The 72,089-nt window shown below is 47.5% G+C and overlaps 2 protein-coding genes across 3 annotated transcripts; one reads left to right on the top strand and one right to left on the bottom strand.

Annotated features, from left to right (window-relative positions):
* Nucleotides 1–2,220: 2,220 nt before the first annotated feature.
* Nucleotides 2,221–36,679, bottom strand: TEDC2 (tubulin epsilon and delta complex 2). 2 transcript variants are annotated; one of them, XM_078611179.1, is made up of 11 exons: nucleotides 36,319–36,679; nucleotides 30,450–30,548; nucleotides 29,184–29,248; nucleotides 25,097–25,671; nucleotides 22,029–22,141; nucleotides 21,293–21,346; nucleotides 19,132–19,210; nucleotides 12,963–13,089; nucleotides 5,628–5,729; nucleotides 3,822–4,018; nucleotides 2,221–3,167 (listed from the first exon to the last, which is right to left on the bottom strand). In XM_078611179.1, exons 1-11 carry the CDS (start codon nucleotides 36,336–36,338, stop codon nucleotides 3,024–3,026), a joined length of 1,575 nt encoding a protein of 524 aa, XP_078467305.1. In that variant the 5' UTR covers nucleotides 36,339–36,679; the 3' UTR covers nucleotides 2,221–3,023. The 2 variants fall into 2 exon arrangements, with proteins under 2 accessions (XP_078467305.1, XP_078467306.1); XM_078611180.1 differs by lacking the exon at nucleotides 36,319–36,679 and adding an exon at nucleotides 35,893–36,044.
* Nucleotides 36,680–47,274: 10,595 nt separating this feature from the next.
* Nucleotides 47,275–58,803, top strand: LOC144730387 (uncharacterized). Its single transcript, XM_078611181.1, has 3 exons — nucleotides 47,275–47,594; nucleotides 57,103–57,228; nucleotides 58,481–58,803. Exons 2-3 carry the CDS (start codon nucleotides 57,116–57,118, stop codon nucleotides 58,677–58,679), a joined length of 312 nt encoding a protein of 103 aa, XP_078467307.1. The 5' UTR covers nucleotides 47,275–47,594; nucleotides 57,103–57,115; the 3' UTR covers nucleotides 58,680–58,803.
* Nucleotides 58,804–72,089: the final 13,286 nt, after the last annotated feature.

The following is a 72,089-nucleotide window of genomic DNA, read 5'->3' on the forward strand; positions in this document are numbered from 1 at the left end:
GCAAAACATCCACCTTGCAACAATCCCCGTGGCATTTGTTCACCCCCCCATCCCTGGTGCAATCTACCCGTAAACAATGACACGCCAACCGAGGAGGGGCTGGCACGTCCCCAGGTGCAATAAAATGACAAGCCCGCGGATATCCGCCAACTTATTTTAGCAAATCCTTGTTCATAGTTGGGAGTGAATTGGGTGGAATTTTTTTAATTCTATGGCAAGTCGTCCGGTTTCCAGGTTGCATAATGCTCGAGAAATCCACACACCAACAGTGCTCTTGGCTTTGGCCGCAGGCTAAATTATAATTGTTAAGGCCCTTTGTCCATCCACTGCAGAATAAAACTAAACACTTTTATTAACCAGATACAGTCCACTCGGCTATTAGCTATTTTCAGAAGCGACCTGGCCACAAATAATAGGTCAACGAAATGGCTTTTTATCACGTTGGATATTTATAGCAGCCAAATACTCTAAACGCATGTTAATTCTAAATGTGGAGGGGAAAGCCGGAGAACCGAGAGAAAAATCCACGCAACCACAGTAGAGAATATGCCAACTCCAAATATCCAGGCGTCATCGTTGAGCTCGAACCCTCGACCTCCTGTATACCAGGCAAAGGTGATAACATCTCGCCACTGTGAGATGGCCCCCTCTTGCAATGTTGGTTATGACAATGACCATACTTCACCATGCTGGCCAGTGCGGGTTGATGGACCCGATTCAGATATTGTTCGCCACCGACGTTAGACATTGGCGAGAGTCAAACTTGGGTTTCCAGGCGAGTAGTGCACTTGCGCTAACCACTCTGCAGACGCTTCACTCCCAGAAGACGAATTCCGGGTTGAATGTGCAAACAGGGTTGCGCCTCCGCTCAACAAAGCCTGGCACCAATGTGATCGCCACGCATTCCCCAACATCGCATAACTGAAAGTCACCATCGATTTGTCGATTTCCTTATGCGACATGGCACATGCACAGCATTTCACCGCTTGTCTATCCCTTCGACTTTTACATCATTACAATGGAAATATATCAGCAGCAGCTATGGTTAATCCACTGCTGGATTATTCCCTCTCCACAGACCACCCAGTACCTGCTCATGGAACTGAAGGCAAAACATTCACATTTAAAATAAGCTATTTCTTAAACTACTTACATTTAATCAGGTATGGCCCATTGAACTAGACAGCTCTTTTTCAGAAGCGGCCTGGCTACAAATGACAATGAAGTGGCTTGTATGGAAATTTATAGCAGCCATGCAAACTCCAAATATACAGCAGCAGGCATCAAGAGTCGGGATCGAACCCATGACCTCCTGCATATCAGGCGAGGTAATTAGCATCTTGCCGCCGTGGCGCCCCAAGTGCCGTACTGTGTAATGGGACGAGAGAAAACGCCGCTTGGCCGCGTTTGCACTTGTGTTGGTTCTGGCTTGAGAGCTCTCACCACGTACGACTCGCAAGCGGTGCCCTCGCTCACAGCGGTCTCCTACACCTTCAGGGCACACGATGCCTTGAGCCGCCAGTGTGCGGTGTTTGGTTGTATCACGGCGGAGTACTCGGCCGTGGTTCATCGCGTACTCTTCACACGTTGTGGTCGAGTCGGATTAGCCTCTGTTCATAAGTATAAATTACGTGGCATTAAATGCTCACGCCTTTAATAGAAAATCTAAAGATTATTGATATTAATTGTAGGCATCCGTGCATTGGTGCAGTACCAATGGTTTGTGTGGCGTTTCCTTCCCTGTGCCCTTCACAATTGTGCTCCAATATTCAGTTGTCCCCACTGCCGAGCAAAGCAACCAACTCACCAACCAGTGAGCAGACGTCCTCCGATTAAACTTTACTTCATACTCTTTGGTTTTTTCAGTAAAGTCACGTGGGTATAAAATAAAATAAACCACGTTTCTGGCGCAACACAAGCGTCCATCATCAGGTGGGCAAGCATGGTCTGCTGCTGAGGCAGACTGTTCATTTTATTTTCTACCTACGTGACTTTACCGAAAGAACCAAAGGGTATGGATTCCTGCAGTCACGAAAGCTTCAAATCAAACTTTACTTCCTTGCAGACTTGATATTTGCCATGGAAGATTACTCTTTACACCGATCTAATCACATTCCTTCAAATTCTAAAACATCCGCAATAAAAACAAAAAGATAATTCCGAGAAAATGCTGCATTCATCCCAAATTGTAAGCGCGTAAGAACCACAACAAAAGCAGACTGATTTCGAAAGATTTTTTTACTTTCACATTTTTCCAATAAACGTTTACTGCATCGGTGCATGAGGTATCGTGTTATACATGGTAATTGTAGACAAATGTGTTCTCAAACTTTCACGCGACCGATGCACATTTGTGATGTAAGAACACCGACAAGGGCACATTAGCGGTGACGAAGGCGCGCGCTCTCAAACGTAAACGGCGCGACTATTAGCGGCCCGCCAGCCCAGATGCGACTGGCGAAGGAACGCGTGACAGCGGTAATGATCGTAATTACACTCTACAAAAAATATAAAGGGACACTGACAAGCGTAATGGCCTCACATTTGGACGCAATTATGTAATTGGACACAGACGCTGCTGCTGCTGCTGCTGCTGCGGTGACGATGGGAGACGAGAAAGGTCTGCGCGCACGCATGCACAAAGACAAAGATCCCCCGCGTAGCCCACACAGGCTGTTGCGGGGTAGTGTCGTTTGCGAACATCTACGACGGTTAGTACGGCGCGCGAGTGGGGGGGCGGTGGTGTGACCAAGCATCATGGTGCAGCAAGGGATTCATCTTGAAGCCGAGCTGACCTATGGGAGGCCCACGACCGGTTCAGATACTCGACACCAGGAATCGATTGCAGATCGCTGGATTTTGTAGCGCAGTGCCCCAACCACTGCGCCACCGGTTCCCCCACCCCCACGCGTGCACATACGGACGTACACCCACGCACGCAGAGACGCTCACGCACGCACACAGGCACGCGCACACAGACACACACGCACTCACACGCACGCACACGCCCGTGTAAACAGCCTTCACAAAGAGGCATCGCGCACCAGGGAGGGGAACGCCTCGGCGCCCTCGCATAGGATGGAGTACACGGCCCGGTACACGGCGGGGAAGGGAGGCCGGGCGGGGTCCAGCGTGCTGAGGAAGGGAAGGAACTCATCGGCGATCGCCTGCCCATTCCCAGGGAGCCCGCATGGGAGGGGAGGGGGCAGAAGTGGGGGAGGGGAGACATCGGGGCGGAGGGGTCGGTAAAAAATGGAAAAACGACGTCACGGTCGCGTGATTTGCCAAGGGTGGATCCACTCTAGCCCGGGTACTGCGGCGTAACGCTGGGAGGCGCTCACTTTGTTCGCGGTAGCAGTGCCCGATGTGCGTAGCTCCTCAATGCAGCCGCACTGTCATTCTCCCCTTGCTCAATCGCACACATCCCGCAGGGCCCGTGCCCTTTGCCCATACCGATGAGCACGTAATCTCCGTGCATCTTATTTTACTCCAGTTTTGCAGCAAGTGCCGTTTGTAACAGATTTGCCTGTGAAGATTTACGCAATCTTTCCTGCGTTGCGCATCACGCGTGCAGGCATTACCTCGACACGTTAATGCCCACAGGGCAACATGTATTATTGGTGACTTGACCGATACAATCTACCATTTACCTTGCTGAACCCGATTTGATCACAGGTGCGCACACTCAGGCTCTCAGCGGTACCAGCTCTGAAATCACACGAGCTTCCCGAGCCACTGGGCCACCTCCATCGTACATAACGTCCTAAGCGATGTACCTCGCACTCCTGCGAATCATCGTCATCAACATAAGCAACAATCACCTGCTGCACACGCTGAAGCAACTGCAGCCACGCCATGTCGTGTTGCACGCTCGCCATTTCCTTCAGCTCCTCCGCGGAGCTGTACGTCACCACGGGCCTCACCAGCTGCTCGGCAAAGCGGGCCCCCGTCCTTCCCTGGGGCAAGCTCGCACTCGGCACCTGCAAACGGTGGCCCATCACAGACCACCGCTCGGCCACTAATCAGGGGCCGCCACGGACATCCACAGATGGCGCGGGACGGGGAGAGGAAAACTGAGCTTACACGCAGGGGACAAAGTCTCACGTGGACTAGAATTAGTTTTCCTATAAAATAATAGCACAATTGTTTTGTACACAAATAATAAAATACAGTCAATCGACCGATGGATGTATGCGTGCTCAAATTCTTTCGCGCAGTACGTAGCCAGACGCGAGTTAATCGGAGGTGTGGATGAAGGCCTGCCCGAGCCATAACAGTCATTGGGGTTGTTTGTTCAAACTTCACTGTGCTGGTAATGTGGCGGGGTTGGTGAAGAAAGCACCCAGGGACCGATTCAAACATCATTCACCACTGATGTTAGCCGTGACTGGCAACAGAACTCGGGTCAGCGGGTTCACAACTGCGTCACCGCATGACACGCAATCTTGTACCGTATTCACCCAGAAAAGTCCCAGAGACTGTCAGCGTAGACCAGTGGATGACAATAACTGGCCTAAGCCACAGACACTCAAAAGTGGTGACAGTCATCTGGGGGCGGTGGCTATGCAGCGCTGTAGCGACAGTGAGGGTTGTGAATCTCCCTTCCTTCCCATGGACGTTGAGGATTACTCCGGTGGTCAGCAACCAAAAATTACAAGAAGAGCCGTTTTTTTCCCCCAATTCGATAGAAAAGGTCTATATTTCAAGAGCCGCAATGCGTGTGAATAATGTCACTAAGCAGTCCTTAAGGAGCAGCATGCGGCTCCAGAGCTGCAGGTCGCCGACCCGAGTTACACCCTGGCTCGTCAGGTGAAGGAATGGCAGCAAAACATGTGGACAACCACCTGTTCCATCTGTATGCGACAAGAGTGCGTCCTCCTCGCACGCATGGGTTTTCTCAGGGTGAACAGGATTCATCCCACGTGCAAACACTCATTTCATGGCCGACAACACCTTTGTATATATAGGGGACTGCAGAGCTAGGGGAATTGTTGGCGCCAGCTCATGCTGTGGCTGCCTTCCTGCTTGTCTGCGGTTCCTTCTCGCGCCTTTACAAGTTGAAATTATGACTCTGAGAATTGTTGGACAATTTAAGGAATTGGCAACGGAATCAAGACACAAGAGCACAGTTGAGAAGATGCCCAAAGAACTGACCGATTAGCGAGGTTCGCTTTGTATGGTGGGAAGTAAGTTCCACATACATACAAGACGAGGGGACAAGGGTGTCGGTGCATTTGAGGGGCATGACTTCAATGTCGAGACACTTTCATCAGTTTCAATTTGAGTTGGTGTTATTTGTTACATGGATGATCCCGTTTTGGCCAGTTGCCCAGATCCCTGGTGTGTGAGCACAGCAGCAGCAGCAGCAGCAAAGCAAAGACGACAACAACAACACAGAATATTGCAGAGAGCGAATGCAGGGTCACTTCAGACTTAATGTACAACTAACAAACTAGGAATATAACTAACAGTCGCAAGTGGAACACAGCCGAATAAAAAAATACGAAAACAGTGCAAATATGAGAGCACAATGTGTCGGGGAAAAAGTTAGGTACATGTGCAAGTGAACTCTCTATTTTAATCTTAACAGTGATAGAGAAGATTCAATGTAGAGATCCTCCGCATACCTTGCTGCAGCTGGGCAACCTCCTCCTGGAGCCTGGAGATGAGCAGCTGGCACTCTTCCAGAAGCTTCGTCCTCTTGCACAGCGCTTCCCAGCCAAGGGACTCTGGGGGTGAAGGACACGCGGGACACAAGCGGCGACGTTGAACCGTGAAGCATCCTGGCGTGGGTTAGCATGTGGTGCTAGTCAGAGGAGCCCAGTGTTGGCAGTAAAACCCCTGGCGTGGGTTAGCGTGTGGTACAAGTCAGAGAGTGTTGGTAGTAAAACTCCTGGCGTGGGTTAGCGTGTGGTGCAAGTGAGAGAAGCCCAGTGTGGCAGTAAAACCCCTGGCGTGGGTTAGCGTGTGGTGCTAGTCAGTGTTGGTAGTAAAACTCCTGGCGTGGGTTAGCATGTGGTGCAGGTCAGAGAGTGTTGGTAGTAAAACTCCTGGCGTGGGTTAGCATGTGGTGCAGGTCAGAGAGTGTTGGTAGTAAAGCTCTTGGCGTGGGTTAGCACGTGGTGCTAGTCAGAGAGGCCCAGTGTTGGTAGTAAAACTCCTGGCGTGGGTTAGCATGTGGTGCAAGTCAGAGAGTGTTGGTAGTAAAACTCCTGGCGTGGGTGAGCATGTGGTGAAAATCAGAGAAGCCCAGTGTGGCAGTAAAACTCCTGGCTTTCCATGAAGTAAATGTGTGTATGTACTTAACACCGCAGGATGTCGCTTGTGACTGCTTGGGAGCCCACAGGAGGACAGAGGCGAATTAACAACTGCTGCTTCAATATTATCTTCTGGAACTGACGAAAATTCTCAGCTGGAAAGAAATGTGTGTGGATCGAGAGGAATAATTTATTGTATTTGTGTTTCCCAGAAAAGCCTTGCTGACTCTAGACTTTTTCCAAAAAGGTCATCTCTGCTTGAGAAAGTTTTCAAGTAGAATGTTTGTTGGAGTCTTTTTTGTACGTGGAAGGAAAATGGAGCACGTGGAGAAAAATACACGCATGTTTGGGCGGATAACACTGACGCTCTGCAAAGTCTAGCGATCCACTTGGTATACTGCATCTTAAAGGCACCAAGAAGGCCTAAGATGGGGAATTTCATGGATGTACTCATTCTGAAACACTACATTTCTAGTCACTGAATAACAAGCTTAAGCCATGACATCAGGTGGGGCACAATTTTACAGCTGCATCAAGTATTGTGCAAATACTGTGCAGATATATATTTTTAAAAATGTGATACTGTTGGCAGTGGTGTACAAGCACAAATATATAAATAAAACGCATGGCAATATCACTGTTCAAAAGAGGAAAATACATCTATAAAATGGGTGATGTTTCAGGCGAAAGGCCTTCTTCATAGCAGTGAGACAGGTCACCGAGATCGTGTAATAACATACTGGATGCATTGCTCTTGCGTGGCTTGCAAAATACTGTGGAAGTTCTACCCATGAGGCCTGGCGGAACAATCGCTTCACCTCATCGTGCAACCCTTGACGTGTGATACTTTGGCTCAGCGGGGCTGGGTGGGGGGGAGGAAAACTCGTGTCCGCGTTTCGCCCGGTAAGGGCGGAGGGGAGGATGGGAGCGTGGAGGGTGGGTGGGGAGAGGCATGTGGCGGGGAGGGAACACCAGGGAAAGGCCCGGCTTCAGGAAGGGCAGCGGGGCAAGAGTGCGGCACTGCAGCACAGAGCGGTGGCGTGGCCCGGTCGCCCATTAAACCGCGGTCGCGCACGAAAGCTTGCTGCGTCAACACGCCTCATTTCCTTCCTCGCGCGTTTGAAGTTCGTGTGACCTGCTTCTTTCAAAGATTTTTTTTTTATCACTTTAGGGGTTTTTACAGATGGACAAGAAAAGTGCCCTGCCCAGCACCGTGGAAAAGATCGAATCTGCTTAATTAGGTCACCGCTATCAAACTTATTCCAGTTCACACTCTGCTGAAAATATTTTGGCTCCTCGTTTTATAAAAGCCGCTTGAATTCGTGTGAGCCTTCAAAGTTCTCGGATTAAAAAAAAAACCTTGCTGGAAGCGTATTGTTGACGAGAACCTGCGGCCGACAGAACCACAACCGCTACTTTTATTCCTGCTCAGTATCTCGCTAATACGCCGCCGCCGCCGTGCCGGCCATGCTCACGCTGTGGCACGCCTTTCAGATAACATCTCTTACGACACAAACGGATGTGCCAGAAGCGCGCGCGTTTTTAGGCCTCACCCTCCCTTTCTGACGCATAGGCCTGGAGTAAAACTTTTTTTTTTGTAATCAAGCTGTGCTGGGAACTTGGTAATGAAAGTCGACAGGAAGGCTCCTGGGTGGGACGGCGTGCATCCGACTCCAGCCTATCTCCCTAACCTCTGCTGGGAAGACCGGCACAGGAACAAGAGTGAGGGGGGGGGCTTGGCAGATTTTTAATCTCACGTCGTTAGCCAGGGTCTGCGTGGCGCTGTAACTCGACCTATTCTTGGCAGCGGTTTTGCACGTTTTTTTTAATTGGCCTATTAATAGGAGCACCGCAACAGCGAAACCACACATTCGTCGCAAGTCGAAGGGCGAATGTCACCTGTGATGGGGTGCCCATCGCACCAAAGATAAGGCAGGCCTGCTCATCGTTCACGGCAAATGCAACGCTGGATGCCGTGCACGTGACGCGCTGAAATTACGGAACCCCGTGCTCCTCATTTCAATCGGCGGCGACATGCAAAAGGCCCCATTAACTCAATCACGGCCGAGTTGGCGCATTGCAAAGTTAACAAATGTGCAATGCGCCATGATTCTCCTGAGTGCAGCAACATCTCGTGAAATGTTCCAATAGACGACAACAACAAAAATACGATCACCATTCATTAACGGCTTCCAAATCAATGGCACCGGACACGGTGAATGCGGAACAAAATACGAATTCAGAGCCATAGAATTGCGTCACTTACCTTTAATTTGCACATTCAATACTCCAATCTAATTCTACGACACATCTTCCTGTAACCCTGTAGTATCAACTGGAGGAATCCGATGAGCTATGAAGCTCTATTTCACAGATGTGTAGTAGGGCCGGGTCAGCAAGTTACAACATAAAATAATACAAAAAAACGATGGGAGAACAAAAGCAGTCCCAGACCACTCCAAGATAAGTCCCTCAAAAAAATAAAATTACACTATAAACGATAAGACTATTCTTATTTTACAGGTAAGACCAACTGAGCTGTATAGCTCTTTTTCAGAAGCGACCTGGTCACAAATGATAGCTCAACAAAGTGGCTTATCGTGTGGAAATTTATTGCAGCCAAATACTCGAAACACACGTTTAAAAATGTTGATAAAAAAACCCGAGGACCTGGAGAAACATCCACACGACTACGGGGAGAACACGCAAACGCCAAATATACAGACATCTTGGTCGGAATTGAACCCACAACCTCCTGTATACCAGGTGAGGTATTTAACATCTCGCCAACATGGCACCCCATTAAAATGTAACTATCGTTAAACAGGTAAGGATCAAAGTTACAAATCACGTGAGCAATGTGGCTGTATCCAGATCGAATCTTCTCTAGTAGCAGTTTATCGTTTCAAACCGATAATCCTCAAGAAAAGCATCACCAAGTCTCTGCGTGGTTTTTATGGGGAGTCCCGTTTTCAAAGGGTTTGGGAATGTTTACACGTATCAGTGAGAGAAAGTGGTGGCTTGAGGGGGAGGGGGGGGTCCATCCAACAGTGGATGCACCATAGCCGATTACTTTTATATTTAAATGTTGAAGGAATACCACAACGCCGGGTGAAAACCCCACGTACGGTCGAGCAAAAATATTCCAACTCTGCACAGGGATACCCCGTCGACCAAAAGCCTCCATATGCCTGCCCGCCACCGCCGCACCAAAAGCAGGCGATCTCAAGTGCACGACGCCTCCATTTCTGCAACGTCAACCAACGGCCGCCTCCTAGCTGCTGCCTCCAGGACCGTGGCATCGCCACCAAATCCAGCGGACCGCAGATCAACGGACAAAAATTACTGCGCTGTCACAGTAAATTGAACTAGCGCGCACAACACAGCTCATCCGTGGAGTGATGGCGATCAGACATCCGTCGAATGAGCTGCAATTGCCAATGTTTATTCCTTATGAATTAAATTTGAAAAGACGTCTTCACTTACAACAGGGGGAAATTAAAAGTCGCAATAGAATGGGAAGTATTGGAAAAAATCTAATCGTGTCCAAACAACACAATGTGCGGTGGGAAAATGTGGCTGATCATGTGACACAACATTGTGTCATGCATTTGCCAGTTATATCTTTTTTGAAGGCTCAGAAGAGTTTCTGGAGAAGAAACAAGCATCTATTGAGATCACAATGAGCCCAATTCACTTCATATAGGAAGCGAGAAGAGGGACTGATGCACATTACCGATTGCTTTCCCCATGATCCCAAAAATACATTGAAAATCAAGGACTCATCTTTTCTCAAGCTCAACTACTGTATATCTGCTGTGCAAACAACACTACACGTGCACACACCTAATCTATCAGCAGCCGAGTTGAAAATGTAATGGCAATTCACCACAAACCATGGATTTATTGCGATATTGTTAAATTATGTAATGCCAGCATTAACGGGACTGCAAACGATGGCTACCATTAGAATCCCTCTCAGGGACCAACTTCATAACGGGTGAACGCCCTATCAGTAATAATCGTCCATTGTCAATATTATGAAAGATAACTTTGTAGATTCCAAGCGTCCACAGTATAAACTTCAGCACATAAACCGACAACGATAGAAAACGACAATGATGAGACTGCACAACCTATAGGAATAGGACAAGGGGAGAACGAGACGGTCTTGGGAGCGTGGAGATCACGTCAAGTGCGCGGCCGTGCGTGTCTGGAAGGGGGCCAGGCGGGGTGGGGGGGGGCACGGTGCGATGGCGAGCGCTGGAAAATAAGGTGTGTGTGAAGCAGCTGCGCTCCTGTTCTCCCCCACCCCTGTGCCGTGTCCCCGTTCACTGCCACTCAAGCATGGGAAAGCGGTGGCGCTCACAAGGGGCCAAAGACAACACCCTGTTGGAGGAGGTTGGGTGGGGAGCAAGGGAGGGAGGGAGGGATGCGGGGACACTGGCTGAAATGGCAGCCTGCCAGATTCGCTAATGATTTTACGTCGTACTTGTAAACTGCAGTTGAGTGCAAGGCCGAGCTTGTGAGCTCTATAAAATTAGAAAAAAAAACTGCAGTAGTGGGAATTCGTGACGGCGTGTGAAGGGCGTGCAACAATGCTCTTTACGTAGACGTTTAACATTACCGATGACCTTCCCAGGTCAGAGTTCGCCTCTGCAGCTTTAATGTTTGAACACGTGCAGATTCACTTGCATAACATCCTGGCTGCAAACCAACAAGGACATCGCCGGCATTCACTTACGTACGTACGCACGCGAGTGAGCGCAAAGGTGCCGCGTGTGCGTGCGAACACCGGCCTGTCATCCCAGCTCTTGCCTTCTGCCCATCCGGGCGCATTACTAGATAATAGCAGCAGTTAGAACCACTGGTCGTCTGGGAGGCATCGTTGTGATGCGCGGTGGAACGGCGGCGGCGGGTGCTGTCCCTTATGCACGCGGTTATGCAAAGTTTTTTCAAATATTTTTTCCCCACCGGAATCTGTACAAGTCGCTTGTAGTCGGGGCAAATTGTCCTGCCAAACTTGCCCGGGAGGGGGACGTAATTAAGTGGATAGCGGGAGTCACCTTTCATTGCTTTCCGTAGGAAGAGACCGGCGCTGGGACAGGTTAAACGGCGTGCAAACGAGCAGGAGCAGGGCGCGCGAGTCACCCGGAGCGATTACAGCTGACAAAAGGGGCAACGGGGAGAAAATCTGCGCGCTCTTCGCAAATTTTTTTTGCCGTAATTAGTTTTTCCCCTTCGACAAATGTTTTTGATATTAAACCAAGAACACTCTAAAGAGAAAATTGCCAAACTGGCAGTATTTTATGAAAGCAATTTTAAAACAACCTTGTAAAATTTAAACACTTCGTGCGATCGCTTTTATACAAAACTCTTGAGCGCAAGGTGCCAGCACGCGGGTCGTGGTTTGTTTGAAATTATTATTGCGCGCAAGGACATTACGTCTTGCCCACTTTGCAGAGCTGGTAAGAAAGTAATAGAATTCTGTTTGTACAATAAGATCACAATAAGTCCAAATACAACAAACCATGGGCCACGAGGTATAAAGGGGGTTACAGTGTGTGCTTGATTGCAACTGGACTATGCACTGCAAAGCAAAATAATTTCCCGATTAAATTTGTAAAATGTGTTCACATTTCTAAATAAATTGGTCACACATTTAAGGAGCGTGCATTTAATCGTATCATAATAATCTCTATGTGATGGAGTGCAAGGTTGTCTAAAGTTACACAGATAGAAAGCAGTGCCGCCTCTGATTTGCATGGTAGGCTGTAGGCCTCGGCAAGGTAAGGTAATTTACCCTTTTTATCGGGTAAAAGGGTAAAGGTAAAGGTGTCGACATGCAAAGGGGTAAGGTAAAGGGTAGGGTAAAGTTAGCTCGGAAGAATTACCCGGTAGGGTAAAGGAAGCGCGAAGTATTACCCGGTAAATACAGCACCTTGTTTACCGCTAAAAGCTCCGTGGCGCAGTCCGTGGCCTCCATTTAATAAGTAATATCTAAAAAAAACTTTAAAAAAAACACGCTTTTATTAAATGTACTAGTAGTGGCAGAACTCCACGTCTCCAGGAAGTGGCCCCAAAGCTTGCCATAACGTAAGGGGCCGTGGTGTTTTACAGACGTCAGTTGAGCGTGGACAATTAGACCCAAGCCGAAACACAACATATAAACAATGTTTTTTTTATGATAGAATATAGTATTGTCATCAGTTTGACATAAGTATACCAAGTTTGTAGTCGATACCACATTAGAAAGTGGGTAAAATTGAGTTACAAGATTTGAGGATACAACAACGACAACAACAACAATGACAGCAACGACAACAACAAGCGTGTAAAATTGGAATCATCGAGAGTATTCTATGTGAATAAAGCGCTCTACCTGGCATTTACCGTTATAAACCTTGTTCATGTGTAGTTCCCTAGTAATTACCCTGTAATCGGATAATTTGTATGGGGTAAGGGTAAAAGGTAGGGTAAAGGTAGGCTCGTTGCTTTTTACCTTTTACATTACCTGCTGAAGGGTAAAAGGTAGGGTAGAGTGATTGTATTGTGGTAAGGTAAAAGGTAGGGTAAATGTAGGCTCGTTGTTTTTACCTTTTAACTTTTACCTTACCTTGCCGAGGCCTAGTTGGCTGGACAGTACGAAAGACGTTCAACATACATACAGAGTGTCTGCAAGTGCGGTATTTGTCAGCTACTCACCGTCCGCAGCACGGCCTTCCATCTCCTTCCACAGCAGGTGATCCATGCTGCTCGTGACAAGGTCCACTTCCTCAAGCCGCTGTACCACATCGTGGCGGCTCAACGTGGCCACCCCACCATCGAGAAACTGTGCCTCGGTCAAGGGCAAACACACCGGTCGGATACAGGCGAGTGCGCGCACACACACACCCCCGCAAACACACACACGGGAGTGGGCTCACACGCTGAAGGTGTTCCGGGCCTTGGTTTACTCGTGCGAGGCGCGATAACACGCAAGGAGTGATGACAATGATAAACGGTCAGGTTCGTAATTAATTTCTTTGGGTTAGATTGCGGTAGGTATCGTTTTTTTATGATAACCCTTAGCCGCCCGACACAGCTAATCGAATAAATGTGTCCCAAGGGCAAATGTGCCAATTGATTTGTGTTGATAAGTGAGCAAAATTGACAACTTTGTATGTTATGATGTTTCGGTGGAGATTATTATACAACTTCTTAGGTTTTTTCGGTAAAGTCACGTAGAAAGTAAAATAAAATAAAAACAAAAATCACGACGTTTCGGAGGCAACACAAGTCTCCGTCATCAGGTGGGACCGTCACAGCCAGATTAGCTGTATCAAGTGAGGCAATGATTCAAGATGTAATCCCTTAAAAGCGAGTTGAGGGGGGAGGGAGAGGGAGGGGGGAGCTCATCAGACTATGGTAGCCAATGAAAGGAACGTATCGGGAGGGAGGGGGGGCGAGGCCAAAAGGGTGGGCGATGGACGTGGAAGCGCTTGTGCGCAAGCGGCCAATTACTGCACACGCCAACACAATGGAGCGATTGTGCGCAAGCGGCCAGCCACTGCACCCGCCAACACAATGGGCAGAGAGGAGGAGGGGAGGTCTAATACACATGATAGACAAAAGAACGAAAATGATGATGGGCACAAACTTAGGGGGAGCTCATCAGACTATGGTAGCCAATGAATGGAACGTATCGGGAGGGAGGGGGGGGCCGGGGGGGGGGCGAGGCCAAAAGGGTGGGCGACGGACGTGGAAGCGCTTGTGCGCAAGCGGCCAATTACTGCACACGCCAACACAATGGAGAGAGAGGGGGAGGGGGGGGTCTGATACACATGATAGACAAAAGAACGAAAATGCCCATGTTTATACCAATGCTGGCTGAACAATGAAGAGAGTACTGTTAAAATAACTGGGGATGTTAACACTCGGTAAAGTACAGTAAAATAGTGCCTGTCAGATAAGATGGTCCAAAAAATTTGTGATTAAGTCTTTTTTGCGTGGTTGATAACATCTTTCCAATGATTACTAAGTTTGTACCCATCATCACGGTTGAAATTATGTCTGTGTTTGTATATTTGTATGGAGTTTGAATCAGACGCCATCCAGACATCCACCCTGCGTCCTTCCCTGTGGAAGAGATATGTGGATGACACTTTCGTCATCTGGCCACATGGCCTCCCAGCATTGAACCACTTCTTGGACCACATCAATTCTAGACACCCATCCATCAGATTCACCATGGAAGTGGAGAAAGACGGTAAACTACCATTCTTGGATATTCTGTTTGAGAGGAGTCCTGACGGTTCCTTGGGACATTCTGTCTACAGAAAAGCCACCCACACAGACTCCTACTTGAAACCGGATTCCCACCACCACCCATCTCAAAAGAACTCTCTCATCAAAACGCTATACCACAGAGCACATGGCATTTCTGACAAACACCACCTGACCGGTGAATTAAGACATGTACATCAGGCCCTCAGGATGAACGGATACTCTGACCGTACTATCCGCCAAGCTGTCTCTCCCACCACACAGAAACAGCCACATGAAACTCCGACCAAAACCATTACGTTACCATACATAGCTGGCGTGACCAAAAAGATCTCCAAAATTCTAAACAAACATAAGATCCAAGTCCGATTCAGTACAGTGCATAAAATCCGTGATCTGATTCCATCTGTGAAGGATGTCGTTCCTGACTTACAGTATCCTGGAGTCTACAAATTGAGTTGCATTTGTGGTGATTGCTACATTGGAGAAACGAAACGTCATGTTTCTGATCGTGTCCGCGAGCACAAGTCAGATCTGAAACACGGCAGAACTGATTCTTCTGCCGTGGCCGATCATTGCTACAACTCGGTGGGCTCTCATGAAATTGTCTTTTCCGAGACCAAGGTTCTCTGCAAACCTCCCGGCTACCATCAAAGGTTTGTACACGAAGCCATACAAATATACAAACACAGACATAATTTCAACCGTGATGATGGGTACAAACTTAGTAATCATTGGAAAGATGTTATCAACCACGCAAAAAAGACTTAATCACAAATTTTTTGGACCATCTTATCTGACAGGCACTATTTTACTGTACTTTACCGAGTGTTAACATCCCCAGTTATTTTAACAGTACTCTCTTCATTGTTCAGCCAGCATTGGTATAAACATGGGCATTTTCGTTCTTTTGTCTATCATGTGTATCAGACCCCCCCCCTCCCCCTCTCTCTCCATTGTGTTGGCGTGTGCAGTAATTGGCCGCTTGCGCACAAGCGCTTCCACGTCCGTCGCCCACCCTTTTGGCCTCGCCCCCCCCCCGGCCCCCCCCCTCCCTCCCGATACGTTCCATTCATTGGCTACCATAGTCTGATGAGCTCCCCCTAAGTTTGTGCCCATCATCATTTTCGTTCTTTTGTCTATCATGTGTATTAGACCTCCCCTCCTCCTCTCTGCCCATTGTGTTGGCGGGTGCAGTGGCTGGCCGCTTGCGCACAATCGCTCCATTGTGTTGGCGTGTGCAGTAATTGGCCGCTTGCGCACAAGCGCTTCCACGTCCATCGCCCACCCTTTTGGCCTCGCCCCCCCCTCCCTCCCGATACGTTCCTTTCATTGGCTACCATAGTCTGATGAGCTCCCCCCTCCCTCTCCCTCCCCCCTCAACTCGCTTTTAAGGGATTACATCTTGAATCATTGCCTCACTTGATACAGCTAATCTGGCTGTGACGGTCCCACCTGATGACGGAGACTTGTGTTGCCTCCGAAACGTCGTGATTTTTGTTTTTATTTTATTTTACTTTCTACGTGACTTTACCGAAAAAACCTAAGAAGATGATTCCTTGCAGTCACGAAAGCTTCAAATCTAGAATTATTATACAATTATGAAATACATAATTGTGTCAAACTAGAACCCATATATTCAAGAGCGGGACCTTCTCTATAACATCTGGCAGGTCGCCTGCATTCATTCCAATAAGCCTGGCTGCTGATGAGACATTGTATGTCCAATCCGGTCCAATGCTGCTGAATTTATGCACTCCCAGAAAGCCGTGGGGCTTATGGGTTGTGTAATAAATACTTTTATTTACGAGGAGAGAACTACAAAGGGGACGTAATGTCTACCTAACTTTTTTGATAACATTAATATAGTGAGAAAATTGTCATAATTTTAAGCCAATGAAAGCAATGAACAAAACGATCATCAGAATCCAAAAGCAGGAAAACTTGCCAGCCAACGCCTGGTGTGATACACTGATGGTGAATGATGTCATCAATCCACACTCACAAATTGTATGCTCATATTTTTCTTTACTTTGATCAAAGCAATAATCAGTAGATTAATCCCATATTTCAACAGATAATTGCAGTTATATGCTTACAGATAAATGGAATATTGCTACAAGCCTTAAAAAATAAACCAATGCACTGCAAGTTGAATACGGGCACACGTGCATTGAAAGTCAATTTTAAAATGAAATAAACAAAAACACTGTTAACACTCACCGATCCATCGCCACCAGAGCAATCTTTCCCTTATGGTGTTGGAATTGGTTTCCCATGGACACTAATCCACAGCACAAATCAGCCTTACTCAGTAAGTGAATTAGCTCTCTTGAATGGCATGTGGCTCGGAGTTCAAGGGGAATTTGGTGTCAAGCACAAGACTAATTCCTTACCAACTCAGCTCGAACCTCTGCTCCCTACGAGGACTAGATCAACTCAAACGACAATCTAGGATTCTAAACAATGGTCATGCAGAGAGCCCTTTGTTAAAATCCACTGCCGAATGAGGGCATCCCCGTTCCTGAGCGAGTCATTACGGTTGTTTGACCATGCTTCAGCAAGCTGGAACAGTGAGGGTTGGTATGTGTGCATGCTGAACTTCTTTCACACCGTACGTAGCCAACTGTGCTAATCGGAGGTGCGGCGGAAGCACAACTAATCACAAAAAATCAGTTCGAAAGAAATGAGCTTTCAATCTAGATGTAAAAGTGCATAGCTCCAGTGGCTTTCTAATATCGGAGGGAAGAGCGTTCCAGACGGACGCATAAGCATATTTGAAAGCGCGTGATGCGGTGACTGACTTTGTACGACGGCTAGCCAAAAGCCACCGCTCTGAAGATGACTGGAGTTCGCGTGATGGTTTATGCCCCTTGACGAGATCAACGAGGTATACGTTGCCTTTGCGGATGCTGCACGCACGTCTGCAATGCCTCGCTGTCGTACGTGCGTAAAGCATTCATGGCAGAGGCATAGAAGTACACAGGACAATAGTTGGTGTTCTGCATTGCCCTTTACTGCCCACCGGGTAGTCCCACAATCCCCATGTTTGTAAACGGTGGCCAACCGTGCCAGCACTCTACGCAGGGCACAGTTTCTCAGACCTGGCACACTGCGGGTAATTTGGTCTTCGGCAACTGCAAATACATGCGTTGTTGTAGGTCATCCGAATATGACACGGTGGAGAGATGTTAACTACCTCGCCTGGTATACAGGAGGTCGTGGGTTTCATCCCGACCCTGAAGCCTGTATATTTGGAGTTTGCATGTTCTCCCCGTGGTCGTGTGGATTTTCCTCAGAGTTCTCCAGTTTTTCCCTCCACATTTATAAACATGCATTTCGAGTATTTGGCTATTAATCCACACATGATAAGCCACTTTGGTGAGCTATCATTTGTGGCCATATCGCTTCTGAAAAAAGAGCGATATAGCTCAGTGTGACTTACTTGGTAAAATAAAGAACTGTTTTATAGTTTTTTATGCGATGTAAAAATACATGAGTGGTCGCGTTTTCTCCCATTGATTCTTCAGGGCACTGACAGCAGATCAAGGCATTCCTTTTGCAAGAAAAGTGCGGCCGGATCGATCCAGCAGAGGGCACCTTCTGACAGGAACGTTGCTCGGCCTCTCACGGAAAAAGACGCAGTTTCCCAAACCTTGACAATCACTTTGACGCATATTCCCAGGGGTGTGTCATGGTAGGTGAGAACGAAAAATAAACCAAATGGGCAGCTGTGTTAATTTTGGCCTTGGGTAAAAGAAAGCATTGTCGGCTAAAGCTTATTTGTACTCCTCGGCGATGCAAGTGGATTTGCATCGGACGCGCTCCCGTGTCTGCTCCCCGTGCCAGGACGTGGAAGCAGGCACAGCAGGCTCTCCCCATCACTAACATTTATTTGTCCTGGGGAGACCTTGCGTGAAACATCTCTTCCTTGCCGCTTGCCAGGTTCCACACCCAGTCCAAAAGCGTGCGCTTGCAACGGGGGGGGGCAAACTTCCTTTCTGCAAAACAGCGGCCAGGCAGGCCCAGTGCGCTCAACTTGTCAACGCACCGTCTTGCGCAACGAGGGCTCCGTTATTAGATCCACATGATAAGCCACATGGTTGAGCTATCATTTGTGCCCAGGTCGCTTCTGCAAAAATAGCTATATAGCTCAGTGGGGCCTTACCTGGTAAAATAAGAAATTGTTTAGTTTAAGTTTAAGTAAGCGGACCCCAAAACACTAAAGAGCAACCACAGTCCCATCGTGTTACTTAACTCGGAGTACAATGCCCCAGTACGGTCAAACTAAAAGCCATGCACATAAAATGTATACAGAACTCACTTAATGCTGCAGAATCATCACTACTGGACATCTGTGAAAAAAGAGTTTTATAGTTCACCAGATTCCTCCAGCCTAAATAAAGATTCTGTTTCTGATGGGACTATGAACTCCACTCCCACACTGCCACTGCACAGTGCAGTGGTAACTGTGCCACCATCAGTAAGAGAGACACAAAAAACATCGCGTGACCCTATCCAGACGGTGCTTCACACGGACCTCTTTGTTCCAGCCCGGAGTCCTTTGGCTCTGTGTGCTTGCCAGCATCACACCACTTCTTAAGGATACAGTCGACCGCAACTTCAGGGCATACGCCTCCTCCTCTGGCGTGCAGCTGTCCTGCAGTAGGCCCACCTTCTGCCAGAGGCTGGGAACAACACAAACACAACAGAGATGTATTTGAGTCCTGCAGATCGCACTCACAAGAGGCCTTGCAGTGGCAGCTACGAGTGCTGGCCGTTCGACCGGCAAAAATGTACAATGGTTGGTCTACGGAGCACACAATCCTGGGGCGACGATGCAGCCCTCTGATCCGATTGGACGTTTCCATGGCCAGTTGCAGCGATTAAATTTGTTCAGATATTCAGCCACTATTTTTTTTTCAACAGAAAAAGGTGCGGTAAAATATTGTCGACAACCGCTGGAAAGAATTGCCCTAAAATGACTCTCGTGTATCGTGGCCTTCAGGCATTACATCTTTAGTGAGCAACAGCTGATGATACAAATAGGCATGGTGCTTTTGGCAACTCTACAATATTGATAGAGTAACTGGGATCCAATGTACCTGTGTTGTTCATCGTTTACATTATAATTTCTCAGCAAGTGTCTGCATTTCCAAAAAATATATAACACAGGAGTTTAATATGTAAAAACATGTATAATAGACCTGTTCAGCCTGGCAATAAAGATGAAAACTAAATGAAATTATACGGCTGCAGATTAACCTAGTTATTCTGTAATTGCATGGTTTTAAAGTTTTAACGGAGGATAAATCATTTCTGTGCAGGATCCTTGATTTGGTGAAAGGTGCCTTTAAACCAATCCAGTTTGATAGAGTGAATTAAAAGCTCTATATTTAGGTGAAGTATTATCTGCTTGATTCCACCCACAAGGGTGTGATGAATTACTTTGAGTTGATATCATTCCGAAGTTCACATCTTAATTCAAGTTTTTGTGACGTTTTGCATTCACACGATGTGCACATAAAAAATAATTACAATTTTTGTGCAGCGCTCTTTCCCAAAAACACTCCTCAAAATCGGCGTTGCACCACAGCCAGCAAGCACACTGCCAAAACAATCGCTGTTATGGAGAGCATTGGCATGCACAGACCAAACCGTGACCTTGCATCACCGCCAGAGAGCCCCGCTCCCGACCAGCCTCGTCACCAACAAAATTGATTACACTGTGGATTTAGATCAATAGCCACAGATGCTATTTTATAAATCAAAATACCATTTGGGATTTGTTATATTACGTCTGGGCGGCACAAATGGATAAAAACGGCAGTTTGCAGGATGCTTCCTCAAAATCAATAGTTTTGGGGGGTGGAGCTGCCAACGTGGGCTCGGTACGGGTCATAACGCACACCGTGGATTCGGTACGGTCATCATGCACACTGTGAGCTCGGTACGGTCATCATGCACACTGTGAGCTCGGTACGGTCATCATGCACACTGTGAGCATGGATTCACTCACACAGCAAAGTTGGCCAATTCATTCACAAAATCTCACGTTCTAGCGAATCGGGGAAATGAGACGCATAAAATGAGTGTGCCCACCACGTTCCACATCATGTGCCGTGCGGTGCGAAAGAAGTTCAACATAGTGGCATAGATACACAAGATGATATCATTACTCTTCATTACTATTTAAACTATGTAAGCTAAATCGTATTTTACCAGGTAAGGCCCACTGGAGCTATATATCTCTATTTCCGAAGCAACTTGGCCACAAATGATAGCTTAACCAAGTGGCTTATCATGTGGACATTTATAGCGGCCAAAAACTCTAAACGTGTGATGTTGATTCAAAATGTGGAGGGAAAAACCGGAGGACCCAGACAAAAATCCACATGACCTCAGAGAGAACACCGAATATACGGGCGTCAGGGTCGGGATCGATCCCATGATGCCCCGCATGCCAGGCTAGGTAGTTAACATCTCGCCACTGTGGCGCCCTTTATGGCAAACCGTGGTGCCCTTTATGAACTTCCGGTACCAATTAACTTCATCACTTGAGCAGTATTGCTGCACTACAATTAAGTGCAATTTACAATATCCTGTCATCACACAAATTGGTAAGGTGCAATCTTTCCTCTATTAATTACTCCAATGCCAGTTTTGCATGAACAAATATATACATTGTATTCTGGGACAAATGCATTTGGAATACATGAATCACTGGCCAATGAAAGAGATTTGAGAAACACGTGGCAGAAGGCTCTTACCGGTGGTTTTTGGCCTGCTGTCTCTTCAACTTTTCAGGAAATTCCAGGTTTGAGCTGCCACAATAAAAACACAACAGAGTTCATTTCCAGGACACTTTGCGCATAAGCAGCATAATCACTGTAAAAATATGTGTTGCCGATGATTGTGCAATATAAACACCCTGACGTTGATCCGAGCAGAGTTAACTACTGCACAAGCTTCTTCATATGAATCCAAACTTTGACAGATACATTTCTCAGGCACACTTAAAAAATTAGTTTCAATAACCGCAATGCCACTAACACACAGAATGTCAAGCATGGCGGTGTATTGCCAGGTCAAATAAAAAATTCAATGAAAAGGACTGATTCATGGAATGATATTCATAAATAGGGCGAATGACACAAAAATTATAGATTCGAGTCAATACTATGACCCTGAATCACAACAATTAATTAAATCACGAGCAGATAAAACCACATCATTACACAGCAACAAATCCCATCTAGCTCTGCCGCAGCACCACAGAGCAAAGTGCGCTGCGCTCCGTGACCCGCTAGCGCGAGAGGAAAACGTTTCGCCAAACGAAAACCGCACGGTCGGCACGCGGTGGGAGGGAGCAACGCATGTTTACGTTGAAACGATTACACTGTTGGGGGTAAGACGCCGCCGCCAGTCAAATAATCCCGACATCAAATCAGTTCCCACGTTCCAGTTGGGCAGACGACGGCCGCAAGCTGGTTCGCGCAAGACTACCCTTTGTGTCGTGCGGTGAACTCATCCGCCTCCCGCGAGCACGCCGGTCGGCCGTCCAGCACGGCCGCCGATCCGGCCCCGGTGGGCTCATCCTCCGGGAAGGCCGCACCCATCTGAGCATTACAAACAAGCGCGCCTTTAACGTCACCGCCGCCTACAAAGCGCACGATTGTTATCCTCTACCCCAAACAGTTCGCCTCACATTGTTAAGTCGCTCGCCGTCGCCCGCGGGTACGGCCGCTGAAATTGTAGCTCCAAAGAAAATGTTCCACGTTGAGATTAAAAAAGAAAATGCTGCTGCGTCATGCTGACTTGTCTTTGATAGTTAAGTGCCTTTGAATGAGTACATGTGCGACCAAAACTAAAAATATGCCTGCGAACGTGTTTTATGTTAGAACACAGGCGGCTTTGTGTTTGCGGAAAATAACGGAACACAGGGTCACTCCATGTCAATTCTATCCCGCTTCATTACCCGGGAATGGGGTCAGATTAATAACCTCCAGTGCACGCGAGGGTCGTGGGGAGCAATCATCAAACAAATGCTAGAACGGTGTACAAACCGGAACAAATCGTTACATTTACACAAAAGTTACATATTAATAGTGGTGTTTGTTGTTATTTATGTGATGTAAAAATGTATATGAAATTAAGGGGTGTAGAGTTAAAGCGGTGGTGCAGTTGTTAGTGCAAATCGCTATGAACGCGATCACCCGTGTTTGATTCCTGGCCATGGCAAACATCGGTGAAGAATGATGTATTCGGGAACACATTTTTATACAGTGGATACAAATTGGATATAACGCGATTGAGTAAACAGAACTATGTCGCGCTAGTAGGAATAAGCAGTTGTACGGCTGCCTCGCATAGCATCACAAAAGGCACTGGGATACTGCTGGATGCTTAGAGATGCTACCCAGATGCCTCATTCTTTGTTCAGCCTGCATACGAATCTCACGTGTTATCGCGGACTGTGCTTTACCCTATTTTATATATTATTTATCATAACGCAATTTTCCCATAACGCGTTGTTCTGCAGGAATGCAACTGCCACGTTATAGAACAGACTGTACTCTGCAATGTTCATTCTCTAAGAAACTAAATATTTGAGCTTTTTCCAGATAAATATGAAATATATCGTAATTTTATTTTTGAAAAATCAATGCTCTCCACTCTGCTCTCACCTACATACATACACTGCCTTTCTTACATGCACACGAAAGCCTACAGCGGTTTATTAGATGATCCATAAGTTTGGCTTGCATGGCCACAATGCACCTCAAATTATGGACCATCTAGTAAACCACTGTCATCCTTCAATAGAGGAATGGCAATACAGGAGATCACCGATTATCTGGCAGCTTCGGGGGGGATAGGGCGCCGGATTTTATAAACGCCGGATAATCATACATTTAAAAACGGTTATTTTTGCACATTCTTGTATAACATTGTTTTTTAGATGTCATATATTATTTTCGTGTTTTAAATTGGTTTACTATGTGAAATTGGCGTAAATAAACATACAAATAGACAATAATAACTTACCCTACTTTAAAAAGTATTTACTCTACAGGACTTGCCACTCTCCAATCTCGAAGACTCTGCATGGGGTTATGTATATACGTGCAGTATTTTCATTGTTTAAGTTGTGTGTAGTGTATAATATACTCTATTTAATATATTTAACACAAACCAAGCATAGCTACTTTTTTCGTCACACACACATTGCATATCCCCCGTACTGGTACAGTCTTTGGAGCAGTTTTGCCGGTTTCTCCGGATCGGCCTGCAAGTCGGATAATATTGGAAGCCGGATAATCGATGATCAACTGTATTACAAAAAACTCTCTCCTGAAACCCTCTCTCTCATGGCTGGCAGACCTCGACATTGGCATTTAGGCTCCTGGACACATTGCTGCCATCATTTGCAAGAATAGAACAGCCTTCATAAGCGGCACAGGTGTCATCAAAAAGGTACGGAATATGACACTAGTCTAGAGAAAAGTGCCTTCACAAATATATAACCGCCATCCGCCACTAAGTGGCGGTGACGTCACCACGGCGCTTGTGCCAGGCTATGTGCACGTTGAGGCCACGTGAAGTGTCGTACGCCCGCTGGCAGGTCATGGGTAAGACCCAGGTGCCAGGCGTCGACTGACTGATATGAATGGCCGATGCTCCACCTGTGCCCCCTACTGTGCCAACTTGCTATGCTTTAGCCACCCGGCGCTCTGCTCGTTGTTGTGAGCGTCGCTCCTCCGCCCTCCGTTGTTGTTGGAGGGCGACTGCCTCCAACTGCCCAGTAGCATCCTTCACAAGCCTCATCCACAGATGCCAATCTTGACACCGCTTGTACCAGTCATTGGCAAGTCCACTCAGCGCCACCTCCTACTGCAACACATCACTCCATCTCTTCTCCAGCCCATGCCGTGCCTGTTTAGCCCCCTCTATCCAGCTGAACAAAAGCTGTTTAGGCATGCGGTGGCTGGGCATGCAGGCTACATAACGCAGCCAACACAGCCTTGCCTGCCAGAGGAGTTCGCCGATGGGACTTTGTCCAGATCATTCAAGGATTTGTAAGCTCCTCAAACAATTCAGCCTGGTTAAACCCAGGATGGATCATAGGCACGCCAGCCTCAATGTTCTAACCAGCGAAGATGTTCCATTAGGGGGGTCCACGTTTCGCAAACGTAGAGAAGGGAGGGTATGACTGTGGCCGAGAAGACCTGAAGCTTCGTGTGGAGCGACAGACCAGGTAAGCTTCCACACAGTGTTACGCAACCGATGAAAAGATAATGCCGCTCGACTAATTCGGAGACCTCTGCTGTCAAACCGGAGCCGCTCATGAGCACACTGCCCAGATATTGGAAGCTCTCCACTCTCTCTGCAACTGCCCCATCACCAATTGGGAGTTGTGGGGGTGGAGTGTCCGATGGTTGAAAATACCCAGGAAGGTGCTTAGTTTTGGTGGGGCTGATGGTAAGGCCAAACAAATATATATAGACACACACACACAGCTTCACCGGGAGATCAGCATCAAGACAAAGCCCAGATTAAGACACGCCGCTCACCTCCGCGGTGTGAGCTGTAGAAACGTGCAGGCCCTTCGCGTTTGAGACACGTGATGCCGCTGCTGCCGCTGCTGCTGCTGTCACTGCTGCCGCTGCAGATTTCCGACCGCCCGGTGCGCTGGATCGCTTGCCCTGCTTGTCGACTGCAGCCGCCTTTGGAACCCTCCTGTCCACCGCAGGTGCTCGCGAAGCACTGGAAGTCCTGGCTCGGGCAGCTTGCGTAGACGGAGGCCGCTCGGCACCGCAGGAGTCCACCCGCCTGCGGGAGAGAGACGAGGCTCTGGGCGCAGCCTTTGTGGCGGAGGTCGCCCTCGACGTGCCAGCGGCGGCTGTTGTTGGAGAGCCTCTCGTTTGGCTTTTCTCTTTCACAGCTTGATGTTTCCTGGGTGGTGCAGGGCCCCGTTTGTCCTGCACGGAAAAGCCGTCGACTTGTGGGGCTTGGTCGTTTGTGCCGACGCTGCCAGCGCTGTCCAGCTCCTTGAGGAAATTTCTGCCAGACTCTCGGACCTTCAGGGCCTTTGCCAAAGCTTTGTTGAGCAACTCCAAATCCTCCATCTCTTGAGCACGAGGTTTGGCTGGGTTGACATCAGGGTGACATCAGAAAACAAGTTTATTTCATAGCAAACTACTATGAAAGGATCAGGTGATCGTCAAATAGGCCAAATTTCCCCACAGATGAGCATAAACAAACTCTGACTTTTAAATGCCATAATAAAGCGGTTCTTAACCTGGAGTGGACACGCCCCCTAGGGGTGCGAGATGCCCTTTCTGGGGGCTAAGACATGCACATTTCTTTTAGAAGGTAAATCAACGAAACACAAAGTAAGCATGGGCACGTAAGTACAACTACTTTGTTTCATCAAACCTATGTATTTAGTAACGTTATAATTTTTTTAACGATTGAGAACCAAAGGGGTGCAAGGGGCCGTCCATAAATGACGTCACGCGCTTTTGGACGATTTTTTGACCCCCTCCCCCCTCGTCACACGGCGTCACATAAAGTCAGACCCCCCCTCAAATATTACGTCACAAAGCTCTGCCCCCCCCCTCCCCCAAAACCATATTTCCATTTTGAAAATAAAACATGCTTAAAATCGCTATAAACTATTGTCATTGTAGTGCGTATTTAATGTGGCGCTGGACTCTGATGTTGTAGGAATGTTGTTATAACGATTAGTGTTGTTATAACAATTCTATATTTATTTAAAGTTGCGCATTTTGATGTGACGTCACATTTCTCACCCCCCCCATCACACATTGTCACAAATGTCTGACCACCACCCCCCCAGGTGCGTGACGTAATTTATGGACGGCCCCCAAGGCCGCAGTAAAGGTCAAGAACCACTGCCATAATATAATTATATATACTAAGCCCTCTATGTTGCTCCTATTCACATTGTTTCACTATAATGTCGTGAATGAATTAGGGAATGTAAAAATGCATTGATTCACTACAACAGTAGGCAGTCCCCGGACTACGGAAGGGTTAGGTTCCCGAGAAATATCCGTAACCCGAATTTTCCGTACGTCAGAAACTGAACAATTTCACCCCAAAATCAAAGATAAAATAATCCCATAGCCAGAAAGAGTTGTGCCTCCCCTACCGTTTTCTCTCAGTACTGCATCTCGCGCTGTCGTCCGTTTTCTATTGCATCCTGTACCGTATCGCTGTACATACGCTCTGCACGTCCTATGATTCTTTTATTTGATCGAATATCTAACCTATACACCACCCATAATTAAACTAATGGAACATATACCGTGCTGTGTCCAATTGTTTATGAACACCATGAAGTATAGAAAACAAACAATTGCGTCGTTCTACAAAAGGAAAAGAGACGATGTGGCGGGCAGAGTAGACTCACGGTAACAATGTAACAGCGTGACTCCGTTCTATACAAGACACCACCACCCTGGGGAATATGCAGCCCCGCACTTACGCCTCGCTCCACTGTATTCATCTGCAACTTCACGGCGCTGCACTATTTACGCTCATGTAACCAATGCAAACAGTTACGCATACAGGATTAAAATGTTTTGTTACATGATTTATGGGAGCACTTCCTTAGAGTCGGATTTCCATAAGTCGGGTCTTCCGTAACCCAGGGACTGCCTGTATTACTTCATTATTCGCAATGAGGGATACATTACGGAGATGCTCGTGACTAGCAAATTTCGCGGATATTCCAAAAAACTACGTTTCGATCGCAACAAAAGCGGTCGTCATCCCTTTTCCTGATGACGAACGCTTGTGTTGCGATCGAAACGTCGTAGCTTTTTTGTTATTTTCTTTGAACCTATCTACGTGACTTTACCGAAAGACCCAAAGAATATCGCTTTATATGTTAAAATTCTCTCTCGTTTCACTACGAAATCTTCGCGTGAGAAAATTGATGGCTAAATGTGGAGCTCTCAGGTCAGCACAACAGGTAAATAGCACCCTGCTTCCACTGGTATCGAATTGTTCCCTAGAGCGCCATAGTAGTGAGATGTGAACTACCTCGCCTGCAATACAGGAGGTCGTGGGTTTGATCTTGACCCTGACGCCTGTATATTTGGAGTCCGCGTGGTCTCTCTCCCAATGGCTGCGTAGATTCTTCTTCGTGTTCTCCGGTTTTTCCCTCCCCATTTAAAAAAACATGCATTCAGAGTATTTGGCTACTATCAATGTCCACGTGATAAGCCACTTCGTAGGGCTATAATTTGTGACCAGGTCACTTATGAAAAAGAGCCGCATAGTTCAGTGGGCCTTACCTGGTAAAATAAAAATAGTTTAGTTTGATGGTTAATAAAATAGAAAAAGTTGTTTTGTTTAGTATGGCAGCAGCAGCAACTGGGTGTTTTATGCTATTTCTACCTAAGTGTCTGCATATTACCAAGACTACCCACTCAGGTTGAGAGTGACAGCCACGGCTTAACAGGTAGTCGAGGACAAAACCACCAAGGTATTTTGGCGCCCTCTGATGGACGTTACCACCGCGTTCCTATTTCAAATTAATTGCTGGTGATAATTGTTGGCAGTGGTGGAAAAAGCAAAAATAAGAAACAAAAAACCCCAACACATTCGTTAAGAATTCTGCGGCTTTAAAAGCAAAAACGTGTCATGTGCAACATTCTGGATAATGTCCCTTCTTCACAGAAACATTTTTTGTTTATCACTGGTAAAAATTTTTGGAACACCACTTATTCTACGCATAGGCAGATTGGTTTAGAAACTAACTACAGCTATACCTCGACTAACAAAGTAAATGCGTTCCATGATGTCACTTCCTTTATCAGAAACGTCGTTACCAAAGGTGCATATTGCATAGGAGGCATAGGGAAGCGTTCCAGGACTTCAGTGAAGGGGGGCGCTACAATAGCAAAACATCGCTGCACAGTGGCCTTCAATTTGTCTGCTGGGTTTAAAATGGTCTGCAGGGTGGACTGCGCCAACCCAAATGGAAGCGCCACTTCACTCTTCACCTCTCCCGCCTCTACCCTCCTTACACTCGGCATTTTCCGTTTACAGATAAATGTATTTGCATTGCACGATTTTCCCAGTAAGAGCCACCTGCACTCAGTGGTTGTTTGGATGACTTCATTGGGGGTAATAAGATCACAACTATTACTGCAACAACAACAAAAACACGATACTAAATTTTACCAATACAAGGAGCTCAAGCAATGGCAGGCTGGAAAGGGAGAAGCTCTTCCTTCATTGACTGACTGCTGATAATGTACGGTAAACAAACTCCACCCGGTCGTGTTTACAGAGTGCACGCATGGGCGCTGCGGTAAACATTTAACTCTGTTGAATCGCTTTGCATGATACATTGTTTTTGATAAAATAGGGGGGCTAAGGGGCCCTCCATGGCTGACATCTTTACGTTCCCAGATTCGTTCACCGAGGTATTACTGTTTTGCACAGCGTGAATCAAATATATTCTCTTTTTATAGACGTAGTTTCGCCATCACTTACAACCCCCTCGTCGAAAATGGAACACTCAAGAGAACTAATTGACCGCATTTTAAGAAATCCTGCCTGCCGGATTGAAAAGGTCAAATGATTAAATTTGAAGTGGATGTAGAAAAAACTGCATTTTACCTGCTTCTTCAGCGTCTCCCCCCGCAGAGATGCGTGTAGGTTCACATTCCTCAGTCACATTTTCCCTACAATTAAAGAATACACGAGCACACCATTAATAGCTCTATCAAAGCAATTAGTCTTCTCTAAACAGGAAGCGGTACAGTGACATTCAGTGGTTATGGTTGCATAAGAGCACAGCCATTGTGAACTTCGTTTTAATTCAGTACTTGCACTACGCATGTACCTATGCATGTTGAACTTCTTCTTGCTGTGGTTATCACACCTGATGATTGCTTGTGTTAAAATCGAAACGTCGTGAGAATTTTATTGTTTTCTTTTTATTATTTTATTATTTCCCTTCTACGTCATTTTACCGAAAGAACCAAGAATATGAATCCCTGCAGTCACCAAAGCTTTAAATCGAAATTATTTCGCATGGTACGTAGCCAAGCATGGTAATCGGACACATATCAGTATTCACAAATTTACATCGACAACTTTCCTTTTGTACACATTCTCATACAGTTCCACACTTAAATGAGCAATAATCTCCCCCATAAAATGGCCAGTGTTATGTTGGTAGCTTGCAAACACAAGTGAAAAACAAAACTGTTGTACTCGCAGATTATACCCAATTGCAGGACGAATACTGTGTGCACCTTGTGTGTATGTTGAACCTCTTTCACAGCCAACTGTGCTAATAGGAGGTGCCGATTACCAATGGGTGTCCCCTCGGCCAGACCAGAGCTTCGCAAACTGGTGTGCCGCGGCATGTCCCTGGTATGCCGTGCTGTTTTCAGAATTATAGCAAAGAATGTAACTGTTGGTAAGCTCGGTCAGACGAATCCCTCCATGCCGTTCAGTGGCCAGTCCAGCCCCCACCTCCCGCCCTCCCCTCTCCAATGGCCACGGCACCGCACGGCACACAGCCGTCAGCCCTCATCCCTGGCCACCCACCCGGGCCCACAGTGAGGACGTTTTGGTTGGCTGTGTCGTGAAGATCGAGCGAGCTCGAAAGCGAGTGCCGGGAAATGAAACAGGTTGAGAAGCACCGGGGTGGACTACCTCTCAGAGCAATGGAAGAGTTGACACGAAATGTGACATGTGATGGAGTTTTGCAATGCTGGTGGCATGTTTGTGCCGTAGACATGCAAACTTAATGAACGAAACTGTAAAAGTACCATTTTACGCCCGGTTATCGGGGCAAGCGTGACGTATTTTGGTGAAGTATGGCGTGTGTGCGATTCTCTTCTTCATACATGATGAGCCCTGGTGTGTTCTCACCGTGGCTGCAGGATCTGCCTGTAAGCATCTATCTCTTGCTCCAGCTGCGTTTGCTCCCGGAGGCAGTCCTCCATGGCTTGCAGCAAGAGATCAACCACCCTAATAATTTGCAACAACCACCACAACAACCACCCTCGTGTCAAACAACCACCACAACAACCACCAAAACAATCACCCTCGTGTGCAACAACCACCACAACAACCACCGTCATGTGAAACAACCACCCCAACAACCACCACAACAATCACCCTCATGTGAAACCACCACCACAACCACCCGCATGTGAAACAACCACCACAACAACCACCACAACAACCGCCACAACAACAACCACCACAACAACCACCATCATGTGAAACAACCACAACAACAACCACCCTCATGTGAAACAACCACAACAACCACCCTCATGTGAAACAACCACAACAACTACCACCCTCACGTGAAACAACCACCACAACAACCACCACAACAACAACCACCACAACAACAACCACCACAACAACCACCAGAACAACAACCACCACAACAACCACCTTCATGTGAAACAACAACAACCACCATCATGTGAAACAACCACAACAACAACCACCCTCATGTGAAACAACCACAACAACCACCCTCATGTGAAACAACCACAACAACTACCACCCTCACGTGAAACAACCACCACAACAACCACCACAACAACAACCACCACAACAACAACCACCACAACAACCACCCTCGTGTGAAACAACCACAACAACTACCACCCTCACGTGAAACAACCACCACAACAACCACGACAACAACAACCACCACCACCACAACAACCACCCTCGTGTGAAACAACCACAACAACCACTACCACAACCACCACGAGGCGACACGTAACACACATTCAGCAGCATATCACGAGATTCAAGTGGGACTGACCCACCTACAGTTCATTGGGCCCGAGGTGTCTCAGCAATCATCATCATAGCACTGCCAAACACCATCATAGCACTACCAAACATCATCATAGCACTGCCAAACATCATCATAGCACTGCCAAACATCATCATAGCACTGCCAAACATCATCATAGCACTACCAAACATCATCATAGCACTGCCAAACATCATCATAGCACTACCAAACATCATCATAGCACTGCCAAACATCATCATAGCACTGCCAAACATCATCATAGCACTACCAAACATCATCATAGCACTGCCAAACATCATCATAGCACTACCAAACATCATCATAGCACTGCCAAACATCATCATAGCACTACCAAACATCATCATAGCACTGCCAAACATCATCATAGCACTACCAAACATCATCATAGCACTACCAAACATCATCATAGCACTACCAAACATCATCATAGCACTACCAAACATCATCACAGCACTACCAAACATCATCATAGCACTGCCAAACATCATCATAGCACTACCAAACATCATCATAGCACTACCAATCATCATCATAGCACTATCAAACATCATCATAGCACTGCCAAACATCATCATAGCACTACCAAACATCATCACAGCACTACCAAACATCATCATAGCACTGCCAAACATCATCATAGCACTACCAAACATCATCACAGCACTACCAAACATCATCATAGCACTACCAAACATCATCATAGCACTACCAAACATCATCATAGCACTACCAATCATCATCACAGCACTACCAAACATCATAATAGCACTACCAAACAACATCATAGCACTGCCAAACATCATCATAGCACTACCAAACATCATCATAGCACTACCAAACATCATCATAGCACTGCCAAACATCATAATAGCACTACCAATCATCATCACAGCACTACCAAACATCATCATAGCACTACCAAACATCATCATAGCACTACCAAACATCATAGCACCACCAAACATCATCATAGCACTACCAAACATCATAATAGCACTACCAAACATCATCATAGCACTACCAAACATCATAGCACTACCAAACATCATCATAGCACTACCAAACATCATCATAGCACTACCAAACATCATCGTAGCACTACCAATCATCATCACAGCACTACCAAACATCATCATAGCACTACCAAACATCATCATAGCACTACCAAACATCATCATAGCACTGCCAAACATCATCATAGCACTACCAAACAACATCATAGCACTGCCAAACATCATCATAGCACTACCAAACATCATCATAGCACTACCAAACATCATCATAGCACTACCAAACATCATCATAGCACTACCAAACATCATCATAGCACTGCCAAACATCATAATAGCACTACCAAACATCATAATAGCACTACCAAACATCATCATAGCACTACCAATCATCATCACAGCACTACCAAACATCATCATAGCACTACCAAACATCATCATAGCACTACCAAACATCATAGCACTACCAAACATCATCATAGCACTACCAAACATCATAATAGCACTGCCAAACATCATAGCACTGCCAAACATCATCATAGCACTACCAAACATCATCATAGCACTACCAAACATCATCATAGCACTACCAAACATCATCATAGCACTGCCAAACATCATCATAGCACTACCAAACATCATCATAGCACTACCAAACATCATAGCACTGCCAAACATCACAGCACTACCAAACATCATCATAGCACTACCAAACATCATAGCACTACCAAACATCATCATAGCACTACCAAACATCATCATAGCACTACCAAACATCATAATAGCACTGCCAAACATCATAGCACTGCCAAACATCATCATAGCACTACCAAACATCATCATAGCACTACCAAACATCATCATAGCACTACCAAACATCATAATAGCACTGCCAAACATCACCGCACTACCAAACATCATCATAGCACTACCAAACATCATAGCACTGCCAAACATCATCATAGCACTACCAAACATCATCATAGCACTACCAAACATCATCATAGCACTACCAAACATCATCATAGCACTGCCAAACATCATCACAGCACTGCCAAACATCGCGTCACTGCCAAACGTCATCATAGCACTACCAAACATCATCATAGCACTGCCAAACATCATCACAGCACTACCAAACATCATCATAGTACTACCAAACATCATCATAGCACTGCCAAACATCATCACAGCACTGCCAAACATCGCGTCACTGCCAAACGTCATCATAGCACTACCAAACATCATCATAGCACTGCCAAACATCATCATAGCACTACCAAACATCATCATAGCACTACCAAACATCATCATAGCACTGCCAAACATCATCATAGCACTGCCAAACATCATCACAGCACTACCAAACATCATCACAGCACTACCAAACATCATAGCACTGCCAAACATCATCATAGCACTACCAAACATCATCATAGCACTACCAAACATCATCATAGCACTGCCAAACATCATCACAGCACTACCAAACATCATCATAGCACTGCCAAACATCATCACAGCACTACCAAACATCATCACAGCACTACCAAACATCATCATAGCACTACCAAACATCATCATAGCACTACCAAACATCATCATAGCACTACCAAACATCATCATAGCACTGCCAAACATCATCACAGCACTACCAAACATCATCATAGCACTGCCAAACATCATCACAGCACTACCAAACATCATCACAGCACTACCAAACATCATCACAGCACTACCAAACATCATCATAGCACTACCAAACATCATCATAGCACTGCCAAACATCATCATAGCACTGCCAAACATCATCACAGCACTACCAAACATCATCATAGCACTACCAAACATCATCACAGCACTACCAAACATCATCACAGCACTGCCAAACATCATCATAGCACTACCAAACATCATCATAGCACTACCAAACATCATCATAGCACTACCAAACATCATCACAGCACTACCAAACATCATCACAGCACTACCAAACATCATCACAGCACTACCAAACATCATCACAGCACTACCAAACATCATCATAGCACTGCCAAACATCATCACAGCACTACCAAACATCATCATAGCACTACCAAACATCATCATAGCACTGCCAAACATCATCACAGCACTACCAAACATCATCATAGCACTACCAAACATCATCACAGCACTACCAAACATCATCATAGCACTACCAAACATCATCATATCACTACCAAACATCATCACAGCACTACCAAACATCATCACAGCACTACCAAACATCATCATAGCACTACCAAACATCATCATAGCACTGCCAAACATCATCACAGCACTACCAAACATCATCATAGCACTACCAAACATCATCACAGCACTACCAAACATCATCATAGCACTACCAAACATCATCACAGCACTACCAAACATCATCACAGCACTACCAAACATCATCACAGCACTACCAAACATCATCACAGCACTACCAAACATCATCATAGCACTGCCAAACATCATCACAGCACTACCAAACATCATCATAGCACTACCAAACATCATCATAGCACTGCCAAACATCATCACAGCACTACCAAACATCATCATAGCACTACCAAACATCATCACAGCACTACCAAACATCATCATAGCACTACCAAACATCATCATAGCACTACCAAACATCATCATAGCACTGCCAAACATCATCACAGCACTGCCAAACATCGCGTCACTGCCAAACGTCATCATAGCACTACCAAACATCATCATAGCACTGCCAAACATCATCACAGCACTACCAAACATCATCATAGCACTACCAAACATCATCATAGCACTGCCAAACATCATCACAGCACTGCCAAACATCGCGTCACTGCCAAACGTCATCATAGCACTACCAAACATCATCATAGCACTGCCAAACATCATCATAGCACTACCAAACATCATCATAGCACTGCCAAACATCATCATAGCACTGCCAAACATCATCACAGCACTACCAAACATCATCACAGCACTACCAAACATCATAGCACTGCCAAACATCATCATAGCACTACCAAACATCATCATAGCACTGCCAAACATCATCATAGCACTACCAAACATCATCATAGCACTACCAAACATCATCATAGCACTGCCAAACATCATCACAGCACTACCAAACATCATCATAGCACTGCCAAACATCATCACAGCACTACCAAACATCATCACAGCACTACCAAACATCATCATAGCACTACCAAACATCATCATAGCACTACCAAACATCATCATAGCACTGCCAAACATCATCATAGCACTGCCAAACATCATCACAGCACTACCAAACATCATCATAGCACTACCAAACATCATCATAGCACTGCCAAACATCATCACAGCACTACCAAACATCATCATAGCACTACCAAACATCATCATAGCACTACCAAACATCACTGCCAAACATCGTGTCAATGTCAGTGGTGAGCGCACTGGCCCTGTGGCCCAGCACCTGAGTTCGATTCCCGGCCACGGCTAACATCAGTGGCGCATCGAGGGCTGTGTGGCTGTGAGAGTGATCACTCTCTCCGCCTCACCAGCACGCACTAACAGCCGCCAAGTATGGTCAAGCAAAGCACAGGGTGGTGTCGGGAGAGGGGTTATCCAGCAGTGGAGTGACAATGCTGATGCTACTGCTGCTGCTACTGCTGCTACTACTGCCGATACTGCTGCTGCACGTATGCTGCTGTTGGTTGTACTTGCTGACCCGCCCATACTGGACATCTGTGAATAAAGCGCTTTATAGCTCATCGGATTCCTCCAGGCTGCAGTGAACAACGACGCGGGTGTAGGCCTCTCTCCTCCTTAGCAACGGGCAACACCCTCGATCCACTCGCTTGACGAGCTTCTAAAGCGTGTGGCCTCTCTCTCCGTTTACCTTTCAGACGGCAGCTGCATGTCCACCACCTCCTCCTCACCCTCACCAGACGACGAGGGCGAGCAGGAGGAGAAGGAGGTGGCGGCGCTGTGACGAGCGGCGCGGTGGGCCTCAGGCCCCGCGTCTCTCAAAACAACCCCCGGAACGACATTAAAGTGTTGATTTTTTTGTTCACTTTTAAACTTTTAATTTACAGAAACATCGACGTCATACGAAGGTGCCGACGTTAATATTTGCTGTGCGTTTACAAAAAACCCCGGCCAATAACAGTTTTAAATGTTAACAAAGTTGTCGCTTGCGCGCTCCCCCCACCACCCACCACGTCGAGGTTTCTCAGGCTCCTTGGGAGCGGTGGCGCAGCGGTTAGCGCAGCGCTGCGATCACAGAGTTCGATCACAGAGTTCGAGAGTTCGATCACAGAGTTCGATCACAGAGTTCGATCTCCGCTCACGGCCAACGAACACCGCTGACGATTATCTAAGCGGGGAACCCCCGGGCCTCCCCTGGGTCGACTCGGCATGAAACGAGTACCCGGTGCGGTGTGTAGCATCGCCGCTGGGGGAGACAAAGGCGGCCGGGCGTGGTGCTTGCCCCCCGCTCTCTGTGAAGTCGACACGGGGGGAGATCTTTGCCTGAGGCTCCCTGACGCTTCAGTTGGAAAGTGGAGCCAACATGCACCGCCAATGTTGAGGGTTATCATCTTTTGCACTCTCCTAAAATAAGCAATATTTGTAAAAACTTTTAAAAACACGCTTTTATGTACCGTGCTATGAAAGGAAAAACTCCACGACCCCAGGAAGTGGCCCGAAGCTTGCCATAACGTACACGACCGTGGCCAATTACAGCCAACGTCAGTTGAGCGTGGACAGTTAGACCCAAGCCGAAACATAACAATTAACAAAAGATTATTTACAAATATTTTTTTATCTTTTTTTTTTTTATAAAATATAGTATTGTCATCAGTATGACATACGTATACTAAGTTTGCAGTCGATACCAAATTGGAAAGTGGTTAAAATTGAGCTACAAGATTTGAGGATACAACAACAGAGTGAGTTCATAGAAAGCTTGTAAAAAAATAGTTTACATTTTTTTTTACTTTTTTATGATAGAATATAGTATTGTCATCAATATGACATAAGTATACCAAATCGGCAGTCGATACCACATTGGGAAGTAGTTAAAATTGAGTTACAAGATTTGAGGATACAACAACAGACAGAGTGAGTTAAATGAAAGCGTGTAATCATAAAAAGTAGAATTCACAACGTGACAACGCATCCCCTGCGACCCAACTTTAAATGACATTTTAATAGACACATTTTGAAAGTACTTCATTACCCGTCACGCCTGAAAAGCAAATTACACATCTGGATGTGGATTTTATTTAAATACCAGGAACATTATTACCAAAAAGTCAGTCAAGTTGTAGGCAGAGGAACAATATAAACCGCCGACAGCGACTAAAGCATTGTCTACAGCAGCGGTTCTTAACCTTTTGTTGGCTACTGCTGTACCCCTCTTGTTGAATTTAGTTTTAACCGAGTGACCCCCATTTTTCTGACCCAACATGGTTCTGAGAAATAAATGTATGAACAACGAACATCAATATTTTAACCAATTGTCCAATTGTGAGTTATCCAAACTTAGCGAGTAATTGCAAGCAAATAAAAAATACTTCAGCGGATGCTCTGCTACGTGACGCGATCTGCTCGTTCTCGCTGGTTACACTTGTAAACGACATCGTGTACCATCGCTGAGTTTATAAAGATGTAGTGGCATAGAATAAGTAGTGTAGCAGCATAGCGCTGGCTGCTGGCGGGGAAGGGGATCTGCAGCTTACAGCAGCCCTGACGTCAGCAGGCCACGTGATACACCAGAAGGGGTATCTGGGGGAAAGGTCACAGAAGGGACAGATTGGGGAAGCCCCGGGAACCCGCTGGTATGTTCTAGAGAGGGGGCGTGGCCGGGGCGGAGCGAGGTCACGCCCCTGGGAGCATAAAAGGGGGCCCTGAGCGAGAACTCGGGGCTATTGTGTGGAGTGGGATCCCCGTCGTGCTGTTGAAGATCGCTGCCATCGTCGCTGTCGTCTCGTCGCCATCGTCTCTGTCGTCTTCACTCGATGTTGCGCTGCTAGACAGTTGTTGGCTGTCTCTCCATGCGCCCATGTCCTTTCATCCCTCTCCAGTCTTTTTTTCCCATCGATCCCAACGCCTCCACGATACTGGTAAGACAAGGTTCCATAGATATAACTGCTCAACCTGAGATATTAATTCATACATTGATACTTGCATTGCCTTTGAACTGTTCGCCTTTAGGCGTTATTTCGTCTTAACACTGGTGAGACAAGATCATAAAGAATGCTGTCTCTGGTATAAGCTAATCAGTTTCAAAGACAATGTATACATTATCAGATCATGTTGGTTTGCATGTTCACCACAAGTACGTGTGGTTAATGCAGACTTGATTCTTTGAAAAATGTATAAATTTGGTGTTTGAACATCTTAACGCCTGTTTTAATGCCAGAAAGGATAACACCTATTCTTATTTCCCTTGCTCTTCTTCCTTCCATCCCCCAACTAAAGTCATGAATCTGTCCTGTTTAACTATATTGTTACCGTTAAAATTACGTTAAATTCAGCCGCCCGCGAATAAACCGGATTATCGAGTGTAGTGATTTGATGGTCGTAGCGCACATATTATCATGATTGCACAAAAAGCCCCCCCCCCCCATCACATTCAATTTGGCTCTGCGCTGAATTTGGTTAAGATTCCGGCTCTGATAATACCGTACTGGTTCGGCTGTCATGCGACGAGCATTTATATCTCGTCGAGGTGAGAGGAAAGGTGCGTGGAGCAGAAGTCAGTCGAAGGGACCTCAGAGGAAGCTCGATCTGTGACCTCGGCTTCCGCGAACCGTTGTCAAATAAAGTATATTGCACTTACTGCTCTGCGAGAAACCCCAATCGATGCTTTGTTTCATGACCTCACGTCACTCGAGTACAAACGGGATGAAGTTGTTGGAAACAAAAGACAGATGCAGACTAGCTGATGCGTACACAACATGGAGAGCGCTCACGAATTGAATACGGTACGTACGTATGTTTGTTGAACAGCCAAGCCAACCGTGTTAATCGGAGGTGCGGTGGAAGGACAAGCTTACCAGAAAAATAAGTCCTAAAGAAATGAGTTATCAATCTCGATGATTTAAAAGGGCATCACTCGAGTGGCTTCCTAATATCGGAAGGAAGAGCGTTCCAGACAGCCACGGAAGCGCATCTGAAAAGCCGCTTCTGCGAGGATGACCGGGAGTTCGCTTGATAATGGTTTATGTTCCTTGACGAGATCGAATGGCACTGGTCTTGTGGTGTAATGGTTCGCGCACCGGGCTTGCAATACAGAGGCCCCCAGTGCACGTGTACGACGCCTCGCTGCCTTGACATGCGTGGCCGGTCATGTTCCAGCTGCTGATCACAATCACGTGCTTCTTCTCATCTCGCGTGGCTCATGGCGACATGTGCGGACAGCCCCCCACCCCCACTCGCCTCCCATCCCCCCGTCCCTGCACCCCCCCCCCCTGCATTCCACTGAGTTAGCGGTCACGACGTTCTGAAGAAGCCGAAACAGCGTTGACACAAATGATGAATGTAGCAGCAAGCGGCCATCATGAAGGGTTAAAGGTGCGGACAGCCCTGCAATTACTTGCTCATGCTACTACTACTGCTGCTGGGAGAAGGGCCTGGACTCGAGGGGAGCGCTCGAGTCGCGAGGGTACTTTGGCCTACTCTTTCACACTGGCTGGCGAGGCATTTTGGAAGAGGTGGGAATACCCACAGTATACTACCACCACACGTGACCCACCGATCGACTCTAACGACTCACTAGTACGCAACTGATAAGGCTGAGTGGACATATTATATCACCATGATGCTTGCCAAGAAAATTTGGGGAAGTGAACAGAGTTAACCGAAGCATTAGAGGGCAACGTTCAGGATTGGAGAGCAGCGGGCAGAGGAGCAGGGGACAGACGTAGCCGGCAGGGGGCAGCCATCTAGCGTACGAGTACCCCAGCCACACGAAAACTAAACTACTGCGTTTTTTATTTTACCAGGTAAGGCCCACTGAGCTGTGTAGCTCTTTATCATAAGCGACCCGGCTACAGATGATAGGTCAACGAAGTAGCTCATCATCACGTGAAAATGTACAGCAGCCAAAATACTCTAAACGCGTGTTTATATATATGTGGAGGGAAAAACCGGACGGCACGGAGAAAAATCCACGTGGCCTTTGAGAGAGACATGCAAACTCAAAATATACAACAGACGTCATGGTGGGGATCGGACCCACGAGCTCCTGTATGCCAGGCGAGGTAGTTAACACCTCGCCACTGTGACGCCCACACAGCGGCTTTCAACAACAGCGGTCACAGGGAGAGAGCGACTCAGAGCAACTCGAGATGAACAAAGGGACACTTTGATGTCTGACCTCGAGAGAGATGCGAGTTCTTGCCGATTTCGTCCAAGTCTGATTGTAATATGACGTAAATATTGTCAACGGCGTTTGAAGATATTGACGCTCTGATTTTCTTGCGCGTGAAAAATTTGTTTAGGAACTAAACGCCAACAGGTGGGAGATGGTAAATTTCGTTGCGATTGTGGCCATGCAAGCCAAACTGTTATGGACCTTATAGTACACCACTGTGGTCTGCACTCCTTCAATGGGGCAACAGCAAAACCACACGAACTCTCTCCTGAAGCCAATACCGGTGGTGATACGTTAAATACCTCGTCTGGTATGAAAGAGGTTGTGGGTTCAATCCCGACCTGATGCCTGTTGTATAGTTGAAGTTTGCGTTTTCTCCCCGTTGTCGCAGGGGCTTTTCTCCGGGTCCTCATGTTTTTTTCCCCTCTACATTTAGAGACATGCGTTTCGAGTATTTGGCTGCAATACATTTCTACATCTACGTGGTAAGCCACTTCGTTGAGCAATCGTTTTCGGCCAGGTCGCTTCTGAAAAAGAGCTACATAGCTCATAGGGCCTTATCCGGTATGATAAAAAAAAAACATGTTTAGATTAGTTTCTGGATTTATGCTGTTATCTCATAACGTCTGCACAGGTGCCATCAGGCCTGGCATTCAGAGTGGGCATCACGGCAGTCGCCTAGCACACAAAGCTGCAAGGGAGTCACTAAAAGTTTGGTATCAATTTCAAGTCTTACCGTGATGTGTGTATGTTTATATAAGGTAGCGCTACGAACTCGGCGGTCCGAGTTTGAATTCTGCTCACAGCCAACACCAGTGACGATTATCTGAACCGGTCCTGGGCCTCCCCATAGGTCTACTCAGCCTCAAATGAGTACCTTGTGTAGAGACTAAACATAGCCACTAGGGAGACAAAAGCAGTCGGGCGTGGTAAAGGCCACTCACCCCTCTCGTGCCGTTCCGGCCTTCATAGGTGCTCGCGAACAGCACTTGCCTCAACAATATGTTAAGGCTATATGGGGGTCTTTGTCTTTGTGTATATGTAGTGAGTTCAACTGAGTCGCAGACGTACTCTTGGAGGCAACACATGTATTTAACACCAACACACGGGGTAACTGCTCCCTAACAGAATAACAACCTGCGGTGGTGACCACCAGGCTAACTACGCTAATCACACCGTAACTGCTACAACGGACCGGACCACAGCTCGGGTCCAGGTTAACGTGTTGGAGACTCGGTAGAACGTCGGACGTAGACGAATGCTTCTTTAAGATAAACAACAACGCCGGTCCCTCTGGGGGACCCGGCTTCGATTATCTGCGGCGTGGCTGGCTCCACCCTTGGCCACGCCCACCTTCCAGAATAATCGAGCAGGATCTGATCCCGGACCACGTGACCACCCCTAGCCCCCACTTGAGGCCCCTTTGTAGACTTAACCGGCCACGTGTCCTCTCGGGTCAACCACAGTGCCATGGTCTTTAGTAACCCCGGCACACCCACACCCTGTCCTGTAGGGGCCGGCACTGCACGCCAAGCGTGGTGCCACCCAGCGCTATCAACCAGTGCTCACCGAGCCACTCTTGTCTGTCTGTGCGAGTCCATATGTGTGTGTGTGCGTGTAAGACGATGTGTTTCTATGTGTGTGGGTCGATGTCTGTGTGTAAGTCGATGTGTGTGTCTGTCTTTTTCGCCCGGGCAACGCCGGGTACTTACTGCTAGTACACGTATACAATGGATACTTATTCACAGGACGTGGTAACAGGTTACAACAGATTGGTTTTGTCATTTTTGCGACCCAGGACACTCTTGCAAATGAGACCCGAACCTGGTCTCTGGTCAAACAAAAATTAACTTGAAGTGCCAATTAACGGCCAGGTTATTACGCAAGAACCACGGCACGTTCAGGTAGTGATAACCTTTGTTCACGCAGGACTAGATTGACGTTCACGCCTCACGCCTGTGTTGCGAACACGTGAAGAGGGGGGGGCGGTAGAAAGAGGGGGAGGGGGTCGGCTTCTGTAGGTGCTGCCTCTGAATACGATCGGCGACGTAACGTCACTGTCTACACAACCACACGAACAATAGAGATGAGGATACCAACACGGTGTACAGGCTCGAACAGACGTCTTAGTACTTAATTAATTGTCCCGTAATTTTTTTTAAATCTAATTTAATTTTGCTTACATGACATGACGCACCAATTTGTATGAAAAACATTGAGTTTTAGATAATAAAATGAGGGGGGTCACAATACATCTGGACCATGCTGTTGAAAGAGTCTTACATTGGGTGTACGCGATGACTCGAGTGCCAAGCTGATCAGTAAACATCCCTTAAGACGAATCCAGCTTCAGTCCCTTCTTCTCTTCACATCGCCGTCGACAACCTCGGCAGCTCCCTGCTCTGCACCCCGCCGGCGGACGCCCGCTCCTTTCGCCGCAGCGAACAGCGAAGGCCGACACCAGCGAGACACCAGCACGACCTCTCTTTACAATGTCTCGTGTGAGTGTGTCTACGACCTCTGCCAGTGGGGGCTGCGGCACCATCCGTCTGTGGGCCCCCTCCCCCTTTCTCGCGACTCACATTTACTGACATTGCTACGGATGTTCTTCACCCGTATACAATAGTACGTAGGCTCTAACTATATAATTTCAGTTGCAACGTATATTTGGTTTGGAGGAAGACAGTCTCGCAGTGACGTTAATTATGAAAAGATGAAAATGTTACAATATTCACAATTAATAAAAGGGGTTTTCCCCTTTTTTCTGGCTTTCTTTTGAACCTCGTCTCAATTGGTGCGACGAGGCTCAAAAGAAAGCCGTCTCTGGTGTGGACCAATCAGTTTCAAGGACAATGCATATATTATAAGAGTGTTTTTGTTTGCATTTTGACCACAAGTATCGTGGTTAATGCACACATGATTCCTTGTAAAAAGGTTTTAGTTTTTGTTGCCATAAAAAAGGGAAAAAACCCTATTATTATGTTTTGGTACTGGCAAAAGTGGTCTAATGATGTATTCACAATTAAGTTATTGTGAATCTTGCTTTCACGCGCATGTCAGATAGCTAAACAGCCTGGTGGTGTTCAGTAACAAACACCAGCAGTAGCACGACTAGATTTCACGCTAAGTATCTTTCGGAAAACATTTTATTGAGTAGCATTGTTTTTTTATGCATTTATGGTTAAATGTTGGATTGTTTTAACACTTTTTTCGTTACATATTTTACTTATTTATCTGTTGATTTGGGGCCGCCTTGTGACCGACTGGACCCCTATGCGTCGCATTACGCTGCCACATACCCCCACCCATAGTTAGGCCCTTGACAATGAGATATCGCTGCTACAAACCCCTCCATAGTTGCGCCCCTGCTTCTTACTGTCATAATAATATGAATACTTTTATTGTTAAAAGCGTCATCCATGCTAATAGCATCCCACAATGCTGTACGTTGATTATATATATCAGGGAACCAAATCCCATATAAAGCCACTACCAAGCAAAATACAAAATAAACCAATATGAATAAACAAATTAAGAAATTGCACCAAAACAAAAATCACAAACAACAACTAGAAAAAGTTCTCACAATAAACAACTGAGTCCACGAGGTTTCAACATCCCAGCACACAATCCCAGCTTCCCAACCAAGCCAGGAAACGGTCCCAGCTGCAATGGAGCTGTCCCCGCATGATTCACACCCCCCCCCCCACTCGTCTCCATGAGAACGATGGCAGTCGTCACTCCCACCTCCACACCAGTTTTACATTCTCGTCACTCCTACCGCCCCGCCGTGACACCCTCATCGTCGTCGTCATTGGCGTTCACTCGCTAAACTCTGCACTCGTTAACTCAGATCGCTGAGTTTGATCTTCCAGCAAGCGCATGGTCCACCCGAAATCGCATCCGCTGCACAAATCATGGCCGATGCGGATACCTGATGCACAAATAGAAAATAAATGAATAAAAAACTCTCCAGTAGTGGTGCGACTGTGGTCATCCAGAAGAGATCGTACACCAAATAAGGACGCAAAGCCCCGACCCACAAATACGAAGGAGACATCACAGCGATGATGATGATGATGTTGATGATGATGATGTTGATGATGATGATGCATTACTCCTGACGCGGTTGTCTGGCTTGACCCCCTTGAATGTGAAGTCGTTGCTCTGCATCCTTCAGTTTCAGTTTCATGTGTTAGGATTTACCCTGTGAGCCATTCGGCTCTTGATTTGGGTGCAACCGCAACAAACAATAAAATTACAAGTAACACCTAAAATTCGTTGCACACAAATCTGAACATCACATACGTAGTAAACAATAAAATCCTACAGAAAAAGCACAACCCGTCCATGCTGCGTACAAAAAGTGCAAAAAATTTAATTTCGATGTTTGATCCCAATAACAATCATAATACAATACAGATCAAAATGTTAAGTATAAATCCATACTAAATGAAAAAAAATCGGGCCAAACCAAGCCCCTCTAAAACTTACTAAAACAATGATATATAAACAACGTAACCGTTTTCCCAACAAATGTGATTAAAAGTTTACAACATCAACACACATAACACACATCACTGCATAAGTCAATCCATAACAGCCGGATTAACAATAGCAGTAGCAGCGCACTATATCAGCCATACGAAACAAAAGAAGATTAACACATTGATAACATACACTCGCATTAACATCGCCATCAAACACACTGCCCATCATCAATTCTATTCACCAACATTTACATTGTCACCCATTGCAATTACATCATCATCATTACGTTCCTATCATTTCATTATTCCTGAACGCCCCGCCCATTCAACTCCTAGCACGCAGAATCACGTTCAATCGTCACCTGCCACGCGCTATGAATCTCTCCTCACACTCGTGCTCTGTGGTTGGTAATCGTCACTTGGGGTGGGGGGAGGGGTGGGGTAGAGGCGGGGGACAGGGGTGGGAGGCTTCCCATGAGCAGTGGGAAGTTCCAAGCTGACAATATTCAACGTATACCTAATTTTTTTTGGTAAAGTGCCAAAGTAAATCCAAATCGCGTCCTCGTCACTACGCTCACGGTCTCGAACATTTAACGATGTAGGGGCGCGCACGTCTTCCCAAAAAGAGCTCCATCATACCTCTTTGCAATATTAAGTTCACTGCTCTATTGAAACTAAAACCAAACGTGCAACGTGTATGAAAGCATTTCCATAAATAGAATCTTAAACCGCGTTTTTAAAAAGTGCGTTGTTGTTCTTGCACACTGTTGTTGAAAACAAAACTGATGGTGGTTATCAAGGGCGGGCCCCCAACTCGTGGGGGCAAGGCACCCCCTGCCCCCTGCTCCCCCACGCTGCTCGTGACGCTACTGGGCAGTGCTGCATCGGCAGGGGCGAGTGAGGAGTGCGACGTCTGGTGCGGTCTGAGCCCTGTTGGCTCAGCTGCTATCGGTGGCGAGTGATAACGTCTCGATCAGACCCTGGGGAGGGAATCCCCCATCCATCCACCGCGACCGAACATCTTGGCGAAGCGTGGTTGCCACAACTACACGTGACCGGTCACGTGTCGGTTGCCACGACCACACGTGACTGGCACGGCACGCGGACGGCCTCTGTCATCAGGCAATCAATGAATTGACGACACGACAATAAAAAACGCGAGTCGATTACAATTGTTCAATGTTACTCGTTATTCTCACACCGCTGCTAACGCGGTGCCCTCACGTTCGATTGCGCACCCTTCGCAGAAGGTGCCGGCTACGATATTCAAGAACGGACGATTTCTGTTTGCGTTCTCTGTAGAAAGTGGGGGAATTGCCCCAAATAAGTGTGCGTGGTCAGAGCGCAATCTCGTTTCCGGTGCTGGCCGGCTTTGCCATGTGCCCGGAATTTAAATGCACCCCTCCCCCTCGCAGCCCCCCTCCCCTCCGCGTCTTGTGGGAGTTCAGCAAAACTAATTACCAGGGTTGCCCGCAAATCGATCTGTGTTGTGGACGAACGCGTTGAGCTCGTGTCTTTGTGTTTGTTATTGTAAGTGCGTGTTTCGTTTGCGCACCATTAGCCAACAACGCAGTAGCAAGCAGCACCACATGATTGTCTGTGATTGATGTGCGCTATTCAAAAAGACGGACAAAGATCCCCCCCCCCTCCGTATAGCCTTATAATAACAGAATGTTGGGGAAAATGCTGTTAGCGAGCACCTATGAAGGCCGCCGACGCGCCACACGAGGGGGTGGTGTGGACAGAACCAACACGCCCGGCCGCCTTTGTCTTCCCCGCGGCGACGTTTACACCAGCTACTCATTTGAGGCTGAGTGGACCTAAGCTGAGGCCCCAGGACCGAGCACACACGTCCGACTAAGAGCTCCCGACTCTCCTTCTCGCAGCACCGCGGGCGCGATGGTGTTAGGAGGAGGAGGAAGTAAGGAAGGAATGAGGAATGTTGCCCTCCGTCGAACGAAACGGGACAGAGGCGCCACAAGCGCAACGGGCGCACGGCTCCCCGCTCATTCCCGGGGGATGTGGGAGGAAATGCCGATCTGCCCGAGTCAGAGGCGCTTGGCCAATCCCGGGCAGCAAGGCGAGAGCAATTGTCAAGGTTCTTTTTTTTCTTGTTGCATTCGCTGGAGCCTGCTAGGAGCCTTGAAGCGCCTCCCTCGAGCTCGATTTGTCGCTCAATCCCTGGGCGTTCGTGGAACCGTGACGACGATGGGTGTCGTCGTCGGTGTTGTTGGGAGTTGACGGATGATAAAACTCGGAGACTGAACAGTCGTGTTAGGACGGCAGCACCTTGCAGAGTGGAAGGTAAGGAGAGAGTTTGGGCAAGAGTCATTTGCACCAAGAGTGAGTGTTGTTGTTGGTGGTCACCCACCCCCTCGTGTGCTTTCATAGGGTGCTCGCTAACAGCACTTGCGCCGACAGTCTGTTAAGGCTACACGGGGGATCTTTGTCTTTGTTGTGTGGGGAGCGGCAGTGTGGCGGTGAGCGCGCTGCGCTATGAATCCGGCGACCCGAGTTCGATTCCCACTCACTGCCAACACCGGTGATTATAATTATCAGAACCGTTCCTGGGCCTCCCCTTGATCAACCTAACATGAATACCTGGTGCGGTGTGTAAACATCGCCACTAGGGAGACAAAGGCGGCCGGGCGTGTTGTTGGCCACCCATCCCCTCGTGTGCCGTGCCGTCCTTCATAGGTGCTTCAACTCGCTAACGGCACTTGCCCCAACAGTCTGTTAAGGCTACAGGGGGGGATCTTTGTGGTTACTGCCAGCTCTTTTTGTTCACTCTAAAAGTCTTTCTGTTCGAAGGAGCGGAGGGATGCGACTCCCCGCGACTCTGGCGTCAACGTCTGCAGGCGTGGGGGACGCCGTGCGGGTTGCCCCGCGGACGGGAGAAAGCCACTTCGTGTGGGCGACCCACGCGCGCTCGCTGCTTTCCAGACTGTTTGCTTGAAATCACTTTGCCAATTTACAACAAACAAAAAAACAGAGGCAGTGAACCCGAAAGACAACAACAACGTACCCAGCGGGTAATCAAGGATCTCTTGCGGATGCGCAGAGGTCCATTTCTGCACGCGCCTTTTGCATGCAATCTCTGCTGTCGGTATGTCGAAGACTGGGTGTGTGTGTCGAGATTTCTATTGTTTTCCCATCTGGGTGTCATCTGGTGCGCGTTACGCTGTTTATATCGTGTCAGCGTGTCGTCCACTACAGCACTGGACTTTAAACAAACCTCTGAAGCGTATCGGCAAACGAAGAGAACACAACAGGGTTAGAACACAGAGAACACAACACACAGAGAACACAACACACACAGAATTAGAACACACAATGAACACAACACACGGAGTTAGAACACGTTCTGCAGATGCAGATGCCACTGGTTCTTCTTGTTCTGCAGATGTAGATGCTACTGGTTCTTCTTGTTCTGCAGATGTCGATGCCACTGGTTCGTAATGTTCTGCACATGCAGATGGCACTGGTTCGTAATGTTCTGCACATGCAGATGGCACTGGTTCTTCACGTTCTACAGATGTAGATGCCACTGGTTCTTCATGTTCTATAGATGTAGATGCCACTGGTTCTTCATGTTCTATAGATGTAGATGCCACTGGTTCTTCATGTTCTGCAGATGTAGATGCCACCGCCGCTGCCTTCTATTGCGCCGGATGAACCTACGACTCTCGGTCCGAACGGGCAACTGGACATATGGACAGGTTTGTTCGTATCTCTAACAGTTCGTAAGTCAAATGTTCGCAAGTAGACGAGTCCCTGTACGGCGGCATGGGTCACCGCGCATTCTCAGTGCTTCTTCTACCAGTGGCCATGCCCCCGAATGTCGATGGATTTTATTCTGCAATCGCTTTTCTCCACGCGAACCTCGCCCCCGCTCAATCGTCTCCGAGTGGTGTCATGAGGAGTGGTGTTCGATCCACAATTAGTATATTTTGGGATTTTATCGTGCAGGCTTAATGCCATCTGTTTGTTTAACTACTATCACCTTCACCACCCGACATGAACCAATAACATCAAGTTGTGAATTGAAAATTAATTTAAACTTGATTAGAAGCGTTCGTGACTGCGGGAATTGCTATTTGGTTCTTGTGGTAAAGTCACATAGAAAGAAATGTATTTAATAATAATATAATACGACGTTTCGATTGCAATACAAGCCACCATCATCAGGTAAAAATGAATGAGAAAACAAACATAGTAAATAGTAAACTTGGATATATAATGCAATACACCACAGAGAGTCGGCTAACAGAACAGTCAACACCCTACTTGGTTGATTACGTTCTTCCAAAGATTGCTAAATTTGAGAGAGAGACAAAACACAGACACGAAGACACACAGACAAACACACAATCAGAGAGAGACTCACACAGAGACAAACAGAGAGAGAGACACACACACATAGGCACACAGAAAGACAACGTATTTGTGTAGAGAGGGGGGGCAGAGGGGGAGTTGTGTGGAATTCCTGCCCATAGATGACGGACGAGCTGGACCCTGGACTTCTAAACAAACAAGCATGAGGCGTTGTGTGGAATCAGTGCCCATAGCGGCCGGAGGCAAGAATGGACTTATAAACCAGCACGGTAGATAGCAAATTTAGTAAGATTAGGAAGTGTAATGCAACACAGAGAGTCGGTTAGCACACAGTCTGTCTCCTATGGGCAGGAATTCTACACACCTCCCCCTCTGCCCCAGCCCCCTCTCTCTCTATTGAAGGCCTCGACACAGAGACGTTGTCTTTCTGTATGCCTATGTGTGTGTCTCTCTCTGTTTGTCTCTGTGTGAGTCTCTCTCTGCATGTGTGTCTGTCTGTGTGTCTCCGTGTCTGTGTTTTGTCTCTGTCTCAAATTTAGCAACCTTTGGAAGAACGTAATTAACCAGGTGGGGTGTTGACTGTTTTGTTGACTGACTCTGTGTTGTATTGCATTCTATTTCAAAAATTGACTGTTTGTTTTATCATGAAAATGTATTTCTTTAGAACTCCTTTTTGTGTTTTGTTTGTTGTCCCCCCCACCCCAACACTTTCGATTAGCGCGATTGGCTACGTACGGTGCGAAATGAGTTCAACATTCGTGGACACATACGCCAATTCATTTGGTTTAAAAGCAAAGTATGTTGAAAAGCAAGCATTTTTTGTAGGAATTATATTTCACTGGCAATCACAACCAGCATCGCAAATATTTAAAGAGAAGGCGAATTGTACTTAAAATATTTTACCTGGATATAAATAATCCCTTGAGATGGAATATCTCGTTTGAAAGGGTGTCGAGTTCCACACACTTGCCACGTAACAGCACCACGTGTACAAACATTTTAAAATCTTTAACGTATACAGTGTTCGTGCACACCCGTAAGATCACACCCACATATTGAACACATACCTGACTGCACGTGCCGAGAATAGAACAAGACCGCCGGTTCATATGGAATGTAACCGAAACCGCAGCACTTTTAGATGTTGTGGCAGCGCGCGTGCGAGTGTTTTCATTCAATATTTGAACGAGTCGATATCAGGGCACGTTTCAGCGTGTCCACGAGATCGTTCCGTGGTCAAAGCAAGGCAGATAGGCGGCCAGCGTCTCATTCGTTTGTCCGTCTCTGCACATAACAACGTACAACTTGAAATTTCTGACAACCCCATCAAGCCCAACGGTCTGATGGGAATGCTAACATTTCAGCAGCACTTGACTCAGTTCGAGCAAGTCCCGGGCCGCTTTCGACCCACAAGACACTGCTGGAGAAAATCACAAACTCACCGCGTCCGCCAATAGCACTGTGGCCTTAAAAGTTTAAATATTTAATCTGGAACGTTTTTGGCAGAGGTGTGGACTCGAGTCATGCGACTTGGACTCGAGTCAGACTCGAGTCATGATTTTGATGACTTCAGACTCGACTTGGACTTGCCTCATCTTTGACTCGACTTGACTCGGGACTCGAGAGCAAAGACTTGAGACTTACTTGTGACTTGCACAACAATGACTTTGTCCCACCTCAGAGGTGTGGACTCGAGTCATGCGACTTGGACTCGAGTCATGATTTTGATGACTTCAGACTCGACTTGGACTTGCCTCATCTTTGACTCGACTTGACTCGGGACTCGAGAGCAAAGACTTGAGACTTACTTGTGACTTGCACAACAATGACTTTGTCCCACCTCAGAGGTGTGGACTCGAGTCATGCGACTTGGACTCGAGTCAGACTCGAGTCATGATTTTGATGACTTCAGACTCGACTTGGACTTGCCTCATCTTTGACTCGACTTGACTCGGGACTCGAGAGCAAAGACTTGAGACTTACTTGTGACTTGCATAACAATGACTTTGTCCCACCTCTGGTTTTTGGCAATGGCCCTTTTTAAGAGCACATGAATGGTCCACTGCTTGGAATGTCGCCTGCTATATATTTGTAGGACTCGTACAAGGGTTGTCTTTTTCTCTCTTTATTTTCCTCTTAGAGTCCACCTTCGCCGCGCCACCGCTCCGCGTCTCGGCGCGGCCTCGCTCCGCGTCTCTCTGCTGCGCCACCGCTCCGCTCCTCTCCGTGCCCTCACTCCGCTCCGCTCCTCTCCGTGCCCTCACTACGCTCCGCGTCGCTCCGCGCCGCTCCGCTCCGCGCCTCTCTACCTCACTATCGCTATGCTTGTCGTCTCTACGGTTTCTCCTACTCTGCATCCTTCCGATGCATGGCTACCCTGTCTGCTCACTGCGTTCTCGCTACCACTGTCTCTCCACGCTTTACTCTACTAACACTGTCTCTCCACGCTTTACTCTACTAACACTGTCTCTCTACGCTTTACTCTACTATCACTTGCTCTGCGACTCCCTGGGCACCGTTGCTGCAGCTCCATCCACGACGCCAACTCGTACAGGACTCTCTTCTCTCCGTTGCGCTCTGGCTTATATCCCCACACCAATTAATCTCCCTAATTATCTCTACCCCCCCGCTTATCGCTCGCCCCCTGGCCCCCCCCCCCCCCCCCGTGTCACGTGGCCTTGTTTTCGCCGCCGGAGCGACGCCATCTAATGCCCAATTACCTTTCCAGCCAATCACTGGCCTGTGTCCTCCCGGCTACCCTGACACCTGTTTCAACCCTTAACGACCCACTTCGCCTAAAGTCACAACAACAACCATTACCTCACATCACCTCACTGTACTGTGCTTGCTCGCATAGCAACAGAGGCGGGGGATGCGTGGTGCACTTTACTCAAGCCCTACATATGTATAACCCCCCCCCCCCCCTTTAAAGCAGTGTTAATAAAGAATGTATTGAGTTTCGTTGTTATCTGTGCTTTTGTTATCTGTGCTTTTGTTATCCGTGCTTTTGTTATCTGTGCTTTGTTATCTGTGATTTTGTTATCTATGCTTTGTTATCCGTGCTTTTGTTATTTGTGCTTTTGTTATCTGTGCTTTTGTTATCCGTGCTTTTGTTATCTGTACTTTGTTATCTGCGTTTTGTTATCTGTGCTTTGTTATCCGTGCTTTTGTTGTCTGTGCTTTGTTACCTGGCCAACCAACTCTGAACCAATTCCTCAACTGCATCAATTCCATACACGCAGCCATCAAATTCACCATGGAGGTGGAAAAGGATGTTTTAATCGTGAAGAGACTAGATGGCTCAATGTGACATTCTGTCTACAGGAAAGCCACCCATACTGATGCCTACCTAAAACCTGACTCCCACCACCATCCATCCCAGAATAATTCCCTCGTCATAACTATACACCAGGGCTCCCCAACCCCCGGGCCGCGGACCGCTACCGGTCCGCGGCCTGTTAGGAACCGGGCCGCACAGCAGCAGGAGGTGAGAGCGGTGAGTCCGCGCGTGGAACCCGCCCCCATTGTTGTATTATTCACCACTTCCATCCGCGCTTCTTTCCCGCACAACGCACTCGTCTCAGTCACAGTGTTGGTGAGCCCACAAGCTCTAACCCCTAGTAGCCACAATGAGTAAAAAACAAACGTCGCTGGAGAGCTTCTTTGAAAAGGGGTAAAGACCCAATGATGAACCCCCCCCCCCCGGTCCAAGAAAGATTTTTATTCCAAAAAGGTTGGGGACCGCTGCTCTGCACCATAGAGCTCAATGTATTTCCGACCGTCATCACCTAGCCAGTGAACTGGAACACGCACACCAAGCTCTCAAGATTAATGGATATTCAGACTACACAATCCGTAAAGCTATCACCCCAACCATTGGGAAAGAACCATCTGAGAACCCAATCAAAACCATCACCTTGCCATACATAGCAGGGGTCACTATAAATGTTTCCAAAATCATGAGCAAATACAAGATTCAGGTTCGATTTTAACACAGTACATAAAATTCGTGATCTGATACCATCTGTGAAGGATGTGATCGCCTGACATGCAATACCCCGGCGTCTACAAACTAAGCTGTGTCTCTGGCAGTAGTTACATTGGGGAAACTAAGCGACATGTCACAGACCGTGTTCGTGAACACAAGGCAGATCTGAAACACGGTAGGAACAATACCTCGGCCGTGGCTGATCATTGTTTTAATGCGGTGGGCTCACACGAAATTGATGTCTCTAAGACGAAGGTACTTTGCAAGCCCACTGGCTATCAACAAAGATTCGTTCATGAAGCCATCCATATATATAAACACAGACACAATTTCAACTGAGAAGATGGGTATAAACTGAGCAATCATTGGAAGGACGTTATCAGCCAGTTTAAGTCACAACTGTTTTTTATGTTCCCATCCTACCACCTTCCGATGCTAGTTGTGCTTTGCGCCCTTTTCAAACTTGCGCTTTCACAGCGTTCACACCAACACAGTCACTTCGCGCGCCGACCTCTTGGTTGCAGCTCTGCGATCTGCCATTAACATGCTAATCTCTCATTAACATGCTAATCTTTCTTTAACATGCTAATCTCTCATTAGCATGCTAATTTTCACCTGGCAGCCCTTTGATTGGTGGAAAACCAACCAATCAAAGGGCTAATTTACGACTATTGTATGTTTTAATGTCGTAAACCACTCCACGGCATCCAGTCCGCTAGTTCCACCAGAGTACGCGTGTTGTATCGGGGTAGCTGAGTGGAGGCCGCTAGTTCTACCAGTGTGTGCGAGTTGTATCGGGGTAGCTGAGTGGAGGCCGCTAGTTCCACCAGAGAACGCGTGTTGTATTGGGGTAGCTGAGTGGAGTCCGCTAGTTCCACCAGAGTACGCGAGTTGTATCGGGGTAGCTGAGTGGAGTCCGCTAGTTCCACCAGAGTACGCGAGTTGTATTGGGGTAGCTGAGTGGAGTCCGCTAGTTCCACCAGAGTACGCGTGTTGTATTGGAGTAGCTGAGTGGAGTCCGCTAGTTCTACCAGAGTACACGTGTTGTATTGGGGTAGCTGAGTGGAGTCCACTAGTGTCACCAGAGTACGCGAGTTGTATTGGGGTAGCTGAGTGGAGTCCGCTAGTTCTACCAGAGTACGCGTGTTGTATCGGGGTAGCTGAGTGGAGTCCGCTAGTTCTACCAGAGTACGTGAGTTGTATCGGGGTAGTTGAGTGGAGGCCGCTAGTTCCACCAGTGTGTGCGAGTTGTATCGGGACAACTGTCCATTGCGGGTTGATGAAATTGATGAGCGGGGGGGATGGGCTCGCCCTGGTCCAGTTTGGATGTCGTTCGTCCTTAATGTTGTTACCCACGGCCCTGAATCAAACTCGGGTGGCTGGATGACGGGGGCGGTGCACTGACTACTCGTGCCGCCACTCCTCGCTGGAGGATTTCGTGACGAGGGCGTTGGACAGCAGGGTCTAAAGCGGGGCTTTCAAAAAATATGGTTCTCGTTACGACGCCGTGGGCAACACTGTCTGGAGCATCTGGGCCGGGAATGCGTTTTGAATTCCTGTAAGGAGCGGTGCCTCTGAGATCGATGACTGTGCTTCCTGCAAACCTGACCCGTCACCCGTGACATCATCATCATCATCACACGGGTTGCTCGGCAGACCACAATGACACACGGTCCCCGTTGCATGTAGGGGAGTCACGATGGCGAGATGTTAACTACCTCGCCCGGTATGCACGAGGTTGTGGGTTCGATCTCGACCCTGATGCCTGTATATGTGGAGTTTGCGTGCCTCTCACCCCATGGTCGCGTGGATTTTTCTCCGGGTCCTCCGGTTTTTCCCTCCACAGTTAGAAGCATGCACTTCGAGTATTTGGCTGCTATAAATGTCCACGTGAAAAGCCACTTTGTTGAGCTATCATTTGTGATAGCCAGATCGCATCTTAAAAATAACTATGCAGCTCAGTGGGCCTTACCTGGTAAAATAAAAAAAAACGCATCTTGTCACTTTAAGAGCTTTCAGTGTTTCACATTGTGTCATAGGCTACATTATGTGGTGGCTGTGAAGTTCACAATATGGTACTTTGAGAAACATGAAAAAGAAATATTGAAACGTGACCTTTGGTATCTGACATGGCGAGGTCTTGCTCTTTTAAACAGTGAGATTAATGTATTATTTCGTGAGATGTATTGTATTTTCGCAGAAGTGTAAATCTATCCCTGACTAAAGTAGGCTAAGGTTCATCCCGCAGATGAATTGCGGTGTTCATCAGAACACCAACTGGACGATGTGCACTTCTCATTCAAGGATGTAAAGTTAAAGACACAAGCCACAGCAGTGCAATTGTGGCCATGACAACGAAAAACGAGGGATCACGTCACACACCGCTGTATGAGTCTGCACGAACTCTCTCCTCCAGCTGCTGAACACATTTGCCGTTCGCAAGAATAGAATTGCATTGCTCGTTAGTAGTGACGCGTCAATGAATATGGCGGTGAGCTACTTTGCTTGTTAGTTGCCTGTGGAACCTCCTAATTGTATAATATAGAACACGGCTCGCGCCTAAACTGGGTCCAACGATGCGTCCATGCGTCGACTGACTCCTAATCATCATTATTATTATTCTATTACCCCGATCAGAACACGAGGAAGGCTGCTACTAAATGAGATGGGGACCATTCGGTCCATCTCAATCATTAGGGGCCAGTAAACCACAGGCAAACATGGAGGCAGCCAGATAACCGACACGACCAACACCAATTGCCCAAGCCATGTGGTCTGCCAGGAGGTGGCGATGTTGCTACACGTGTGTGTGTGTGTATAATCCAAATTGAGTAATTTGCGTGTCATTAAAATTTGCCAACTTCTGACCGTGGCGCTGGGGGACGCAACAAGGGCAAAATCACGTCACGGCATCTTGAACGTCCGCTGTGAAGCTCACGGGATGTTGTGTTTGTTATGGTTCATGCACGCGGCAGTATTCACCTGGTACATTGAGGCAAAGGGAGCAACCAATTCTACAAATTATTTGGGGGGTGGGGGGAGGGAGAAAAGGGTAGACACCATACCAATCTATGCTTGTTGAACTTCTTTCTCACCGTACGTAGCCAACCGTGCTAATCAGAATTGAATTTCTCGGGTCGCTGCGGTGGCCGGGTGAGCGGCAAAACGCCTCACCACGATGATGACTCTGTCACAACAAATATTTCTCCCCCTGCTCCTTTCATCATCATCATCAGCAGCAGCGATGTTCTATCCACTGTTGGATGAAGGCACTTACGACAGAGTGTGTGTATGTGCGCGCGCAAGTGCCCTGCCAATTCCGCAGGAAAAAAAATAGAAAATGTGTGGAAGGTGCACATTGGACAGCTGAAAGCGGGCTTTGAAGACGCTCCTTTGACCGGCAGAACTTTCCTGCAGTGACATTTGTATTGGTCCTCTGCAGAGGGATGAATTACACCTGAGATTGCCTTTGTCTCTTTTCGTAAACAGATCTCGAGGGGCGATGCAGCGAGAATTGACCGAGCCTCGTCCCGCGATGGACATTCACCCGGTCATCATCGACGGCCGCAAGAGAAGCGGGCTCCCCGTTGGTCCAGCCGCGCTCCCAGACAACAGGTAGCCACATCATGGCTTGCCAGCCAATGTCAATGCCAGTGCCCGCCATTGGCCACTGAGTGACGGTGACATCCCCACGGTGCCTATGCCAGGCTAGGTGCACTTTGAGGCCACGTCAAGTGTCAAAAGCTCGTTGACAGGAGATCACGGGACAGACCCAGGTGCCAAAGGTTGACTGACTGACATGACTGGCAGATGCACCCAATTGTTCCCCCCTACTGTGCCAACTTGCTGCATTTTAGCCGCCTGCCGCTTCGCTCGTTGTTGTGAGCGTCGCTCCTCTGACCTCCGTTGTTGCTGGAGGGCGACTGCCTCAAACTGCCCAGTATCAGCGTCCTTCACGAGCCTCCTACATAAAGGCCGATCTTGACACCGCTGGTACCGGTCTCCGGCAAGTCCACTCAGCTCCACATTCTCCCATACCGCATCACTCCATCTCTTCTCCGGCCCGTGTCGTGCCCGTTTAGCCCCCTCTATCCGGACAAACAGAAGCTGCTTGACCACTTGGCCTGCCATCACCACCACCATCATCATCCTTCAGTTTGAATCCTTTTGGGCTCACGCTACAGCCCAGACCGTGGCTGTGGTGCAAGACGGACGATGACGCCGCGCGTCGTTGGTGACTGTCCCAAAACCAGAATCAGTATTTATACTCGAGCAATCCGATGAGCTGTGAAGCTATAAAAACCAAGTCGAGCGGCGGTCTCAGGATGGCGCCACTGCTGCTGCGTTCATTGAACGATGAAGCTGCTGCCTGGCTCGGCGCAAACGCACCGTGCTAATTACAACGATGATCACCGCGCCCGTTCATCGCAGAGCCAGAGCGCGACGCCTCTCCCTGTACACTGCGAACGTTGGGCATGAATCAATGATACATCCATTGATGCGCGTGTGTTTGCGTGTGTGCGCGTCCAGCGTGTGTGTGTGTCCACGCATGTGTCCCGTGTGCGCGTTTGCCCCGTGTGGGTGTACCCACACGTGTGCCCCGTGTGCGACAATTATCTGAAGCAGTCCTGGGCCTCCCCTAGGTCGACTCGGCCTCAAATTAGCACCTGGTGCGGTGTGTAAACATCGCCACTAGGAAGACAAAAGCGGCCGGGCGTGGTGCTGGCCACCCACCCCCCACGTGTGCCGCAGTGCCGGCCTTCATCGAGGTGCCCACTCGCTACTAACAGCAACTTCAACTTGCCCCCAAAAGTCTGTTCAAGGCTCCACGTGGGGGGGGGTCTTTGTCTCGCCACTTGTGCTGCAGGCTGGCAGAGCTGCTGGGCGGCCTCACGCTGGGCGAGCTCGAGTCGTGGCTGCTGTGGGAGCGGGCGCCACGCGGGGGTCTGCATCGCGACGACGGCGACAGCGGCGGCGACGACGCCGGCGTGTGGGCGCGCAGGCCGCCGTGCGGGGCGGGCACAGCGCGCGCGGCGCCACGGTGCGTGTGTCGTGAGTCCAGCTGAGTCGCAGACCTTGTTCTTTAGAGGCAACACTTTTATTGCAACATCAACACGTAACACACAAAGGGGTAACTGCCCCTTTACCAGATACAGCCTAGGGTGGTGACCGCCCAGCTAACTACTCCATACGGAGGAGTTACAGCTACGAAGGGTCGGACCTTCACTCGGGTCCTGCTCACGTGTCACATCCCCGATGTCACTACACGTGGACCCGCGGGCACAGCGAGAGCGAGCGAGCCCGCACTCGGGGGGGGGGGTCACGGTGCCAGCGACGGTGCGCGATGTCGTTCGATGAAATTGGCGACGGAAAAAACAATATTCGTCGACTCAATGGTTCTTTGTTTGGTTAAATCCACACGACCACGGGGAGAGAGACACGCAAACTCCAAATATACAGCAGCAGGCGTCAGCTTCGGGATCGAACTCACGACCTCCTGCATACCAGGCGAGGAAGTTAATATCTCATAGTCACCTTGACGCCACATCGTCAAGCGTAACGATGCTGGCTTCGTTTTAGCCGGGTCTGTCTGAGTCTGCAACCGATAAAATATATCCGCTCCCTGCACACCACATCCATCGTATCTCTCACTATTGTGGCTTACTGGTCACGTGCCACCTACTACCACCTACTACCAGTGACTACCAGTCGACCAGGCACCCCGAAAATATTTGGCAAGAAACTTCGCCGCGATCAAATCGCTTCCTGTTCTTTACTGGTCACGTGCCACCTACTACCACCTACTACCAGTGACTACCAGTCGACCAGGCACCCCGAAAATATTTGGCAAGAAACTTCGCCGCGATCAAATCGCTTCCTGTTCTTTGTTAAACCTCTACTCTCGCGCTGCCGCTAGACAGTGAATCCCATGCTGTCGCTGTTTTCATGTCCATTGTTCTTAATCAGCGCAGGCAAATGTCTCCCCTTATCCTAATGCTGGTTCTCTCTCTGGAGGCTAACGTCTCTGTTCTAGTGATGATGGCAGAGGGTCTAACCGTGGTGTGGAGGATTTTGCGCTTGTATGTGCGTATGTTGAACTTCTTTCGCACCGCACATAGCCAATCGTGCCAATCGGAGGTGCGGTTGTGCTGCAAAGCTATCCAATTTGGGTTTTTGTGGGGTCACTCCGTGTCAATGGTTTAGCGCAATCTCCGATGTTTCTACTGCCCAAGTGCCGGGGAGCTTCTTCCAGCAGCTGAGATCCTGGAAAGGCAGCGAATCTAATTGCGCGTAGAACCGAGTCCCTGAAAATTCTCCCAGCACGCGGAGTGAGGTGTCGCACGTCGCGCAGAAGGGCGCGCGGCACGATGTCGGAGATATAATGATGAGATTTAATGATGACATTAATTATGACATTAATGATGACATTAATTATGACATTAATGATGACATTAATGATGACATTAATGATGACATTAATGACGATGACATCATTAATGATGACATTAATGATGACATTAATGATGACATTAATGATGACATTGATGTTGATGACATTCATGATGAAGACATTAATGATGACATTAATAATTACATTAATGATGACATTAATGACGATGACATTAATGGTGACATATTATGATGACATTAATGATGACATTAATGATGACATTAATGTTGACATTAATGATGACATTAATGATGACATGAATGTTGACATTGATGTTGATGACATTCATGATGAAGACATTAATGATGACATTAATAATTACATTAATGATGACATTAATGACGATGACATTAATGGTGACATATGATGATGACATTAATGATGACATTAATGATGACATTAATGTTGACATTAATGATGACATTAATGATGACATGAATGTTGACATTGATGTTGATGACATTCATGATGAAGACATTAATGATGACATTAATAATTACATTAATGATGACATTAATGACGATGACATTAATGGTGACATTAATGATGACATTAATGATGACATTAATGATGACATTTAATGGTGACATTAATGATGACATTAATGATGACATTAATGATGACATTAATGATGACATTAATGGTGACATTAATGATGACATTAATGATGACATTAATGATGACATTAATGATGACATTAATTATGACATTAATGATGACATTAATGTTGACATTGATGTTGATGACATTCATGATGAAGACATTAATGATGACATTAATAATTACATTAATGATGACATTAATGACGATGACATTAATGGTGACATATGATGATGACATTAATGATGATGACATTTGCGCTCTCACTGCTTCCGCTATCATTGCCGTCGTTGACGAGCGATCGAGTGGGAGCTCACTTATACAGCTCGAGTGTTTGATTTTGAATAACTATGTTGTATATCTATGCTCCCCCTGTACTTTACGAAAGAGGCTGCGGCCTCTGTGCATTCCGTTCGCTTCAGGAGGTTTGTCGTTCCGGGGACGGGGGCCTCCTTTTAACAATACACTGGCAGGTGTCATTTCCAAAGTGAAATAGCTCAGAATAAGGAAACAAAAATGTATTCTATTTTTAGTTTGTAAGCGTTCGAAACAATAACTATGATTACCTGAATACGCGTGCATCGCAAGAACACCAACTTGTAATTAGCGTCTGTCAGTTGGCATTATTTTAGGGTTTAGGGTGTTTGATCCACGTCCAAAATAACATCGGGTGGGGGGGGGGGACATGGGGAACGGCATTGGCGAGATCGGGCTGCGTCGGCTCCGGATGAGAAAACGTGAAGGGTGGGGGGGTTCACCGATACGATGTCCTCCTGGCGCCGGGAAACTGCGAAGTCAGAGTTGAGGACGAGAAGTGGCGTTGGGAAGCATGAATTTGTTCCAACCAACAAGAATCTGACAGTTCACCAAGAATGAAGCTCATCACAGAGCTGCTCGGCCTAGCCACGCCACGGCTCGTCGTCTCCCCACTCACCGCCGCTCCGAGTGACTGCCACGGAGGCTTCTTCATCACGAGTGGGGAGGCTCCTTCCGCCCTTGGTTGTTGTACCGCAGGAGGATCCCGACAGCGGGAGACCAGAGACCCCTACAGCCAGCGCACTCAGCGGTCTCCTCGCTCGCCACGTTGCCCATGTCCCTCGGCAAGCACAGGGAGGAATCAGGCCGAGTTGTCACGTGGCCAAACAGTGCCACTTGACTTGGCGTTACGGCACAGCACAGCAGAGGAGGAGGAATATTCAAAAGCAGCAAAAGTTTGGTGCATTTTGACTCCAGGTTTCGCTGGAGATTTACAGCCCAGCTTCGTCAGGTGTTAGCGGGTGTTTTTTCATTTTTAAATCATCTAGATTGAAAACTCATTTCTTTAGAACTGCTGTGTGTGTTTAGTTTGTCCTTCCCCCGCACTTCCGATCAGCACGGTTGGCTACGTACGGTGCAAAATAAGTTCAACATACATAGAATTTTACTTTCCGACTTGCAGAAAAACCAAATAAATGCGTATAGTTGGTAACGTGACAACTTGATTTGAGTGGAAGGGTTAGAGTAAATAAATGCGCATTACAACTACACGGCGATCTAACGCAAGATAAACGAATTACGAATCGTAAAATATTGATCGCGAAAGCCCAAGTACAAAAGTAAAGACAGCGGGTTGAGTTTTAGGAAATGACAAAGAGTAACACGAATATTCCACGATTTAAATCTGCTCATTTATCCACACGAGAGAGGCTCCTGTAAGAAGAGCTCCCTGCAGTGGAGGAGCTTCCGACAGCGGTGGCGTGAGAAAGCAGTTTGCGGCCCTGTGCCGTCTTCACCTTATCTAGGGGAAATTTAAAAACACCTCACTCGGTTTAACAACGCTGTTTATGGGAGGGTTCTGAAGTTTGTATGTTTAGCAATTTCCTGCTTTGCTTATTTTGAACGACGATGATGATTGCGTGTTGTTTTTGTTTCTCTCTCGTGGGAAGTTTTGTTTCCCACAAGGTATTTTTATCACAACCAGCACGCCTCGGTGGCTAGGAGATGTTGACTACCTCGCTTGGTATGCAGGAGGTCGTGAGTTCGATCCTGACCTTGACGCCTGCTGTATATTTGGAGTTTGCGTGTCAATCTCATCATCATCATCATCACGGTGGCTAGGAGATATTAACTACCTCGCCTGGTATGCAGGAGGTCGTGGATTCGATCCCGACCCTGATGCCTGCTGTATATTTAGAGTTTGCGTGTCTCTCTCCATGGACACGTGGATTTTTCTCCAGGAGGGCTCGTGAGCCATGCGCGTCACGTACCCCCGAAACGCGGGAGTGAGCGGCTCTCTCGCTCGCTTGCAAAGCGCCTTGGAGTAAGGCGCTTGGCGACAACTACAACATCGCGTTACACGCTTCACGCCTCAAGTCGCGTGCATTGGAAGCGCCGCTGTTCGATTCATAGTTCTAGATTTGAAGCTTTCGTGACTGCAAGGAATCATATTCTTAGGTTTTTTCGGTAAAGTCACGTAGGTAAAACATCAAAATTAATGAAAATAAAATAAAACAAAAATCACGACGTTTCTGAGGCAACACAAGTCTCCGTCATCAGGTGGGACCGTCACAGCCGAATTAGCTGCATCAAGTGAGGCAATGATTCAAGAAGTAATCCCTTATAAGCAAGTTGAAGGGGGGAGGAGGGGGGGGGGGAGCTCATCAGAATGTGGTAGCCAATGAAAAACAATGGACTACGGCTTGGACGAGGTTGCTGCTGTACACGCCAACACAATGGACAGAGAGGGGGGAGGGGAGGTCTGATACACATGATAGACAAAAGAACGAAAATGCCCATGTTTATACCAATGCTGGCTGAACAATGAAGAGAGCACTGCCAAAAAATAACTGGGGATGTTAACACTCGGTAAAGTAAAGTAAAATAGTGCCTGTCAGATAAGATGGTCCATAAAAGTGTAATTAAGTCTTTTTGCGTGGTTGATAACATCTTTCCAATGATTACTAAGTTTGTACCCATCATCACGGTTGAAATTATGTCTGTGTTTGTATATTTGTATGGCTTCGTGTACAAACCTTTGATGGTAGCCGGGAGGTTTGCAGAGAACCTTGGTCTCGGAAAAGACAATTTCATGAGAGCCCACCGAGTTGTAGCAATGATCGGCAACGGCAGAAGAATCAGTTCTGCCGTGTTTCAGATCTGACTTGTGCTGACGTTTCGTTTCTCCAATGTAGCAATCACCACAAATGCAACTCAATTTGTAGACTCCAGGATACTGTAAGTCAGGAACGACATCCTTCACAGATGGTATCAGATCACGGATTTTATGTACTGTACTGAATCGGACTTGGATCTTATGTTTGTTTAGAATTTTGGAGATCTTTTTGGTCACGCCTGCTATGTATGGTAACGTGATGGTTTTGGTCGGAGTTGCAAGTGGCTGTTTCTGTGTGGTGGGAGAGACAGCTTGGCGGATAGTACGGTCAGAGTATCCGTTCATCCTGAGGGCCCGATGTACATGTCCTAATTCACCGGTCAGGTGGTGTTTGTCAGAAATGCCATGGGCTCTGTGGTATAGCGTTTTGATGAGAGAAGTCTTTTGAGATGGGTGGTGGTGGGAATCCGGTTTCAAGTAGGAATCTGTGTGGATGGCTTTCCTGTAGACAGAATGTCCCAAGGATCCGTCAGGCCTCCTCTCAAACAGAATATCCAAGAATGGTAGTTTACCGTCTTTCTCCACTTCCATGGTGAATCTGATGGATGGGTGTCTAGAATTGATGTGGTCCAAGAAGTGGTTCAATGCTGGGAGGCCATGTGGCCAGATGACGAACATGTCATCCACATACCTCTTCCACAGGGAAGGACGCAGGGTAGATGTCTGGATGGCGTCTGATTCAAACTTTTCCATGAACATGTTGGCTATAACTGGTGACAAAGGGGAGCCCATAGGGGTACCCTCATTCTGTTTGTAGAAGGTGCCATTCCAGGTAAAATATGTGTTGGTGAGGCAATGCCTAACCAGCGCAGGTGCATCAGAATTCAATCCATGTTGGACTAAGTCCTCAATTATTGTTAGGGTGTCCGGTACTGGGACTTTGGTAAACAAAGATACTACATCAAAGCTGACGAGGATGTCATCAGGAGATAGTACCATGTCCTTAACCATAGAGACTAATTGGGTTGAGTTGAGTACTGCCGAAGAGGTCTTGCCTGTGAAAGGGAGCAGAGTATCTGATAGAAAACGGGCTAGTTTGTACGTAGGAGAGTTTATCGTCGACACAATGGGTCGTAGCGGGGTGCCGCAAAGCTGGATGTTAACAAGACCGTGATTAATCAGAGTAACATCCCAATTTCTGACACTCTAAAAACGGTACTGGCCAAAGGACTAAATTTCGCCGTCACCCCTAAATATATACCAGTAGAGGATATGATTTATCAGATTGATGTAGCCCTCAGAGGCATAGGACACATCCATGCGGATGTAGCAAGAGCTGAAATAGCTACTATTCTTAAGAATGCTAAGAAACCCACTAGTAACATCAGCAAAAACGAACGCTCTGAACTCGCGGACCTAAAAAAGAGAGATGATATAGTCATCCTCTCGGCAGACAAGGGCAATGCCACGGTCATCATGGATAAAGATTCATACAACAACAAAATCCTGGACCTTCTTAATGATGGGAGTTACTCCAAAATTAAAAACGATCCCACTAAAAGCCTAACGACGAAAACCAACAGTATCATCACGAGTTCGACTTCCCTAATCGAACCAAGCAAACGTCCCTCTCTAAAACCATCGGCGGCAAGACCTCCCAGAATCTATGGTCTTCTCAAAATCCATAAGGAAGGCACCCCGCTACGACCCATTGTGTCGACGATAAACTCTCCTACGTACAAACTAGCCCGTTTTCTATCAGATACTCTGCTCCCTTTCGCAGGCAAGACCTCTTCGGCAGTACTCAACTCAACCCAATTAGTCTCTATGGTTAAGGACATGGTACTATCTCCTGATGACATCCTCGTCAGCTTTGATGTAGTATCTTTGTTTACCAAAGTCCCAGTACCGGACACCCTAACAATAATTGAGGACTTAGTCCAACATAGATTGAATTCTGATGCACCTGCGCTGGTTAGGCATTGCCTCACCAACACATATTTTACCTGGAATGGCACCTTCTACAAACAGAATGAGGGTACCCCTATGGGCTCCCCTTTGTCACCAGTTATAGCCAACATGTTCATGGAAAAGTTTGAATCAGACGCCATCCAGACATCTACCCTGCGTCCTTCCCTGTGGAAGAGGTATGTGGATGACACTTTCGTCATCTGGCCACATGGCCTCCCAGCATTGAACCACTTCTTGGACCACATCAATTCTAGACACCCATCCATCAGATTCACCATGGAAGTGGAGAAAGACGGTAAACTACCATTCTTGGATATTCTGTTTGAGAGGAGGCCTGACGGATCCTTGGGACATTCTGTCTACAGGAAAGCCACCCACACAGATTCCTACTTGAAACCGGGTTCCCACCACCACCCATCTCAAAAGAATTCTCTCATCAAAACGCTATACCACAGAGCCCATGGCATTTCTGACAAACACCACCTGACCGGTGAATTAAGACATGTACATCGGGCCCTCAGGATGAACGGATACTCTGACCGCACTATCCGCCAAGCTGTCTCTCCCACCACACAGAAACAGCCACTTGCAACTCCGACCAAAACCATCACGTTACCATACATAGCAGGCGTGACCAAAAAGATCTCCAAAATTCTAAACAAACATAAGATCCAAGTCCGATTCAGTACAGTACATAAAATCCGTGATCTGATTCCATCTGTGAAAGATGTCGTTCCTGACTTACAGTATCCTGGAGTCTACAAATTGAGTTGCATTTGTGGTGATTGCTACATTGGAGAAACGAAACGTCATGTTTCTGATCGTGTCCGCGAGCACAAGTCAGATCTGAAACACGGCAGAACTGATTCTTCTGCCGTTGCCGATCATTGCTACAACTCGGTGGGCTCTCATGAAATTGTCTTTTCCGAGACCAAGGTTCTCTGCAAACCTCCCGGCTACCATCAAAGGTTTGTACACGAAGCCATACAAATATACAAACACAGACATAATTTCAACCGTGATGATGGGTACAAACTTAGTAATCATTGGAAAGATGTTATCAACCACGCAAAAAAGACTTAATTACACTTTTTTGGACCATCTTATCTGACAGGCACTATTTTACTTTACTTTACCGAGTGTTAACATCCCCAGTTATTTTTTGGCAGTGCTCTCTTCATTGTTCAGCCAGCATTGGTATAAACATGGGCATTTTCGTTCTTTTGTCTATCATGTGTATCAGACCTCCCCTCCCCCCTCTCTGTCCATTGTGTTGGCGTGTACAGCAGCAACCTCGTCCAAGCCGTAGTCCATTGTTTTTCATTGGCTACCACATTCTGATGAGCTCCCCCCCCCCTCTCCTCCCCCCTTCAACTTGCTTATAAGGGATTACTTCTTGAATCATTGCCTCACTTGATGCAGCTAATTCGGCTGTGACGGTCCCACCTGATGACGGAGACTTGTGTTGCCTCCGAAACGTCGTGATTTTTGTTTTATTTTATTTTCATTAATTTTGATGTTTTACCTACGTGACTTTACCGAAAAAACCTAAGAATACGATTCATAGTTGTTGCATGCGTAGAGATACTTACGCAAACCTGCCAACCCCTTATCAGTGCCCTACCTTATTACAGACCAATGCAGACTGCATTGGTCACCCCGTACCCCTGATAAATCTCAACGTTCATCCTACAGAGTCCCATCACGAGGGAGAGACACAAACAAATAGACACAAAATGTTGTGCCCGTATTGAAACGGCTGTCCGACGTATGGACCTGAAAAGTCAATCTCCCTGTACAAGATCACGGGGTAGTCCACCGTGTGGGTTGACACGTCGTGCTTGGAGGTCCCCACGAGAGGGTGACGTCACGAGGGAAAGGAGCGAGAAGGCGAGGGGCGAGGGAACTCCCCGAAATGTGGGGGGGGGAGGGGGCTCGGGGCGCTTCTCGGCGGCGATGGGAGTGAGGAGTGAGAAGGTGGAGGAGGAGGTGGAGGAGGTGGAGGAGGAGGTGGAGGAGGAGGTGTTCCGCGTGAGAGCGGCACCAATGAAGGACCGGAGTGCTCACCCGACTTCGGACTGCTCCACCCTTGACACATTCTATGTCACTACACATGTGCAGTAGTCGTCGTGGTAGAGCCGACTCGAGGTTGGGGCAGGGGGTCGGTCCTTTACTCCGAGCCCACTCTTGCCCACAGCCCTCTCCCGATCCGTTCCCCCGTGTGCCCCCCTCCTGCCCCTCCCCCCTGCTCCTGCCCCTCTCCCAACTATTCCCGCTCCACTGTCTCCCTCCTGTTAGCAGAAACTCTCTCCATGCCCCTTAACCCACCGCCCACCTCAATTCGTACCCGTGACATCCCTCGCACGTGCAATGGGTTGACGTGACCCTCCCCGCGGCAGCCACAGGCGGGGCTGCCGTGAGCTTGGAACGTTGAGTCCTCGATTCGAATTGCCACCGTAATTCGCACGTTGTTTTTATTCTCGTTGGTGCGTCGCTCGATGGTTACTCGCTACTCTCGTCCACACGTTTCGAGGGCGAAGGCAAACGCGTTTTTCAAAGTCATTCGATATCCCATGGCTCTCATAATACAGGGTGCTTCAAAAAAATGTTAACACTTAACATGAGACTCGTTTATTATAGAAAAATAACGGATAATACACTGTAACATGATAACAAATTTATGTTAATAGCTTTAAAAAGTCAAAGAATCTCCACTTGTTCGCCATCATTGTCAACACATGCCTGGAATCTTCTCCAGGTGGTCTCCAGAGACCGGAGGCACATTTCTCGTGGTATTGTTGCAAATTCTCAGAGGTATATTCTTGGGTCTTTCGGTAAAGTCACGGAGATAGGTTCAAAGAAAATAACAAAAAAGAACAAAAAACTACGACGTTTCGATCGCTTGTGTTGCGATCGAAAAGTCGTGTGCCATGAAAAAGGGCAATTTCTCGAAACGTCGCCCATCGTCCACTTTATTTTCCCCCTTTTAATGCCGCAGTGCTCTTGACGATATGCGTCGAGTCTCGCGTCTGAATGTTGCGCCGTGCGGCGGCGGCGGCGATGAGCGATGGCGGAATATGCCCGGAGGACGAGTGAGCGTGTTTGGCGAGATAGGATCGAGTGGGACACGGGGCAATCGGGGGATTGGTTCCTCACTGGCATTAACTGTTTAACTATCGATTAACTATTTTGTTTTGCTCTTTATTTTATTTATATTACCAGGTTAGGCCGGCTGAGCTAGATAGCTCTTTTTCAGAAGTGACCCGTCCACAAATGACAGTCCAAAGAAATGTCTCATCACGTGGACATGTATAGCAGCCAAACACTCTAAACGCTCGTTGATTCTAAATGTGGAGGTAAAAAAAAACCCAGGACCCAGGGAAACCCCCACGTGACCACGGGGAATGAGACACGCAACTCCAAATATACAGCAGGCGTCGGTGTCGGGCCCGAACCCACGACCTCCTGTATACCAGGCGAGGTCGTTAACATCTGCGCGCCCTTTAAACATCCTGCAGTCACGTAACACGACTCCCCTTGGGTGTCGAGTCGCCTCTCCGGGCTGGGCCTCGCTCGTTTATTTATTAGTAACGCGGACAGGCCCCGCGTGCGTGCACGTGCGTTTGCTTCCAGCATCGGTGCACGTGGGATTGACTCGCTGCCCATGTTTACATGATGAGCTCGATTCCCCACCGTTCGGCGTCGGAATTTCTCCTCTTTCTCCGCCGGGAAGGTTCATTTTATTTGTTTGGAGCAAACGTGCCGGACGACTCGCTTTGCCAACGGTGGGAGGGGGCGGGCAGGGGGGGGGTGGAATCACCACCGAGGTTTATGAGTTGGAGGCAATTTGTAGAGGTGTGAATCTGGCCCAAAACGCACACGCTGGTGGGAATGCAAAGCGGGGCGTCCATGGCAGGGCTGGAATTTAGTTTTCGGTGCGTTGCAGCTAATTTTGTTTACGCCGAATCGTGTCTGGTTGGGCGGTGCGGCGGAAGAGCCCCTGACCCACGGTGTTGTGAGTTACAAACTTAGCCGGGGTTTGATCGAGCCCCTCGGGTAGATAAAGTGGGTACCACTTTGTGGACCTCCAGCAGTGCAGTGGTGGGTCACTCGCCATCCCCTGGATCTCCTTTCCTCCAGCCCTCCGTGCTGTTGACTTCCTGCCTTTTATTTTGTTTCCCTTTGATCCCATCCCGACTGACTGCCTCTCTCTTCAACGTAAATATCGCCCCTGTGTCTGTACGCTGTTCCGAGACGCCCTCACATGTGAACATTACCTTAAGTCGCATTGCGTTGCTTTGCAGTTTGTTTCTGAAGAGAAATGTTGAACGTTGCTGCTGCTGCGTAGCTCCCCGCTGTGTGCGTGTGTACTGTATGCTGAACTTCTTTCGCACCCCACGCAGCCAGCCACGCTAATGAGAGGTGCTGGGGAGAGACATCATACTAAACGCAAAAAGCATGTCGGGCGATGTCACGTGTCGTTCGTGCGGTGACGTCAGACGTTTTAGCTCCACGTGCTGCAAGCGTCTTCAGTGACTTTGAGGAACTCAATTCGGTTGAACGTCATTCACGAAGAAGGAACAGCTCCCAACGCGTGGAGCGAAACGTCCCCATATCGACCGAAGAAACTAACGATAAACTACTTTTTGTTTTACCAGCAAAGGCTCACCGAGCTATATCAGCTCTTTTTCAGAAGCGACCTGGCCACAAATGATTAGCCCAATTCAGTGGCTTATCACGTGTAAGTGTTATCAGCCAAATATCCTAAACGCGCGTTTTATTCTAAATGTGGAGGTAAAAACTGGAGGACCTGAAGAAAATCCCACACGATCACGGGGAGAGAGGCATGCAAACTCCAAATATACAGGCGTCGGGGTTGGGATCGAAGCCACGACCTCCTGTACACCAGGTGAGGGAGTTCACATCTCGTCACCATGGCGCCCCAAATTAACACGCCGGCACAAGCCCCCCCAAAAAAACCACCACGATCGGAGAGCCGTGGAGTGCTAAGGAAGAAGCCACTTGAAACTCCGATCAAAACTGTCACGTTACCATACATAGCAGGCGTGACCAAAAAGATCTCCAAAATTCTAAACAAACATAAGATCCAAGTCCGATTCAGTACAGTACATAAAATCCGTGATCTAATTCCATCTGTGAAGGATGTCATTCCTGGCTTGCAATACCCTGGAGTCTATAAACGGAGTTGCAGCTGTGGTGACTGTTACATTGGGGAAACGAAACGTCATGTCTCTGATCGTGTCCGCGAGCACAAATCAGATTTGAAACACGGCAAAATTGAGTCTTCCGCCGTTGCCGATCATTGCTACAACGCGGTGGGCTCTCATTAAGATTGTTTTCTCCGAGACTAAGGTGCTCTGCAAACCCTCTGGCTACCATCAAAGGTTTGTACACGAAGCCATTCAGATATACAAACACAGACATAATTTCAACCGTGATGATGGGTACAAACTTAGTAATCATTGGAAAGATGTTATCAACCATACAAAAAAGATTTAATTACACATTTTTGGACCACCTTATCTGACAGGCACTATTTTACTTTACCGAGTATTTACATCCCTAACGTTTAACAGTACTCTCTTTATTGTCAGCCAACACTGGTATAAACATAGGCATTTTCGTTTTCCTTTTCTATTATGTACATCCCCAGTGACTTGCGCACAAACACGTCGTTGACCACGACCACGAGTACCCCGTCCCTCTGTTAGCCCCCCTCCCTCCCGATACGTTCCATTCATTGGCTACCACATTCTGATAAGCCCCTCCCCTCCCTCCCCCCTTAACTGGTACTTAAGAGCTTACATCTTGAATCCCTCCCTCACTTGATGCAGCAAATCTGGCTGTGACGGTCCCACCTGATGACGGAGACTTGTGTTGCCTCCGAAACGTCGTGATTTTTATTGTTTTATTTTTATTAATTTTAATTTCATTTTTTACCTACGTGACTTTACCGAAAGAACTAAGAGTACGCTAAGGAAGAACTCGCGCGGCCGCATCGCACACGGCGGCGATTGGACAACAGCCGCCTTGAGGTGTTCACGTTCGGTTGTGGGGGAGGGCGAGGTCGTGGGAGTGGATCGCTCTCGAGTTGTCACCGCCGTGGGTCGTAGCTGAAGGTGAGCGATGCTCGCAGGTCGCACGTCGGGCGCCGCGGCGAGCGAGCACCGTGAAGAGGCGCTCGAGATTGAAGGGGGCAATAAGGGCGGCAGGAGGACGTTGACGTTCGTGAACGGCGGCGCGTTGGAGCGCGTTGCGCCGTGAGCTGCGGCGCGTCTGAGCAATGTCCGGAGTGTAAAAAAGAAAATCATTAAATTTAAATAAATTATTAATAATTTAAAA

Source organism: Lampetra planeri, chromosome 35 (genome assembly GCF_965212315.1).
Source record: "Lampetra planeri chromosome 35, kcLamPlan1.2.h2, whole genome shotgun sequence".
Classification (NCBI taxonomy): Eukaryota; Metazoa; Chordata; class Hyperoartia; order Petromyzontiformes; family Petromyzontidae; genus Lampetra; species Lampetra planeri.

What these genes read in the sequence shown, in the direction of transcription:
- TEDC2 (XM_078611179.1), bottom strand. Translation starts at nt 36,338, where the DNA reads ATGCAGCTGCCGTCTGAAAG. An exon ending in TTCACCGCACGACACAAAGG is followed by an intron (nt 21,347 to 22,028) that starts GTAGTCTTGCGC and finishes TTATTGTGGCAG; the next exon opens with CTCAAACCTGGAATTTCCTG. An exon ending in GGTTGCCCAGCTGCAGCAAG is followed by an intron (nt 4,019 to 5,627) that starts GTATGCGGAGGA and finishes GCCCCTGATTAG; the next exon opens with TGGCCGAGCGGTGGTCTGTG.
- LOC144730387 (XM_078611181.1), top strand. Translation starts at nt 57,116, where the DNA reads ATGCAGCGAGAATTGACCGAGCCTCGTCCCGCGATGGACATTCACCCG. An exon ending in GCCGCGCTCCCAGACAACAG is followed by an intron (nt 57,229 to 58,480) that starts GTAGCCACATCA and finishes CTTGTGCTGCAG; the next exon opens with GCTGGCAGAGCTGCTGGGCG.